This window comes from Typha latifolia, chromosome 12 (assembly GCF_019914945.1).
Source record: "Typha latifolia isolate L0001 chromosome 12, TyphaL0001v2, whole genome shotgun sequence".
In the NCBI taxonomy this organism is placed as follows: domain Eukaryota; kingdom Viridiplantae; phylum Streptophyta; class Magnoliopsida; order Poales; family Typhaceae; genus Typha; species Typha latifolia.
Window position 1 is genome coordinate 1,429,713 of NC_133097.1, and position 72,089 is coordinate 1,501,801.

Consider the following 72,089-nt stretch of genomic DNA (forward strand, 5'->3'; position numbering starts at 1 on the left):
ATGAACTTAGGGGCATGTTCCAAACACTGCTACATAGGCTGGACAATATGCGGAATGATCATAATGCCTTGAAGGAATATATTAAGAACCGATCGGCTTTGTCATCTCCTTGATGAAGATCGGTGCCTCAAGAAAGACCAGCGATGGGACCACATCGAACCGATACCCCATAGGTCTAGGTACAACATGTTAATGTCACTAATCCTCTTTTACCTATTTCTACACATCATCCCCCACCTCCAAGAGGCGTGCGACATCGGTGTGCTTCGCAGATGAAGAATAGTGGCATTTAGAGGATGATGTTGATCCCTTTGGAGATGGTGATAGGCGTGCTCGAGGATTTAGAGAGGGAGAGCAATAAGCACAACGGTTCAGACTTGAACTAAGGATCTTTTATGGCCTCGACAATGCTATCCAAGGGAGAATCGCACACTTGGACTTTCCAAAATTCTAAGACGGTAGTCCGACATATTGGGTGTTTCAAGTGGAGCAATTCTTTGATTGTGAAGGGATAGCGAAGGATGCAAAGATATTGATGGCAAGCTTTCACCTCTAAGGAACGGCATTACATTGGTATCGATTGGCTATTCGTGGTGGAGGATTTATTGGTTGGGCAGACTTTTGTAGGAGGATTATACGCAGATTTGGGACAGCGACGCATGAAGATTTTGCTACCACATTAAGTAAGATGGTTCAGAGGATAACCATATTGGAGTACCAAGCAAAATTTGATAGAGTTAGTAGTTTGATACGATCTCCCCTTGGACTAAGGTTTGATCTAATCCCATTTTCAGATCTGGACAAGATCTAGCACAAAACTTTGGAAGAGGATTCCAAAAGTTATAGCTATCAGATCAACATGAAATTTTGATATGTTGTAGCTCTGGAAAAGAACTTTCTAATGAATCTATTTTTAGAAAAATCAGACGGCGGGATCTGGAGATATCGTCAGATAAGTAGATGAATGTCTAGGAGTCCATCTATGGATCCGTGGTGGATTATGGAGGTGATAGGCTAGCGGTAATGGGATGGCACCCATGAGTAAGGTGGTAATGGAGGGATTATGGATGATGAATGGGTTAGGGCAAGGTTAGGGAGATTTGAAGAAGGGGGAGGAGTGGGCCGCCCCTAAGGGACTAGGGTGAGTGGCCGGTCGAGGTAGGCTAGAAGCGGCGGAACTGGGGAATGAGGGAACGAGAGAGAAGGAGAAGAAGATGATTAGGGCAAGAACTCAATTCATTCAATAATGCTTCTTTGGTTGCCATCCACACCTTAAGAGGCTAACCAAACAATTCAAAAATAACAAGTATTAACCTTAAAAATAGTGGATTTTCACCGACCGTGTTTGAACGGGGTCGAATGCGTTTGAACGCACAAAAAGCGTTCCCTGTTGATGCCAACCCGATGCAGGTGTTCGAATGCGCCTGGTCGAGTTTCAACACACGTTCTTTGATTTTGCGAACCTGATGTAGGCGATCGTAAGCGCATTCAAACACACCCACCCACATTCGAACGCGACCTACAGAAAACTTATTTTTCTTTAAAATAAATATTAAAATAATAAGAAAAGACACTCATAAAGGGTATCCATGCTCGAGATGACATCGGTGAAGTCCAAATCATATCATAGTCATTGCGAGCCACCTTGGCCTAAACTGACATTGATAAGCACATTCATTTCAAGGGTGCGAGAGAAGATCTAGGCGGATGTTCATGCTCTGTATCTTACCACTCTTGAGGAGGCCTTTGAGAAGGCCCGTAAAGATGGAGCAGAGCAAAAGCACAAGGCTCTCAAGATGACAGCGAAAGCAAGTTGGGGCAACCGAGATGGGCGGTTTGCGCTTAGAACACCGGCTAAAAATTCGACGATTTCAAAGACAGTGGCTACTAGTACTGGAGCACGACCACCCTTGGGACTCTCTTCCAATGTTAAAGGAGGCACAAGACCTCCGTTTGAACTCTCACACCTGCCCAGGTGGAGGAGCGAAGAGCATAGATCGTTTTCCCCCCGGTCATCGGTGTTCCAAACCGATCGGGAGTTTGATGTTCATCGACGGTCTCGAGGGGGAGGAAGAAGTTGGTGATTGAGAGTACCTAGAGGAGGTCAATGAGGATGCCGTGGAGGAGGGCGTAGAGAAAGATATCCAAGCTAAAATATCGATGCTTGCATATTTGGGTACTTTTGTACCGAGGACATTGCGAGTGGACGGACTCGTTAGAAAGCATTATGTGCATATCTTTATTGATTCTGGGAGTACACACAACTTTCTAGACGAGAGATTAGTGAGGAAGTTGGGCTTGGATGCTGATCGACTGTGGGGTTTGACGTTGTTATAGGAGACAACACGAAGCTTCGAGTAGAGAACTTGTGTCACCAGGTCGGTATACGGGTGTAAGGACACAACATCATTGTGGACTTGTATCCATTGGCATTGCGAGAAGCAGACATTGTCCTTGGCACTCAGTGGTTGCAGAGCTTGGGACTCATCACTTTTAATTTCTGGAGCATGTGGATGAAATTTAAGCAAGGAAACAAAGAGGTGCGGCTTGATAGCGTTCAATCCCCACTAATTCCAGCAATGTAGCCGATGGTTGGGCTGCCTTGTGCGAGTGATTTGGCCTACCTTCTTCAGTTAGGACCAACAGGAGATGAGCCCCTAATGAGTCCATGTACCACAATTAATTTGTCTAATTTATAAGATAAATATTGCTGGATTGTTTGAGGAATCAAAAGAGTTGCCACCAAGGTGAACGGGGGACCATCGCATAGAGATTGTGCCCGGGGCTGCATCGGCGAACATGAGGCCGTATCGGTATCCACATGTGTAGAATGAAGTTATCTCCAAGATGGTAGCTGAGATGTTGGAACAAGGCCTCATACAATTAAGTCATAGCTCTTACTCATCGCCTGTGCTATTGGTGCAAAAGAAGGACGGGACATGGCATTTTTATGTCGACTACCAGGCACTAAACGCTATTACCGTCAAGGACTGGTATCCCCTTTCGATCATAAAGGAGCTGCTGGATGAGCTTGCAGGGGCGATAATATTTAGCAAGCTTGACTTGAGGGCCGGGTATCATTAAATTAGAGTTCACTTGGCGGATGTGCATAAAACTACATTTCAGACTCCGGATGGGCACTATGAGTTCCAGGTGATGCTCTTTGGTCTCCCCAATGCTCCAGCTATTTTTTAAGGCCTTATAAAATGATACTTTTTAGCCTTTACTTGGAAGGTATGTCTTGGTATTCTTTGACGTACAGCTAGATTGAAATGGAGCATTGGTCACATTTGGAGGATGTGCTGAATTTGTTGAAGCAAAACCAGCTGAAGATTAAGAAGTCTAAATGCCTAATGGGAGTACCACAAGTTGAGTATTTAGGCCACATCATCACTGCAAAAGTAGTGGTGGCGGATCCTCAAAAGCTGGCGTGCATGACCACTTGGCCGATCCCTATTTCCACCACAGGATTGTGAGGCATTGATTAGTACTTGCGGTGCTTTGTTGGAGAGATGCCGAGATGATGGTTATAATTTTTATCGTGGGTGGAGTGATCTTACAGCACTACCCACCATAGCAGTATTGGCATTACTCCGTTTGAGGTGGTGTATGGGCGCCTATGTATCGGTGGCATCTATAGATCAGATAGAGGTGGACTTAGCTTTAATGGATAGAGACGCCACATTGAGAAGGTTGCGTGCCCATCTTAAACTTGCTCAAAACCGCATGAAGCAAGTTTATAATCACAGCCATCGGGAGGGAGTAGGAGTTCGACATCGGTAGTTGGGTGTTCATGAGGGTGCAACCGTATCGATAGGTGACCTTGCGTCTGATGTGAAACTAGAAGTTATCACATTGCTACTTCAGTTCATTTCGGGTGATAGAGCATATCGGTCCGGTTTCCTTATCGTTTGGAGCTACTTGAGGGGTGAAGAGTGCATCCTATCTTCCATGTTTCATTGTTGAGGAAGCAGATTGGTGATCATCAGGTTGTTGGATCAGTTCTACTAAAGCCATTGGAGAAGATAGAGATGGTGGAGCCAGTTCATGTACTTGCTAGGCGCCGACGACGTCATGGCACCAGATTGGAGATGGAGGTCTTAGTCGAGTGGTTTGGCAAGCCATCCTACGAGGCAACATGGGAGGTGGAGATGGACTTGTTGGAGTGTTTCCCCAACTTTACACCTTAAGAATAAGGTGGGGGGAGCGTGGTGGGCTGATACACCTTGTTAGAGTCTTTTCTTATTGCATTAGTTATTTATTTTCATTAAAATAAATTTTTTTATATGTCGCATTCAAACGCAGAAGGGGCGCGTTCGAACGCCTTTACGAATTCCTATATCAGTTTGCAAAAATAGAGAACGCGAAATGTGCGTTTAAACACGATCGAGCGCGTTCGAATGCCTACATCAGTTCGCATCCACAGAGAACATCTTTTGTGAGTTCGAACGCGGTCGGCGGGAGTCCACTAGAATTAGGGTTAATAATTATTATTTTGGCTTGTTGGCTAGCCTCTATAAAGGTGTGGATGGTAGCCAAAAATCATTATGCTTAATGAATATTGGTTTCTACCATCCTCTATCCTCTCTCTAGTCTTTCTACCCTAATATTCCTCCTCCTTCTTTACGAACTAGCCACCTCTACCATTGGCAAGGTCTCTTCTAATTTCTAATCTCCCTCATCTATCGAGTCCTCCCCCTTCCTTATGATCTCGACCACTTCTTCCTTTTCGTCCTTATCCCTTAAACTACATCAACCATCCGCCTTCATCTCTATTATCATCCATAACTCTAACATCCACTCCACCCGTCACCACCACTATTATCCCCACTCTATCGTAGTTTCGTCCTAATTGTTGTTAGAATCTGCGAAGGGTGTAAATAAAAAAAAATGTAAATCAGGAAGTTACGGATCAATCAAGATCTTGAAGGGATCATTTCGTCCTAATCGTAGTTTCATCCTAATTGTTCATAATTTTCTGACTAAGGGAGAATATTTGGTGAATATTTTTCCTTTATTACGCGGACTACTTCTTACAATCAATCAAGATCTTGAAGGGATCATTTCGTAACCTATCATGGACTTTCCAAAATTCTAAGGTGGTATTCCGACGGATTGGTTGTTTCAAGTGTAGCAATATTTTGATTGTCAAGAGATAGCAGAGGATGCAAAAGTGACGATGGCAAGCTTTCATCTCCAGGGAATGGCATTGCATTGGTACCGATTGGCCATTCGAGATGGAGGATTTACTGATTGGGCAAAATTTTATAGGAGGATTACACACAAATTTAGGATAGCGGTGTATCAAGATTTTTCTGCCATATTATGTAAAATGATTTAGAGGACAACCATGTCAGAGTACCAAGCAGAATTTGAAAGAGTTAGTAGCTGTTGCGAGCCACCTTGGTCGGAACTGACATTGATGAGCACTTTTATTTTAGAGCTGTGGGAGGAGATTCAGGCGGATGTTCGTGCTCTCTGTCCTATCACTCTTGAGGGGGTCTTTGAAAAGGCTATGAGGATGGAGCAAAAGCACAAGGCTTTGAAAATGGCAGCGAAGGTAAGTTGGGGCAGCCGAGATGGGTGATTTGCGCCAAGAATGTCAGTTGGAAATTCTGCGGTTTCAAAGGCGGTGGTTGTTAGTACGGGGGCACGACCATCCTTGAGATCATCTTCTGATGTCAGAGGAGGCACAAGACCCCCCGTTTGAACTCTCACACTTTTCCAAGTGGTGGAGTGAAGAGCGAAGAGGCTTTGCTTTCGATGCGATGAATGTTTCATCCCTAGTCATCGGTGTTCCAAACCAATCAGGAGTGTGATGCTCATCGACAGTCTTGAGGGGGATGATGAGATTGTTGCTGATGGAGATTATGTAGAGGAGGTCCATGGGGAGGATGTGGAGGAGGGCGCGGAGAAAGATATTCGAGCTGAGATATCGATGCATGTATATTCAGGCATATTTATCCATATCCTCCGGAAATCAAATGTGATAGGTCTCAAACTCTGTAACCACTGAGTGCTAAGGACAATGTCCGCTCCTCGCAGCGCCAATGGATATAAGTCCACAATGATATCGTGTCCTTGCACCCAAATATCGACCCGGTGACACGAGCTCTCCGCCTTAAGCTTTGTGCCGTCTCCAATAGCAACGTCAAACCTCATGGTTGGTTCAGCATCCAAACCCAATCTCCTGACTAACCTCTCATCTAAAGTTGTGTGTACTTCCCAAATCAATGAGGATGTGCACACAATGCTTTCTAACGAGTCTATCTACTCGTAACATCCTCGACGCGGAAGTACCCGAATATGCATGCATCGACATCATCCTCCTCGAGACTGTCGATGAGCATCACACTCCCGATTGGTTTAGAACATTGATGACTCAGGGTGAAACGTTCATCGCATCGAAAACAAAGGCCCTTCGCTCTTTGCTCCTCCACCTGGGCTGGTATGAGAGCTCGAACGGGGTCTTGTGCCTCCTCTAATATTGGAAGAAGGTCTCAAAGGTGGTCGTGGTCTAGAACTCGCAGCTGCTGTTTTTGAACCTGCAGAATTTCTAGCTGGCGTTCTAGTTGCAAACCGCCCATCTCGGTTGCCTGAATTAGTTTTCACTGCCATCTTTAGAGCCTTATGCTTTTGCTCCATCCTCACAGCCTTCTTAAAGGCCTCTTCAAGAGTGGTAGGACAAAGAGCACGAACATCCGCCTGTATCTCATCCTGCAGCCCTGAAATGAATATGCTCATCAATGTCGGTTCGGGCCAAGGTGGCTCACAACGATTACTAACTCTTTCAAATTTTGTTTAATACTTCAATACGGTCATCCTCTAAACCATCTTATTTAATGTGGGAGCAAAATCTTCATATGCCGCTGTCCCAAATCTGCGTATAATCCTCCTACAAAAGTCAGCCCAATCGGTAAATCCTCCACCACGAATAATCGATCTATACCAATGCAATGCCATTCCTTGGAGGTGAAAGCTTGCCATTTGGACTTTTGCGTCCTCCGCTGTCTCTTGACAATCAAAGTATTGTTCAACTTGAAACATCCAATCCGTTGGATCACCGCCTTAGAATTTTGGAAAGTCCAAGCGTGCGGTTCTCCCATGAATAGCATTGTCGGGTTCGGGAAAGATCCTTGGTTCAGGTCTGAACCTTTGTGCATGTTGATCACCTTCTCTAAATCCTCAAACACGTCCATCACCATCTTTGAAGGGATCAACCTCATCTTCAAAGTGCCAATCGTCCACATCAATGAGGTGCACCGGTACCGCACGCCTCTCGCGTTCCACCATCGTCGGTCTTGGGTTTTGCGGAGGTGTGGGATGATGTGTAGGCATAGGTAAAAAGGGATCGTTGACACTAATATGTTCCACCACTGGTCTTTCTTGAGGTACCTATCTTTGTCGAGGAAATGACGAAGTCGATCGGTTCATGACATATTCTTTTAAATTATTGTAATCCTTTTGTATTGCATCAACTCTATGCAGCAATATTTGGAACATGCCCCTAAGTTCATCCGCCAAGCCCATATTTACACCCATAGACGTTGGTTGGCTCGGTACTATCGCGGTCGCTCGAAATGAATCGGCCTCACGGTTAGGGTTAGCGTGGGTTGAGCCTTCCTTTGTCGGTGTGCTCTCCAATGGTCTCCTTGTTAATGTCATTGATACACTTAGTTAGGATTTTATCTAATTAGCTAAATCCAGCTCTGCGCAGTTTTGGAAGAAATATTTGTAAAATATTCGACATATATCCAAATAATATCAACCCAGTTGAATAAGGTCGACAACCTCTAGATCTACAACTTTGATATTCATGACTTCTCCAGATTCGAAATATATCTATGACAAAATGAAAGCTTAATCCAGAAGGTATTCGGAGAAGATAAGGAATACTGGTTAAGTTGGTTTGTTAGGGTTTCATATTGTTTTAGGACTTGTTGGCTAGCCTCTATAAATATGTGGATGACACCCAACTTTATATTGCAATTGGATTATTGATTTTTTGTAATTTTCTAACTACCGGAGAATATCTGACAAATAATTTTCCATTGTTGTGCGGACTGCTTCCTACAATAAATTCAGATCTTAAAGAATTGTTCCGTTGCCGATCTTTTGGTTCTATATCCCATCAATTTGGTATCCGAGCCTTAACAAATTGTATTAGAGCCCTATAAATTGGTATCAGAGCGCTATCAATTAGTATCAGAGCCCTATCAGTCATCTTCGTTATTTTCACCATTAATGGAGGTCTGAGGTTCGCATGGCTCTGATACCAAATTGATGGGTTCTTGTACCAAAAGATCGGCTACAAAATGATTCTTTCAAGATCTGGATTTATTACAGAAATTAGTCCGCGCAATCGTGGAACAGTATTCATCAAATATTCTCCTATAGTTAGAAAATTACGAAACTAAGTGGATTAGATTCGTAACTTCCTGGTCTACAATTTTAATAGCCCTTCGCAGATTAGAACTGCAACTGGGACAAAAATAGGAAATAACGCTGGTGATGGTGGTGGTGACGGGTGGAGTGGATGTTAGGGTTATGCATGATTATGAAGATGAATGTAGATGGTGGATGTGGTTAAGGAATATAGATGAAGGGGAAGAAATGGTCGAGATCCCAAAGAAGAGGGAAGAATCGACAGTCGAGGGAGATTAGAAATTAGGAGAGACCTTGCCAATGGTAAAGGTGGAAGGATGGTGAAGAGGGAGGAAGGAGATTAGGGTAGAGAGATGATAGAGAGGCAAGAAATTAATTTTCTAATTGTATAATGAATTTGGTTGCCATCCACATACTTATAGATGCTAGCCAGCAAGTCCTAATAATAATAAATGACCCTAATTCTAGAGGATTTCCGTTGATCGCGTTCGAATGCACAAAAGATGTTCTCTATATGTGTGAATGTGATATAGGCGTTCGAACTTGTCCGACTACGTTCAAACGCACTTTTTGCGTCCTCTGTACTTGCGAACTTGATGCAAGCGTTCGCAAGGGCGTTCGAACGTGAACCCTCTTGCGTTTGAATGCGACATATATGAATTTTGTTTTAATAAAAATAATCAACTAATGCAATAAGAAAAGATCTAAACTAAATGTATCAACACGACATCATTATGGACTTGTATCCGTTGGCGCTTGGGACCCATCACATTTGATTTTTGGAGTATGTGGATGAAATTTCAACAAGGAAACAAAGTAGTGCAGCTTGATGGCATTTGGTCCTTACCGATTCTAGCGATGCAACCGATGGTGGGGCTGCCTTGTGCGAGTGATTGGGCCTATCTTCTTCAGTTAGGACTAGTAGGAGATGAGCATCAAATTAGTCCAGGTACTACAATTAATTTGTCTAATTTATTGGATAAATTTTCTGGACTATTTGAGGAATCAAAGGAGTTGCCGCTGACGAGAACGGTAGACCATTGCATTGAGATGCTTGGGGCTGCACCGGTGAATGTGACATCGTATCGGTATTCATATGTGCAGAAAGAGGTTATCTCTATTGAGATGGACGGGTTGTGGCATTTTTTGTATCGACTACTGAGCACTAAACACTATCACTGTCAAGGACCGGTATCCTATTTCGGTAATAGAGGAGATGTTGGACAATCTTGTAGGGGCGACCATATTCAGCAAGCTTGACTTGAGTGCCGAGTATCATCAAATTAGAGTTCATTTGACAGATGTGCACAAAATCATATTTTTGACTTCGAACGGGCACTACGAGTTCCGGGTGATACCGTTCAGCCTCACCAATGCTCTAGCAACTTTCCAAAGCCTCAGGAATGATATTTTTCGGTCTCTATTGTGACGGTATGTCTTGATATTTTTTGACGACATTTTGGTGTACAATAGGACTAAAATGGAGCATTTACGGCATTTAGAGGATGTGCTAAATTTGTTGAAGCAAAATGAGTTGAAGGTTAAAAAGTCTAAGTGCCTATGGGGAGTAGCACAAGTGGAGTATTTAGGCCACATTATAACAGCGGAAGGAGTGGCGGCGGATCCTCAAAAGGTGGCGTGCATGACAGCTTAGCCGATCCTTACTTCCACCATAAGATTGCGCGGCTTTTTAGGGCTGATCGGGTATTATTGTTACTTCATTGCCAAGTATGGCAAAATCGCTGCTCCTCACATTTCATTGCTGAAGAAGGACTCTTTTAAATGGACGAAGGAAGCCACTGCAGCATTTGAAGAATTAAAAATAGCAATGACAACGCGCCGATTCTAGCTTTACCAAAACCAAAGAGTTCGTTATGGAATGCGATGCGTCAAGAGTTGGCATAGGAGTTGTACTAATACAAGGAGGATGTCCTGTAGCCTTTCTTAGCAAGGCTTTATCATAGAGATCCTAGCAATTGTCAACTTACGAGATAGAGATGTTGGCAATCCTCCAAGCGGTGACAAAGTGGAAGCCTTATTTGATCGGTAGGCAATTTATTATTCGAACCGATCAAAGGAGTCTTCCATACTTTATGGGATAGCATATTCATACTTTGGCACAGCAGAGGTGGGTCACAAAATTGCTGTTGTATGATTATGAAATTCAATACAAGAAAGGGATGGAAAATAGAGCAGCGGATGCACTATCGTGCCAACCCGATACCGTCGAGCTCGTAGCCTTTTCTACTCCCATTTTTCCTTTTCTTGACGAGCTGAGGTATGTATGTACATCTGAGCTAGATGTTAAGAGGTTGTTATAGGAGGTGTTGGATGATCCGAAGCACCATCCAGAGTTGGAGAACCGAGGTAGTTTGTTGTTGGACCGCGGGTGCATCCGGGTGCCCGCGAATGACGGGTTGTAGCAGAAATTGTTAGATAATTACAACCCAACTCCATAGGCCGATGATGAAGGTGTTTTAAGGACTTATAGGAGGGTATCACAGAGCTGCACGTGGCCTGGACTGAGGCGAGACGTGAGGATTTTTGTCTGTGCTTATGAAGTATGTCAAAGGGCGAAGGTAACAACATTAAAACCGGCTTGATTTCTTTAGCTTCTATCGATACCGGACCATGTTTGGGAAGACAATTCTATGGATTTCATATAAGGTCTTCTGCTGGTACGTGGCTACTTAGTTATTTTTGTGGTGGTTGACCAATTAAGCAAGTATGCTGATACGATCCTTCCTCGGCTATAGGCTCTGATACCAGCTTGATACGATCCTTCCTCGGCTATAGGCTCTGATACCAGCTTGATACGAACCCTCTTTTGGTGCTATGGCTCTGATACCAGATTGTTACGATCTTGCACGGAACTTTAAGATAAGATCCCGAAATATCCCGCCGTTGGATCACTGTGAAATTTTGATATGTTGTAGGCCCGGAAAAGAGCTTTCCAACGGATCTAGTTTCAGGCGAATCGGAGTTGGGGATCTCGAGATATCATTCGTTTAGTAGACGAACGTCAGGATACTCTGTTTTTGGATTCCGTGGATGAAGGCACGAAATCCTGGGTAATGGTGGATTGTGGAGGGCCGGTGTTGATGGGGTGGCACCGGTGTAAAAGTGATGGTGGAAGGGTTATGGATGATGGAAAGGTTAGGGATAGCGATGGATAAATTGGAAGAAGAGGGAGAAGAGGGCCACTCCTAAGGGACTAGGGTGATTGGCCTGTCGAGGGAGATTAGAAGCGGCGTCGCTGGGGAGATTGAGGGAACGGGAGCGAAGAAGACGAAGGAGGCAAGGCAAACTCAATTCTCAATAATCAATCCCTAATTTTGGTTGCCCTACACGTACTTTTATAGGCTAACCAACAACTCAATCTTATCCTAAAACACAATCTTATCCTAAAACTCAATCTTATCCTAAGGTAAATCCAAGCTCGAGACGACGTCGGTGAAGTCCGAATCGTATCAATCCACCACGCTTCCGCAACCTTGTCCTCAAGGTTTGAAATTTGGGAAGCGATCTTTGCACCTTGACTCTAGCTCCTCCATGGTATGATCTTCTGCTTTGGTTCTCCACAAATCTGAAGATATAAGAGATGTTGGTGCTGAGAAGGAGGCGAGTTCACTTGTATCTGGTTCAGGAACAGCCATTTGCAATAGTAGAGCTCGGTCCCCTGCACTAGGAAAGCCTACAAGTGGTTGCAATGTTGGTCCTTGCCGCGGTTGATTTCCATCCAACAGTACCTTTCTTCCATTCCTCCAAAAGGTCAGTGTGAGGTTTGAGAAATCAAATGTTACGGGCCCCAAGCTTTGAAACCATTGAGTTCCCAAAACAATATCAGCTCCTCGCAAGGCCAATGGATAAAGATCCAATGTGAAACTTTGGCCTTGCACCTTCAATACCACACCTCCACAAATAAAATCTGCTCGCAAGGTGGTGCCATCTCCAATCGTCACATCGAACCCTTCCGTGGGTTCCGACTCGAGCCCAATCTTCCTAAGGAGCCTCTTGTCAATGAAGTTGTGGGTGGACCCGGTGTCAATCAAGATTCTCCTTTGTGGTCTTCTTGACTACTCCGTTCACCCGCAATGTCTTTGGCGCCGCCGTCCCCGAATAGGCGTGGAGGGAGATTTCAGCTATCACGTCCTCCACGTTTTGCTCCTCAACTTCTTCTCCTCGATGTCCAGCCACATCTGCGCTTTCAGCTGCAAGCTCATCCTCCGCTTCCTCCAATCCATCGATGAGCATCACCGATCCCATCGGTTTAGCACAACGATGCCCTGGTACAAACTTCTCATCACAACGGAAGCATAAGCCCTTGGCTCTTCTTTCTTCTACTTGGGCAGGGTCGGTACTGCCGCCCGGACCTCTAGGTGCGTACTTCACATCTTGGGATGGCTTCAAGGGTGCTCGAGGAGGTATCAATGCCGTAGCAGCTCTTGGTACTCCGCTAGTGTTTCCTGCCGCTATGTTTGGTAGAGCTTGAGTGCGGCTTCCTTGGCTTGTCCAACTCTGCTTCCAGTGTATCTTCATGGCTCTATGCTTGTCTTCCATAAGCACCGCATCTTGGAAGGCCTCCTTTAAGGTTCTAGGCCTTAAAGCCCTCACATCGGCTTGTATGTCACCCCGCAGCCCGGAGATGAAGGTGCTGCGAAGTTGCTGATCCGTCCATGGTGGATGACATCGGCTACTAATCCTCTCAAATTCTTCTTGGTATGATCCAACCGTGGTCTTCTGAACCGTCTTTGAGAGGAGAGCATCAAAGTCTTCATAGCCCGATACTCCAAATCGCCGTGTGATATCGGCGCAAAATTCAGCCCAAGTTTCGATGGCCTCAATGGCATTGGCTGATCGAAACCAATGAAGCGCCGCATCCTCAAGGTGGAAGCTTGCAAGCGTCACCTTGTATTCTTCCGCCGTACCTTGGTATGCAAAGAATTGCTCCGCCCTATACAACCAATCAATTGGATCGCCACCTTTGAACTTGGGGAATTCGAGACGCACGACTTGTCCACGAATGCCGTTGTCTCGTTCCGGATCATGCCCAACTCCTTGTCTAACCGGCGGAGGATGCACCATGAAGAGTTGATGATCCCTCCTTCGGTTTAGATCAACTCGCCGTGGTTCCGGATCGTATCGGCCCGCCCATGGATCTTGATCTCCAATGTGGTCTCCATGGTGATTCGCTCGTCGGATGGGTTCACCGCAACTGGTCCTGGTGTAACCATCCTTGCTTGCCTCTGCCCATAGGGTGGTGGTAGCAGCGGCTCTTGTGGTTGCAAAGGCTGAACCGGTGAGGATTGATTCAAGGGGGTGGACTCGCGTCGTGGGGTCGATGGTGCCTTCCCGTTAGACATTGCTTCCCTTGGCGCCCGTAGTTCCCGCATCATCTCCATCATCATCTGGTGGTTGATGGCCATCTGCTCTGAAATAGACCCCAACATGGATAGAACGCTAGGCTCTTCCGTATTCTGATTAGATCGGATGGTTCCGCGGGTGGAAGTCCCCGCAATCGTCTCTTCCTCCTCTATTGGGAGAATCTCTTCTTCATCATCACGCCGTGCAGCCATGGATCTGGTGGTCGTCATTGGAAGCGCTTGTCCGAGGAACGGTGGCTCTGATACCAGCTTGATACGATCCTTCCTCGGCTATAGGCTCTGATACCAGCTTGATACGATCCTTCCTCGGCTATAGGCTCTGATACTAGCTTGATACGAACCCTCTTTTGGTGCTATGGCTCTGATACCAGATTGTTACGATCTTGCACGGAACTTTAAGATAAGATCCCGAAATATCCCGCCGTTGGATCACTGTGAAATTTTGATATGTTGTAGGCCCGGAAAAGAGCTTTCCAACGGATCTAGTTTCAGGCGAATCGGAGTTGGGGATCTCGAGATATCGTTCGTTTAGTAGACGAACGTCAGGATACTCTGTTTTTGGATTCCGTGGATGAAGGCACGAAATCCTGGGTAATGGTGGATTGTGGAGGGCCGGTGTTGATGGGGTGGCACCGGTGTAAAAGTGATGGTGGAAGGGTTATGGATGATGGAAAGGTTAGGGATAGCGATGGATAAATTGGAAGAAGGGGGAGAAGAGGGCCACTCCTAAGGGACTAGGGTGATTGGCCTGTCGAGGGAGATTAGAAGCGGCGTCGCCGGGGAGATTGAGGGAACGGGAGCGAAGAAGACGAAGGAGGCAAGGCAAACTCAATTCTCAATAATCAATCCCTAATTTTGGTTGCCCTACACGTACTTTTATAGGCTAACCAACAACTCAATCTTATCCTAAAACACAATCTTATCCTAAAACTCAATCTTATCCTAAAACACAATCTTATCCTAAAACTCAATCTTATCCTAAAACACAATCTTATCCTAAAACTCAATCTTATCCTAAAACACAATCTTATCCTAAAACTCAATCTTATCCTAAGGTAAATCCAAGCTCGAGACGACGTCGGTGAAGTCCGAATCGTATCATATGCGCATTTTTCCGCATTGCCACATCTATTTTCAGCCAAGTCGGTGGCCAAAATTTTTGTGAGAGATGTTGCTAGGTTTCATGGCATGCCATGCACGATTGTCTCCGATTGTAATCGTATATTTGTTAGCGACTTTTGTATGGAGTTTTTTCAGATTATACGGGACTCGATTGAACTTTAGTTTGTACAGTATTTGTAGTGCTTTGTGGGAGAAATGCCAAGACACTCATTGGAGTTCTAACCGTGGGCTGAGTGGTCTTACAACACCGCCCACCACAGTAGTATTGGCATGACTCCATTCAAGATGGTGTATGGGTGCATGGCTCCGACATTATACACCTATGACCCTGTGGCATCTACGGATCAGACGGAGGTAGACTTGGCATTGATGAATAGAGATGCCGCATTGAGGAAGTTATGTGCCTATCTTAAGCTTGCTCAAAACTACATAAAGCAAGTGTACTTGGAGGAGACAGTGATTGTGGAGCCGGTTCATGTACTTGCGAGGCACCGATGACATCATAGTACCAGATTGGAGATGGAGGTCCGAGTCGAGTGGCTTGGCAAACCATCTAACAAGGCAACATGGGAACTAGAGACGAACATCATTGAGTGTTTCCTCGACTTTGCACCTTGAGGATAAGGTGGGGGAAGTGTGGTGGGCTGATAGACTTTGTTGGAGTCTTTTCTTATTATACTAGTTATTTATTTTAGAAAAAATAATGTTTCTGTATGTCGCGTTTGAACACCCTTGCGAACGCCCGCAAGCGTTCACATCGATAGAGAATGTAAATTGTGTGTTGAATGTGCTTGGCCGCGTACGAATGTCTGTATGCGTTCGCATAGATAGAGAACGTAATTTGTGCGTTCGAACACGATCGAACCTGTTCGAACGCGATCAATGAGAATCCACTATTTCTAGAGTTAATAATTATTATTTTTGGATTGTTTGGTTAGCCTCTTAAGGTCTGGATGGCAACAAAAATGATCATGATGAATGAATATTGATTTATATCTCCTTTCTATCCTCTCTACCCTAATCTCCCTTCCACTTCCTTCAAGCCCTAGCCGTGTGCCATCTTGACATCGATGTTCGTCTAACATCCCTCATTTGTTGAGTCCTTCCTCATCCTTGGGATCTCGGCCACTTCTCCCCCTTCATCCTTATCCCCTAAACTCTATAAACCAAACACCCTCATCTCTACTATCATTTCCAACCTTATCATCACCACCACTCTTGTGTATTTTCATCCATGTTACAGTCAAAATCTGCGAAGGGCATAAATACCAAAAAAGTATAACAGGAAGTTACGGATCGATCATCTTTGGTTTCATAATTTTCTAATTACGGAAGAATATCTGGTGAATATTTTCCTTTAGTTGCGCGGACTGCTTTCCTGCAACCTATCCAAATATTGAAGAGGATGTTCTGTTTCTATCAAATACACACACCATGCACTATAAGAGAGATTAAGGTGATATACCTTCCTTAATCTTTTTTTATTGATGACGGGTTTGTAGGCTATAAGGCTAGATATAGGGGCTAGCCATCCTTGATATATATGTTGAATAACTAAGCCAATAATTCTAAGAAAAGGGTCACAATGAGTTTAAATCATGCTCTTTTATAGTTTGGCAAAACTCAATTATTATGCTATAGTGATAACTTGTGATATACGAAGAGTTGATTAGGAGATAGGTATGCCTAATGACTTTATGACTTTATCATGACGATGCTGTTAGGTCAAACACATCTTTCATATGAAAGATGACTAAATTCACAAATCAATCCATGAGACACAAGTTAGTATGAATGGAATCTAGTCTAAAGAACTCTTGGATCTTGGATTGGACTTCCACGGTAATTTAGATTATTACATAGATTACACACCACAAGTTTGGAACTTTGAATGTTGGGAATGAGCAATGTACGACGTCGTCTATGGTGAAGATTCTTATTTAAGATGATGCTAGGGAAGTTCATATTCTTGGATTATTGCCAGAAGCGCATCTGGCCATTTATTGAATGATCTTTGTACTTGACACACTAAATAGTAAACAACTAACTTTTAAATCCTTATCAGAAAGTAAAGCAAACAGTATGAGAGGTTTATCTGTACTGTGGCTTGATCTATTTATTAGAATTGGATCCCACGCTGATCCGGTCAGGGATCCGGTCATTAGGTTATTGATATAACTAGTGATTCACTGGAATTGTTGGTTGTTTAAAAAAAAATTTGAATATTGAAATAGTATATATTGTTCTTTTAAATTTTATAACTAAAACATATATATATACAAGTAGTTTAATGATATATCTTCTATTACGTAACCATTTTTAACTAATATTTATGTTTAAAAACCTGAAATTTTATAAACAAGTGGTTTTGCATATCAAAGCCATCATCATATTAATCAGTTCATGAATAATAACATAATGGTATGTTATTAACAATATATTTTCAAGACATAAATAAAATTTATTTGCAAGAAACATGAAATTATGTAAAACTTTAGAAGTCAATAAAATTTTTAGGACTAAAATACACCTCCAATAAAAATAAAATAAGTAAATATTATGGATAATTAGGTCATATAGGCATTGTAAGTGACTGATACACTTAGTTAGGGTCTTTTCTCATTATATTAGTTATTTATTTTTCTTAAAATAAATTTTCTTTAGCTCGCATTCAAACGCGTTTCGGGGCGCGTTCAAACGCGGTTGTGAATACCTGCATCAGGTTCGCAAATACAGAGCACATGAAATGCGAGTTCGAACGCGGCGTTCTAATAACGCCTACATCTCATTCGCATCAACAGAGAACGTCTTTTGTGTGCTCGAACGCAATCAGTAGAAATCTTCTAGAATTAGGGTTAATAATTATATTTTGGCTTGTTGGCTAGCCTCTATAAATGTGTGGATGGCAGCCAAAATCATTATACTATTGTATTATTAATTTTTTGCCTCGTATCTTCTCTTTATCTTCTCTACCCTAATCTCCCTCCTCTCTCTTCACCAACCTACCACCTCTACCATTGGCAAGGTCTCTCCTAACTTCTAATCTTCCTTGTCTGTCGAGTCCTTCCTCTTCCTTGGGATCTTGACCATTGGCAAGAACATTTTGTAGCGTTTTCCTAACTTTTCACCTTGTGGGCAAGGTGGGAGAAGCATGGTGGGCTGATACATTTAGTTGGGATATTTTGTTATTGTATTAATTATTTATTTTCATTAAAATAAAATTTCTATAGGTCGCGTTCGAATGCAGGTGGGGTCACATTCGAATGCCCTATCAAACGCCTACATCAGATTCGAAAATACAGAGGACGCGAAAAGTGTGTTCGAACATCGTCGGGCGAGTTCGAATGCCGTATTCGAACGCCTGCATCACGTTCGTACATACAAAGAACGTTTTTTGGGATCTCGACCACTAAATATTCGAATGCCGTAAATATTCGAATGCCGTAGTAAGATTTCTCCTAACTTCTAATCTCCCTTGTCTATTGAGCCACCCCTCTTCTTTGGGATCTCGACCACTTTGTTCCTTTCGTCTACATCCCTTAATCACATCCACCATCCACCTTCATCTCCATACCCATCTATAATCCTAACAACCACTCCACCCTTCACCACCACCATCACCCATTCGAATCTATGAAAGGCATAAATACGAAATTTGTAGATCAGGAAGTTATAAATCTAATCTATTTAGTTTTATAATTTTCTGACTATAAGAGAATATTTAATAAATATTTTCCTACGATTGCGCGAATTGCTTTCTACAATAAATTCAGATTTTAAAAGAATTGTTCCGTAACCTATCTTTTAGTACCGTAACCCCTCATACCACTTGTTATGAACTGACCTTAGCTACCAATCAAGCTCAGATGTAGAGAAGCAATTCGCATATCCCGTAGTTAGAAAATTATGAAACTAGATTAGTTTATTCCAAATCTTTCTGATCTACATTTTTAATATTCATGCCCTTTACAGATTCTCACTACAACTAGGGCAAAAATAGCAAGGTTATAGTGGAGGTGGAGATGATGGGTGATGATGATGGTGGTGGTGATGGAATGGTTATACGAGGTGCTGTTGGGTGAAGAAAATGGGAGGAGAAGCTGATCGAGATCCCAAGGAAGAGGAAAGACCAGACAGTCGATGGAGGCTAGGTGTAACCAGTGTCGAGGTGGCACACAGCTAGGGTTTGAATGACAAGGGAGAAGATTTCGAATAGAGAAAAGAAAAAAAGGTAAACTCAATATTCATTGATAATCTCAATAAGATTGTCTTCCACATATTAAGAGGCTAACCTAATAAAAAAAATTAACAAATGATAAACCTAGAAATAATGTATTCTCGCCAATTCGCATTCTCTGTATATGCGAACGTATACAGACGTTTGAACGCGACAGCCATAATTCTTATTCTTTAAGAAAACTAAGAAACCAAAACACAAAAGGGGTCGACAGATCATATCCATACATGAGATGACTCAGTGTGGTCCATGTTTTAAGATAAAATTTATGAGCCTCTCGTTTTGTACAAGACAAAAATAAAAAGGAAATGCTCGTCCCTATCTTCAGCTTATGCCACTTGACGATCCAAGTTGAAGATTATGCATGTCCCAATTTAACTTTTCTAATCAAATGCCAAAACGTGAAGGTAATAACAACCCAAACTAATGACGTGGTTATCCACCAATGAAGGGGGCATTATTCTTCATTACCTTATCATAATCTTGATTGTACTTCCCAACCTATTCTGATTAATCTAGTTGCACGTTGGCCTTTCTTAATTGCAGTCAATTGTTACTCGCTTACAACGAACTAGTACTTAGTATTCTTATATTAGATTTTCATTATCGAAAAAACAATTTATTAATTCACTTCCAATGAGATTAGGGTCAAGATACAGCTGTGGTCCGAATAAGTCCACTCCTAGTAATACAACCAAGTAGGGTTACTGACATCTCGTAAACTTACCTCGTTAACTTTGAGATCATTAGAAAATCTGGGATAGCTATTCTAGTTTTTAATGTTAAAATTATATCATAAATCTAGAGTAGGTTAATGTTTACTTGTAATCTAAAACATTGGTGTGATAATTAATTTTATGTGACATAAAGTTAAGGTAAAGTAGAAATAAAAGTGAAAATTATCTAAGGTGCAATTGATTTATGACATATAAATTTAAATTAAGGTGTTTTCATTTATTATAGTATAATATTGTGATGTAATTCAGGCTTGATCAAATCACCTCAAGGGGGATGCAGGGTTTACTACTTATCTAGATTGAGTAGTTTACTATTTTTGAAGGTCTCCCTAGTTTTGTTTGGGCTTTGAGTGTTCGAACAGCCTTCTAACGTTGCAGAGGAGATCAAGGAAGCGGTCTGGAGCCTGCCGAGAGGAAAGGCCCCGAGCCCGGACGGGATGCAAGCGGAAGTCTATACTCAGTACTGGGACACCATGGGCGGTGGTCTCTGCCAGGCAGTAGGTCATTTTTTCAGCAGTGCAAGAATGTCGCAAGCTTGGGGTGACACCTTCATAACCCTGATCCCGAAGAAGGAGCTCCCAATGAAGGTGGCGGACTTCAGACCCATTGCACTGTGCAATGTCATCTACAAAGTAATAGCTAAGATCATGGTAAGCCGCCTAAAGAAGATGCTGGCCAACATCATCGGCCCGGAGCAAGCGGCTTTTGTGGCGGGTCGAAGTATCGAGGATAATACGCTGGCAGCTCAGGAGGTGGCTCACTCAATGGTGACTGACAAGGGAGGCAACCCTATTATGATGATCAAAATGGATATGGAGAAGGCGTATGATCGGGTTAGCTGGCAGGCGGTGACCGGCATGCTTCAGCGGATGGGTTTCCCCCCTCGGTGGTGCAACTGGGTGCAGGCGTGTATTGCTTCCCCAAGGTTCGCCTTGCTGATCAACGGGTATCCGACTAAATGGATCATGCCCCGTAGCGGCCTAAGACAAGGAGATCCGCTATCTCCCTACCTCTTCATCATCGTCACGCAAGTTCTATCGAGGATCATTAACGAGAAGGTAGATCGAGGCCTGCTGAGCGGCTATCGGGTCAGAGATGTGCACCTGTCCCACCTGCTCTATGCAGATGACCTGCTGCTCATGGCGGAAGCTTCTGCGACTAATGCCAGCAGCATTCTAGATAGCCTGAGCCGGTATGAACTCATCACCAATCGAGGGTTAACTACAAAGAATCGGAGTCAGATCGCAAGCAGGATCGGGGCAGATGAAGGCAGACAGCTTAGCGTCCAACTAGGCTTGCAGGTGGAAGGCATGCCATTCAAATACCTAGGGGTGCTTATCTCGGGCCGGAGGGTGAAGGTGAAGGAGCAGCAGGAGCTGGTGGAGCGAATCGGCAAACGGCTAGTTGGCTGGAAAGGGTCGCTCCTTTCTCAAGCTGGCAAGCTAACCCTGATCAACGCCGCGCTGCTAGCGATCCCGGCTTACTGGCTGGGAAGCACGTGGGTGCCGGACGGGGTTCTGGAGGAGATAACCAAAAAAGCTCGAAACTTTCTGTGGAAGAATAACGATGGCCACAGCCTTCACCTGATGAACTGGGAACAGGTGACTATGGCGAAGCGCAAGGGTGGACTGGGTGTCCGTCGTCTAAAAGAGGCTCGAACCGCGCATCTGGGCAAGCTGGTTTTCAAAATGTTGAACAGGGAGCCGGCGCCTTGGATCAGAATCATGCAGGCTAAGTATGGGATGCTGCACCCGTGGGTGATCACGAAGAGCAAAATCCAATCCTGGATGTGGAGGGCGCTAACAAAAACCGCCAAGCAGCTCAGAACGGGCTGTAGAGTGCTGATAGGGAACGGTCGAAACACGAGCGCCGCTTACGACCCCTGGCTGTACGAGATACCGTAGTGCAGGCAGCCGAGGGAATGGGCGAATGGAGTTATGGAAGAAAATCTGCGCGTGGTAGATATCACCAAAGGCAGGCAATGGACTACGGCGAGACTAACTAGGGAGGCCGGAGTTGAGCTGGCTTACAAAATAGCAACGTTCCCCATGGGTGCCGCCACCAGTGAGGACAGATGGATCTGGTGGCCGCACCCAAGGGGAACCCCAACGGTTAAAGCCATATACTACTCTCTTCTTCCTCAGAGTGACCACCACTGGGAAGGGTGGAGAAACCTTTGGCGGCTTCCGGTCGCCCCGCGGATCAGAGTCTTTTGCTGGAAACTTCTGTGGGGTAGGCTCCCAACGAGTGCTTACCTCCACTATATCCATGTGGGTGCCGAGGAACGCTGCGCAATGTGCGGGTTGTTTCCTGAAATGATCGACCATCTCATGTTTACGTGTAGATACAGTCGAGAGGTATGGGAGATACTGCGTTCCAGTGAAGAGGTGGAGACAGCGTTGATAAACCAAGACTGGATCACGAGAGAGTGGTGTACAACTAAAGAGAATGATCGCCGGATCAAAGGGAAGATTGCCTGCACGCTGTGGGCTTTATGGAAATGTAGAAACGAAGTGGTGTTTGGAGGGAAGAGGATGGCGGAGCTAGCAGTGGTCCGATCTGCCGTCGCGATGGCGGAGGAGTATGGGCTCAAGACAAAAGAGAAGACTGTGAAGACAAGGAGGAGGAAGAGATGGGAACCACCGGACCCGGGCTGGACTAAAGCCAACACCGACGGATCGTTCAAGCCCGACGCATACCAAGGAGGTGCAGCGACAATTCTCCGAAATGCTGAAGGGGAGCTAGTCCAGGCGGCATGGGAGCCGTGCCCGGGCAACTCGGCGTTGCAAACCGAGCTCTGGGCCATCAGAATGGCCCTGCAGATGGCGAGCAAAGAAAGCAATTTGGTGATAAAAACGGACTGCTCGGAGGCCATCAGATGCATGCAGCAAGTGGACCACTGTCCATGGCGAGTCCGCAATCTGGCGCAGGAGTGCGCGGAGATAGCAAAAGAATTTGTGGAAGTTAGGCTTGCCCACGTAGGGAGGGAAGCCAACGCAGTGGCAGACTGGGCAGCAGCGAAGGCGAGGGTGGCCTCTGGCTACTGCTACGCAGAGCGGCTAAGCCAGGTTCCATCTGAGCTTTGTAATCTTCTAACTGTCGACGCGGCAACGTCTCGACCGTCTATTAATATATAGCTGGTCACAGCTCTTTGGCTTTCAAAAAAAAAAAAAAAAAAAAAAAAAAAGCCTTCTAACGTTGCAGACCGAGAGACACCTTCCCTGACACGCGTTTGAATGCCGTGCAAGTCATTTGAACACTTGATGCTGATTCTCATTATGACTTAGGTAATTTTAAAGGTTTTTTGTATGGTTAGCATCTATAAATGTAGAGAGTAGCCCAATCTAAGGGGCAATCAAAAAATATTTGGATTTGCCTCTTCCCTCCTCTCCATCTTCCTCATGTTCTCCCTATCTCCTATAAGTAATATTTACTTTCTAATGTATAATAGATAAAAAGATAGTCGTAATGAGCTAAAAATATATGCATTGCTTTTATGTAAGAGTATTTTGTATTCTAGATAATTGAATACAAAAAGCTTTAGGGCAAATTACAGCTTCTTTCGTATGATTTGACCTGATTTTTAATTTACCTCTATGTGTTTCAAACTTTAGTGTAGGCAATGACAGGATAGACATATGGCTAGCTGTCGGCCTCTTGCTAGTACATAAATTCGATATATGAATAAATCCTCTAAAAGACGGGCCAAAATAAGTGCAGAAAGGTGGAATTCATTGTAATTTCTTCCACTAAATTTTTTGCTCTTATAAACACTTAAACTCCGGACTGCTAGCCACACGTGGGTGTTATTGTTATAATTTTTAAATCAGACTAGATCTCTATTGGAGTAACTAAAGAGGATTTTAAAATAATTTTAGCCAAATCAAGGTTAAGAATTATAATTTGAATAAATACTTTTAATTAGAATAATATATTTATTTTTTAAATTAAAATTGTGTTACCTAATCTAGAGTTAAAGATAATTAAGAAGTGAAGGAGAGTTAAAAATTGAGAAATAAAATACTCACTCAACGTGCTAAATATTTTTATCAACCAACCAAGTCGTTGAGTGGTCGGCATCCCGGGAGTCGAGGTCATGGGGTCCTTTGCGAAACTATGTCGTTTGAATACTTCAAACGTGCAATAATGTTCAAATGTTTTAAGGAAATTCCATATGAAGTTTCTACTAGAGCTTACTTTTTTTTTTTTTAAATTATTCTACTAAAGCTTACTTGCCAGAAGCAACCGCTATAATATTACGTGAATTTCTAGGGTGAATATTTAATGATTGTATTATAAGTTTTAGTAATACCACAAATTTGACTTTTATTTTAGAGAAAATCCAGAGAGAAGATGAGAAGAAAATAATATTTTCTTTTTGCATCTATCATTATCATGTCAAATGTCAAATGGGGTGTCAAAATGTCAAAAGAATAAAAAATAAGAATTAATTATATTTAGCTTCATAAATTATTATCGTTATATACATATATTCTAAATTTTTTTTTCTTATCACATAAATACCATGAACTAATAATTTTTTTGCCCACATAGTCCTTCTGACCTAATGGGGTTTATATAGTTTTCTTTTTCATTTTATCTCTAAAAAAGAAATTAAAAAAAAAGAAATATGTGTATAATTTTAGATAGGATCAAAGACGTTGTTTGCTTTGAGTTTAAGGACTCCTTAAATTGGTTCAGAAACTCTTAAAGTGATTTTGTTATGAATCGGCTTGACCCGATTCGTAGTGATTGAGATTTAGGTCTACATAGGATTTGAGATCCGTGGGTAGAGTCACAGATACCTAGGTATAGGATAGAGGTGATGATGGAGTGGAGGCCGAGTAGTTGATGGAGGTGGCTCGATAATAGATGATGGTGGTAGTGGTTTACGGAAGTGGATGCGATAGATGGTTGAAGGCTATGATTAGCCTACAACTGTGGTAAAAATAGTACGGGAGGTAGAGATGGTTAAGTTAAAAAGACGAAGGGGGAGAAGTAGGCCTGCCCTATGGAACTAGGGGGATTGGCGACAGAGGGAGATTAGAAGCTAGACGAAACTGTGCCAACGGAAGAGGTGGCGCTGGTTGGTAAAAGAAGGAGGGAGATGCAGAGGCTGGTGGACTAGTTGAGAGAGATGCTAGACCAAAAGCCAATTAATCTTTTTATTTCAAGCATGTCTAAGATACAAGCCATAAGGCCCTATTTATAGAGATTAAATCAAAATGTGTAAAACAAATTTATCTAAACCAATCTTTCTTATCTTCTCAAATTAATCCTTCGTTTTGTCATAGATAGATTCTCAATCTGGAGATTATCAAAGTTGTAGATCTAGAGGATGGAGATCTTATCCAACTAGTTTGATATTATTCAGATATCTGTAGAATATTCTACGAATATTTTTATGAAACTAAGCAGAGCTAGATTTAGCTAACTAAATAAAATCCTAACCAACTAAGGCTCTAACTAAGTAAATAAGATAACTAGACTCAATCCATTGAGCCCAATATCCCTATGATGTGACCCGATCTGACCCAGATTGCATCAATCCACCATGCTTCTGTCCACCTTGTCCTCAAGGTGTCCATGGTAGTTTCCAAACCTTCTGTATTTGCCAAATCGTTCCCACCAACATTTGAGTCGAGTCCAAGAGCGCAAGACTTGTGGAGGAGGCCATGGCTCAGCCAAGTGTAACACAATGTCGCCTGCTGATTGGTGCTCGACTAATTAGTCCAAGGCTAAGGTTTAACTCACCCATAATCCAATGTAGGCTTGAGTCTAGTCTAGGTCTCACGAAGGGCTAATCGGTTTAGGCTTTGGCACATCGCTTATGGGCTGAGGAGGTTGTCCTTTAGATCAGTAAGGAACTTATAGGCGGCCAAGACTATAGGATCGGGCCGTCAAGGTATCGGATCCTCGATATCTTTCAAATCTTCAATGCCCTCAATCAGCGGCTCGGGTGGTGATTGGTAATGGTAGACGACCGCTTTGAGATTCCTAGCTGTCGATGTGGGCAGCAAGGTCTCCTTTGATGGTGATGTTTACCTCGGTGGTCCTTCATCATGTTGTGGAGCTGCCCTCAGTACAAGTTCAACCCCCGTTGCCCTGGCTTGATCTGGTTCGATGGGTGTGCTTGATCTGGTTCGATGGGTGCGCTTGCTCTCGTCAATGTGCCGCCTTGATTACCTTCCCCACGGTTTGTATGCTTAGGTGTACGCCCAAGAAGCCTTTGGTTCATGTCTACAAGGGTCACATTCATCTCCCTTATCGCCTGGGTTGAAATCTATGGCTTGAGGTAGATTGGCTAAACCCACTAGGTACTCCATGGGATCTCACGGATGAAGTGGGGATGGCCTTGCTGCCTTCGATCTTGTGGTAGCCATGATGGTCCAAGAAACGTTGGCTCTGATACCAATTGTTACGAACCGACTTGATCCAATTCGTAGCAGTTGATTTAGGTCTGCACGGGATTTGAGATTCGTGGGTGGAGTCATGGATTCCTAGGTATAGGATGGAGGTAATGATGGAATGGAGGCTAAGTAGTTGATGGAGGTGGTGGTAGTTTGCGGATGCGGATACGATAGATGGTTAAAGGCTATGATTGGCCTACAATTGTGGTAAAAACCGTATGAGAGGTAGAGACGAACAGGAAAGAGTAGGCCTGTCCTACAGGACTAGGGGATCCGAGGTAGAGAGAGATTAGAAGCTAAATGAGACCGTGCCAATAGAATAGGTGACACTGGTTGGTAAAGGAGGAGGAGGGAGATGTAGAGGGCGATGGCCAAGTTGAGAGAGATGCTAGAGCAAAAGCCAATTAATTGTTTATTCCAAGCATGCCTCGGATACAAGTCGTAAGACCCTATTTATAGAGATTAAATCAAAAAGTCTAAATCAAATTTAACTAAACCAATTTTCCTTATATTTTCAGATTAATCTTTCATTTTGCCACAGATAGATTCCGAATACTGTAGATCTAGGGGTTGGCAATCTTATCCAACTAGTTTGATATTATTCGGATATCGGTAGAATATTCTGCGAATAGTTTTCCCAAACTACGCAGAGTTGGATTTAGCTAATTAAATAAAATCCTAATCTACTAAGGCTCTAATTAAGCAAATAAGATAACTAACCTCAATCCATTGAGCCCAATGTCTCCATAATGTGACCCGATCTAACCCAGATTGCATCAATCCACCCGCGTGCGAACGTCTGCATACATTCGCATTGACAGAGAACACAATTTGTGCATTCGAACGCGGTCAACGAGAATCCACTGTTTCTAAGGTTAATAATTATTATTTTTCGCTTGTTTTTTTTTATAGCGTCTTAAGGAATGGATGGCAACCAAAAAGATTATGATGAATGAATCTTGATTTCTATCTCCTTCTATTCTCTCTACCCTAATCTCACTTTTCCTTCCTTCAAGCCCTAGCCATGCGCCATCTCGACGTCGGTGTTCTTCTAACCTCCCTCGTCTATCGAGTCATCCCTCCTCCTTGGGATCTCGGCCACTTCTCCCCCTTTATCCTTATCCCCTAAACCCCTAAACTCCATAAACTATCCACCCTCATCTCCACTTTCATCCCTAACCCTATCATCACCTCCACCCGTCACCACCACCATCACCCCCACTCTTGCATATTTTCATCACAGTTACAGTTTGAATCTACGAAGGGCGTAAATACCAAAAATATAGATTAGGAAGTTAAGAATCTACCACCCTAGGTTTTGTATTTTTATGACTATGTGAGAATATCTTATAATATTATTTTCTCTCAGTTACGCAGATTGCTTTCTTACAATCGATTCAGATATTGAAGAAGAAGTTTCGTTCTTATCAGTGGTATCAGAGCCCAATGGACCTTGGACCTCCATTAATGGGAGACAAGGTAGATGGAATCATCAAGAAGATCAATAGAGGGCGCACCGACAATGGAAGACTCGACCCACGAAAAACCTAATCGAGAGGCCAATCCCCTTGGTGCGGCCACGGTAGGACCGAGTCAACCGACGCCCGTGGATGTGAGCATAGGCTTGGCGGATGAACTTAGGGGTATGTTCCAAACATTGCTGCATCGGGTGGATGCAATGCAGAACAATCACAATGCCTTGAAGGAATATGTCATGGACCGATCGGCTTCGTCATCTCCTCGATGAAGATCGGTGCCGCAAGAAGAACCAGCAGTGAAATCACACCGAACCAACACCCCACAGGTCTAGGTACGATATGTTAATGTCAATGTGCCACTTTTACCTATTCCTACACAACATCCCCCACCTTCGGTACACAACCTTGGCTGGTGGTGGTGGAACATTAACGATTATGCCAATTCCTTTGGAGATGGTGTGGGATGTGTTTGAGGATTTCGAGAAGGACAACAACAACCACAACGATTTAGACTTGAACCAAGGATCTTTCGCGAGCCCGACAATGCTATCCGGGGGAGAACCACACGCTTGAACGTTCCAAAATTCCAAGGCGGGGATCTGACAGATTGGTTGTTTCAAGTGGAGCAGTATTTTGATTATCAAGGGACAATGGAGGACGCAAAGGTGACGATGGCAAGCTTTCACCTCCATGAAACGACATTGCATTAGTTGCGATCGGCCATTCGGGGTGGAGGATTTACCGGTTGGGCCAAATTTTATAGGAGGATTACATGCAGATTTAGGACAGCGGTGTATGAAGATTTTGCTGCCACATTAAGCAAAATAATTTAGAGGACAACCGTGTCGGAGTACCAAGCAGAATTTGAATGAGTTAGTAGCTAGTGCGAGCCACCATGGCCTGAACCGACATTGATGAGCACCTTTATTTCAGGGCTGCGGGAGGAGATTCAAGCAGATGTTCGTGCTCTCTGTCCTACCACTCTTGAGTAGGCCTTTGAGAAGTCCATGAGGATGGAGCAAAAGCACAAGGCTCTGAAAATGACAGCGAAGGCAAGTTGGGGCAGCCAAGATGGGCATTTTGTGCCGAGAACACTAGCTGGAAATTCTATAGGTTCAAAGGCAACGGCTGTTAGTACAGGAGCACGACCACCCTTGAGACCATTTTCTGATGTTAGAGGAAGCACAAGACCCCCCATTCGAACTCTCACACCTACCCAGGTAGAGGAGCGAAGAGCGAAGGGCTTTGCTTTCGATGCGATGAACATTTCACCCCCGGTCATCGGTGTTCCAAATCAATTGGGATTGTGATGCTCATCGACGGTCTCGAGGGGGACGATGAGGTTGTTGGTGATGGAGAGTATACAAAGGAGGTCCATGGGGAGGACGTGGAGGAGGGTGCGCAGGAAGATATCCAAGCCGAGATATCGATGCATGCATACTTGGGTACTTCCGCGCCGAGGATATTATGGGTTGACAAACTCGTTAGAAAGCATTATGTGCACATCCCTTAATCACTTTCTAGATGAGAGGTTGGTGTGGTAGATGGGCTTGGATGCTGAACTGACCGCGGGGTTTGAGGTTGCTATTGGAGACGGCACGAAGCCGCCGGGTCAGTATACAGGTGCAAGGACACGACATTATTATGGAGTTGTATCCGTTGGCACTGCGAGGAGCGGACATTGTCCTTGGCCCTTAGTGGTTGCAGAGCTTGGGACCCGTCACATTTGATTTCAGGAGTATGTGGATGAAATTTCAGCAAGAAAACAAAGTGGTGCGGCTTGTTGCATTCGGTCCCTGCCGATTCCAGCGATGCAGCCAATGGTGGGGCTGCCATGTGCGAGTGATTGTGCCTATCTTCATTAATTATGACCAATAGGAGATGAGCTTCAAATGTGTCTAGGTATTATAATTAATTTATCTAATTTATTGGATAAATTTGCTGGACTGTTTGAGGAAACAAAGGAGTTGCCGTCGACGCAAATGGTGAACCATTGCATAGAGATTGTGCCCAGGGCTGCACCGACGAACGTGAGACCGTATCAGTATCCACATGTGCAGAAGGAGGTTATCTCCAACATGCTGACCGAAATATTGGAGCAAGGCCTCATACAACCAAGTTATAGCTCTTACTCATCGCCCGTGTTATTTGTGCGAAAGAAGAACGAGTCGTGGCATTTTTGTGTCGACTACCAGGCATGCTATCATCGTCAAGGACCGGTATCCCATTCCGGTCAAAGAGAAGCTATTGGACGAGTTTGCAGGGGCGACCATATGCAGCAAGCTGATAGGCTCTAATACCAATTTGATATGCTCTGATACCACTTTGATGGGCTCTGATACCAAATTGATAGACTATGATACCAATTTGATAAGATCTGGAATCAAAAGATCGGCTATGGAATAATTCCTTAAGATCTGAATTTATTGCAGGAAGTAGTCCGCGCAACTATGAAAAAATATTTGTTAGATATTTGCCAGTAGTCAGAAAATTACGAAACTAATTGGGTTGGATCTGTAACTTGCTAATCTACAACTTTTGTATGTATGCCCTTTGCATATCCAAAATGTAGCAGGGACGAAAACACGGAATAACATGGGTGATAGTGGTAGTGATGGGTGGAGTAGATGTTAGGGTTATGGATGGGTATGGAGATGAGAGTGGATTGTGAAAGTGATTAAGGGAAGTAGACAAAGAAAATAAAGTGGTCAAAATCCCAAAGAAGAGGGGTGGCTCGATAGTCGAGGGAGATTAGAAGCAAGGAGAAACCTTGCCAACAATAGATGTGGAAGGATAGTGAAGAGGGAGGAGGTAGGAGTCTAGAGAGAAGATAGGAGGCAAGAAATTAAGAATCTAATAGCATTATAAAGTTGGTTGCCATCCACATATTTATAGAGGCTAGCCAACAAGTCGTAAAATAATATGAAATCCTAATTCTAAAGGATTCCCATCGATCATGTTCGAACACACTCAAAAAGCCCCTTCTCTGGATTTGTGAACGCGACACAGGCATTTGAACGCGGGCGTTCACAAAGTGTTCACAAAAGCAGGCATTCGCAAGGCGTTCACAAGGCGTTCACAAGGGCGTTCGAATGCGACTCCACCTGTGTTCGATCGCGACCTACAAGAATTTTATTTTAATGAAAATAAACACCTAATGCAATAAGAAAAGATCCTAACTAAGTGTATCAGCCCACCACGCTCCCCCCACCTTGCACTCAAGGTGAAAAGTCAGGGAAACACTCTAAGATATTAGTCTCCAACTCCCATGTCGCCTCATCAGATGGCTTGCCAAGCCACTCAACTAGAATCTCCATATCCAATCTGCTACCATGTCGGCGTCGGCGTCTAGCAAGTACTCGAACTGGCTCTACGATCTCTATCTCCTCCATTGGCTCTAGTAGAACCAATCCAACAATCTCATGATCTCCAATGTGCTCCCTCAGCAATGAAATATGGAAGACAGGATGCACTCTCGACCTCTCTGGTAGCTTCAAATAATATGCAACTCGACTAAGACGCTCCAACACCTGAATGCATCCACAGTCCAATTTTTCGTTCCCTTCTTGTATTGAATTTTATAATCATATCCTAGCAATTTTGTGATCCATCACTGCTGTGCCGGAGTGTGTATGCGTTGTCCCATAAAGTATGGAAGGCTCCTTTGATCGGTTCGGATAATGAATTGTCTATCGATCAAATAAGGCCTCCACTTTGTCACCGCATGCAGAATTACCAACATCTCTTTCTCATAAGACGATAATTACTGAGAATTTTGCGATAAAGCCTTGCTAAGATAGGAATCGGACGTCCTTCTTGCATTAGTATAGCTCCTATGCCAACACCCGACACATCACATTCCACAATGAATTCTTTGGTGAAGTCCGGTAGCGCTAGAACGGGTGCCGTTGTCATTGCTGTTTTCAAATTTTCAAAGGCTAAAGTGGCTTCATCCATCTATCTAAAAGAATCCTTCTTCAACAAAGTAGTGAGAGGAGCAACGATCTTGCCATATCCGGCGATGAATCGACGATAATAACCAGTCAGCCCCCAAAATCCTCTTAATCCAGTGGTAGTAGTAGGAATAGGCCAAGCGGTCATACATGCAACCTTTTGAGGATCCGCCGCTACACCATCTGCTGAAATGATGTGGCCTAAATACTCCATCTTTTGTACTCCTCATAGGCACTTGGACTTCTTGATCTTCAATTGGTTTTGCTCCAACAAATTCAGTACGTCCTCCAAATGCCACCAATGCTCCAAGTCAGTCCTACTATATGCCAAAATATCGTAAAAAAATACCAAGACATACCTTCACAAGAGAGGCTGAAATATATCATTCATGAGACCTTGAAAGGTAGCAAGAGCATTGGTGAGACCAAAAGGCATCAATCGAAACTCGTAATGCCCGTCCGGAGTCCGAAATACAGTTTTGTGCATATCCGTCGGGTGAACTCTAATTTGATAGTACTTGGCTCTCAAGTCAAGCTTACTAAATATAGTCGCCACTTCAAGCTCGTCCAGCAACTCCTCGATAACCGGAATGGGATACCGGTCCTTGATGATAATAGCATTTAGTGCTCGATAGTCGACACAAAAATGCCATTCCCATCCTTTTGCACCAAAAAAAGCAAGGGGGATGAATATGAGCTATGACTTGGTTATATGAGTCCTTGCTCCAATATCTCGGCTACCATCTTTGAGATAACTTCTTTTTGAACATGTGGATACCGATATGGCCTCACGTTCGCCGGTGTAGCCCCGGGTACAATCTCTATACGGTGGTCCGCCGCTCTCCTCAGTGGAAACTCCTGCGGCTTCTCAAACAGTCTAGAAAAATTATTAGACAATTGAATGGTAATACGTGAACTCGTTTGAGGCTCATCTCCTGCTGGTCCTAACTAAAGAAGGTAGGCCAAATCATATGCACAAGGCAGCCCCACCATAGGCTGCATCGTAGGAATCGGCAAAGACCGAACACCATCAAGCCGCACATCTTTATTTCCTTGCTTACATTTCATTCACATGCTTCGGAAATCAAATATAATAGGTCCCAAACTCTATAACCACTGAGCACCAAGGACAATATTCACTCCTCGAAGCGCCAACGAATACAAGTCCACAATGATGTCATATCCTTGCACCCGTATAACGACTCGGCGACACAAGCTCTCCGTCCTAAGCTTCGTGCCGTCTCCAACAGCAACATCAAACCCCGTAGTCGGTTCAGCATCCAAACCCAATCTTATCACTAGCCTCTCGTCTAGAAAGTTGTGTGTACTCTCCGAATCGATGAGGATGTGCACACAATGCTTTCTAACGAGTCTGTCTACTCATAACGTCCTCAACACGGAAGTACTCGAATATGCATGCATCGATATTTCAGCTTGGATATCTTCCTCTACACCCTTCTCATCAATCTCCTTATAGGTATCCTCTGGACATTCTCCATCATCATCAATCTTATCATCCTCCTCAGGACCATCGATAAGCATCACACTCCCGATCAGTTTAGAACACCGATAGCTGGGGGTGAAACACTCATCACATCGAAAGCAAAGGCTATTCGCTCTTCGCTCTTCGCTCCTCCACCTGGGAAGGTGTGAGAGTTCGAAACGGGGGGTCTAGTGCCTCCTCTAACGTCGAAAGAAGGTCTCAAAGGTGGTCGTGGTCTAGTAGTCGCAGCTGTTATTTTTTAAACCGCAGAATTTCCAACCGGTGTTCTAGGTGCAAACCGCTCATCTCGATTGCCCTAATTAGTTTTCGCTGCGATCTTTAGAGCCTTATGCTTTTGTTCCATCCTTACGACCTTCTCAAAGGCCTCCTCAAGAGTAGTAGGACATAGAACACGAACATCCGCTTGTATCTCCTCTCGCAGCCCTGAAATAAATGTACTCATCAATGTACGTTTAGGCCACGATGGCTCACAACTACTAAGTCTTTCAAACTTAGCTTGGTGCTCCAATATGGTAGTCCTTTGAACCATCTTGCTTAATGTGGCAGAAAATTCTTCATAGGCCATTGTCCCAAATCTTTGTGTAATCCTCCGACAAAAATCAGCCCATCCGATAAATCCACCATCATGAATTATCGATCTATACTAATGCAATGCCGTTCTTTGAAGGTGAAAGCTTGTCATTTAGACTTTTGCATCTTCCGCTGTAACTTGACAATCAAATTATTGTTCAACTTGAAGCACCCAATCTGTTGGATCACTGTCTTTGAATTTTGGAAAGTCCAAGCGTACGGTTCTCCCCTAAATAGCGTTGTCGGGTTTGCGAAAGATCCCTGATTCAGGTCTAAACCTTTGTGCATGTTGATCACCTTCTCTAGATTCTCGAGCACGTCCATCACCAACTCCATAGGGATCAACCTCATCCTCAAAGTGCCAATCCTCCTCATCGACGAAGCGCACCAGTGCCGCACGCCTCTCGAGTTCCACCGCTGCCGGTCTTGGGTTTTGTAACGGAGGTGGGGGATGATGTGTAGGCATAGGTAAGAGAGGATCATTGACACTCATATGACGCACTGGGACCTGTGGGGTATCGATTCGATGAGGTCCCACCGCTGGTCCTTCTTGAAACTCCTTTCGTCGTCAAGGAGATTATGAACCCAATCGATTCATGACATATTCCTTGAATTTATTGTGATCCTTTTGTATGTTGTCAACTCTATGCAACAATGTTTGGGACATGCCCCTTTGTTCATCCATATTCGAACTCATGGACGTTGGTTGACTCAGTCCTGTCGTGGTCGCTTTAAAGGAATCGGCCTCACGGTTAGGATCATCGTGCATTGAGCCCTCTCTTGTCGGTGTGCTCTCCATAAGTCTCCTTTTTGATGTCATTTTCCTTGTTTCAATCGTTAATGGAGGTCGGAGGTTCGCCTGCTCTGATACCAAATGATAGTCTCTAATATCAATTTGATATGCTCTAATACTAAATTGATGGGCTCTGATACTAAATTGATTAGCTCTGATACCAATTTGATAAGATCTAGAACTAAAAAATCGGCTATGGAACAATTCATTAAGATTTGAATTTATTACAGTAAGCAATCCACGCAACCGTGGAAAATTATTCTTCAAATATTATCCTGTAGTTAGAAAATTACGAAACCAATTGAGTTGGATCTGTAACTTCCTAAATCTACAAATTTCATATTTACGCTCTTCGCATATTCAAACTGTAGTAGGGACTAAAATACGGAATAACGTGGGTGATGGTGGTGGTGACGGGTGGAGTGGATGTTAGGGTTATGGATGGGTATGGAGATGAGGGTGGATTGTCGAAGTGATTAAGGGAAGTAGACAAAAGGAACAAAGTGGTCGAGATCCCAAAACATAGGGGTGGCTCGATAGTCGAGGGAGATTAGAAGCGAGGAGAAACCTTACCGACGGTAGATATGGAAGGATGGTGAAGAGGGAGGAGGTAGGAGTCTAGAGAGAAGATAAGAGGCAAGAAATCAAGAATCCAATAGTATTATGAAGTTGATTTCCATCAACATATTTATAGAGGCTAGCCAACAAGTCTTAAAATAATATTAAATCCTAATTCTAGAGGATTCCCGTCGATTGTGTTCGAACGCGCCCGATCGCGTTCGAACACACTCAAAAAGCCCCTTCTCTAGATTTGCGAACGCGACACAGGCATTCACAAGGCGTTCGAATGTAGGCATTCACAAGGCGTTCACAAATGCAGGCATTCACAAGGCATTCACAATGCGTTCATAAGGGCATTCAAACACGACTCCACCTGCGTTTGAACGCGACCTACAAAAATTTTATTTTAATAAAAATAAACACCTAATGCAATAAGAAAAGATCCTAATTAAGTGTATCACAAGCTTGACATGAGAGCCCACCAATGCTTTAGAAAATCTTATTTTGGACTCCGAATGAGCACTACGAGTTCCGGGTGATGTCGTTCGACCTCACCAATGCTTTAGCAACTTTCCAAAGCCTCATGAATGATATTTTTCAGCCTCTGCTGCGACGATATGTCTTGGTATTCTTTGATGACATTTTCGTGTATAGCAGGATTGAAATGGAGCATTTGCGACATTTAGAGGATGTGCTGAATTTGTTAAAGAAAAATCAGCTGAAGATTAAAAAGTCTATGTGCCTGTGGGGCATACCACAAGTGGAGTATTTAGGCCACATCATCAAAACGGAAGGAGTGGCGGCGGATCCTCAAAAGTTGGCGTGCATGACAGCTTGGCCGATCCCTACTTTTACCACATGATTGCCTGGCTTCTTGGGATTGACCAGGTATTATCACCGCTTCATCGCCAGGTATGGCAAGATCACTGCTCCTCTCACTTCATTGCTGAGGAAGGATTCTTTTAGATGGACGGAGGAAGCCACTACAATATTTGAAGAATTAAAAATAGCAATGATAGACCGTGTTTGGGAAGACATTTCTATGAATTTTATTAAAGGTTTTCCACTGGTAGGTGGCTACTTAGTTATTTTTATGGTGGTCGACAAATTAAGCAAGTATGCACATTTTTCTGCATTGTCACATATCTATTTTCAGCCAAGTCGGTGGCTAAAATTTTTGTGAGAGATGTTGCTAAGTTGCATGGTATGCCACACACGATTGTCTCTGATCATGATCGTGTATTTGTTAGTGAATATTGGATGGAGTATTTCAAGTTGCAAGGGGCTCGATTGAACTTCAGTTGGGCCTACCATCCACAAACAGACGACCAAACCGAGGTGGTCAATTAAGGCATTGAGCAGTATTTGCGATGCTTTGTGGCATAGATGTCGAGACACTAGTTGGTGTTCTTACCATGGGTGGAGTAGGTTTACAACACCGCCCACCACAGTAGTATTGGCATGACTGCGTTCGAAGTGGTGTATAGGCAGATGGCTCTGACATTATGCGCCTATGACCGTATGGCATCTACGGATCGAATGGATGTGGACTTGGCATTGATGGATAGAGATGCCACATTGAGGAGGTTGCGTGCCCATCTTAAACTTGCTCAAAACCGTATGAAGTAAGTTTATGATCGCAGCCACCGGGAGCAGGAGTTTGATATTGGCAGTTCGATGTTCGTGAGGGTGCAACCGTACCGACAGGTGACCCTACGTGTGATGCGAAACTACGAAACTAGAAGTTAGCATATCGCTACTTCGGTCTATTTTGAGTGTTAGAGCGTATCGGTTCGGTAACAAATCGCTTGGAGCTACCCAAGGGGTCAAGAGAACACTCGGTCTTTCATATTTCATTGCTGAGGGAGCGAATTGGAGATCACTAGGTCATGGGATCAGTTCTACTTGAGCCATTGGAGGAGACAGCGGATGTGGAGCTAGGTCGTGTACTTGCGAGGCGCTGACGACGTCATGGTACTAGATTGGAGATGGAGATCCGAGTCGAGTGGCTTGGCAAACCATCCGACAAGGCGACATGGGAGCAAGAGAAGGACATCTTGGAGTGTTTCCCCGACTTTGCACCTTGGGGACAAGGTGGGGAAAGTTTGGTGGGCTAATACACCTTGCTGGAGTCTATTCTTATTGTACTAGTTATTTATTTTAGAAAAAATAAAGTTTATGTATGTCGCATTCGAACTTGGGAGGGGGCGTGTTCGAACACCTATAGGCGTTCACATCGACAAAGAATGCAAATTGTGCGTTCGAACGCCCGTGTGCGAACATTTGCATATGTTCGCATCGACAGAGAATACAATTTGTGCGTTTGAACGTGGTTGGCGAGGATCCACTATTTCTTGGGTTAATAATTGTCATTTTTGACTTGTTTGGTTTGCCTCTTAAGGTGTGGATAGCAACCAAAAAGATTATGATGAATGAATCTTGATTTCTATCTCCTTCTATCCTCTCTATCCTAATCTCCCTTCCCATTCCTTCAAGCCCTAGCCGTGCGCCATCTCGACGTCGATGTTCTTCTAACCTCTCTCGTCTATCGAGTCCTCTCTCCTTCTTGGGATCTCAATCACTTTTCCCCCTTTCATTTTTATCCCCTGAACTCCACAAACTATTCACCATTATCTCCACTATCATCCCTAACCCTATCATCACCTCCACCCGTCACCACCACCATCACCCCCACACTTGCATATTTTTGTCCTAGTTGCAGTCTGAATTTAAGAATCGATCACCCCTAGTTTCATAATTATCTAATTACGAGAGAATATCTCGTGAATTTGCGGGTACTGCTTTCCTACAACCGATTCAGATATTGAAGAGGAAGTTTCATTTTTATCAGTAGCAAGGTCTCCTTTGATTGTGATGTATACCTTGGTGGTCCTTCGTCATATTGTGCAGGTGCCCTTAGTACAAGTTCAACCCCCGTTGCCATGGCTTGATCTAGTTCGATGGCTGCACTTGCTCTCGTCAGTGTGCCGCCTTAATTACCTTCCCCATGGTTGGTATGCTTAGGTGTACGCCCTAGAAGCCTTTGGTTCATGTCCATAAGGGTTGCATTCATCTCCCTTATCGCCTGTGTCATGAAAGCTATGGCTTGAGGTAGATTGGCTAAACTCGCTAGGTACTCCATGGGATCTCGTGGACGAGGTGGGGATGGCGATCTTGATAGAGCCATGTGGTCTATGTCCAAGCCTTGGTTGCTCGTTTGCCTTGATGCCTTCAATCTTGTGGTAGCTATGACAGTCCAAGGATTCAGGTCTGATACCAATTGTTACGAACTGGCTTGATCCAATTCGTAGCGATTGAGATTCAGGTCTGCATGGGATTTGGGATTTTGGGTGGAGGCATAAATTCCTAGGTATAGGATGAAGGCCGAGTAGTTGATAGAGGTGGCTCGGCAATAGATGATCGTGGTGGTGGTTTGCGGATGTGGATGCAATAGATGGTTGAATGCTATGATTGGCTTACAACTGTGATAAAAACCGTACAGGAGGTAAAGATGATTAAGATAAAGAGACTAAGGGGAGAAGTAGGCCTGCCCTACGAGACTAGGGGGATTGGTGGCAGAGGGAGATTAGAAGCTAGATGAGACCATGCCAACGGAAAAGGTGACGCTGGTTGGTAAAGGAGGAGGAGGGAGATGTAAAGGCTAGTGGCCTAGTTGAGAGAGATGCTAGGGCAAAAACTAATTAATATTTTATTCCAAGCATGCCTAAGATATAAGTAATAAGGTCCTATTTATAGAGATTAAATCAAAAAGTCTAAAACAAATTTAACTAAACTAGTCTTCCTTATCTTCTTGGATTAATCTTTCATTTTTCCATAGATAGATTCTGAATTTGGAGAAGTCGTAAATACCAAAGTTGTAGATATGGAGGTTGACGCCTTATTAATTGGTTTGATATTTAGAATATTCTACAAATATTTTGTCAAAATTGCATAAATCTGAATTTAACTAATTAAATTAAATTTTAACCTACTAAGATTCTAACTAAGTAAATAAAATAACTGTATCCATTAAAGCTAATGTTTTCATGATGTAACTTAATGATGCTTTATGTCTCACCGGGTGACAGTGTGACCAGTCAGATGGGCATAATTGTACTAATGCCAGCTGCATGTCGCATCATATTTAGTAGCCAACTATTTTATTATTATTTTTATATCTAATTAAGTTGGAACTTTGTCCCAATCAAAAGGTATGTATTAGATTTAGTAGCCAAATATTTTACATTATATGTCATAATATTCCCTCATAGAAGGTATGCATTCAATATGGAGTTGTTGAATGCTCTATTCTTGCTGTTGCTGGCTTCACTCACCGTGAATTATTTTCTTCTCTTCTTCTTCGGCAGCAGATCCACCTCCATTTCCCGACTTCCACCCGGCCCCCGACCACTACCCATTGTCGGAAGCCTCTTCTTGCTCGGCGACAAGCCCCACCACACTTTCGCCGGCCTCGCCAACTCCTACGGCCCGTTGATATCCCTCCGCCTCGGTCAAATCATCACAGTCGTCATCTCCTCGCCGGACGTCGCCAAAGACGTCCTCCAGAAGCACGACCAGATCTTTGCGGCCCGGTCGGTCCCCGACGCCGTTCGCGCCCTCAGCCATCACGAGCTCGGGATCGCGTGGCAGCCGCCGTCTGCCAAATGGCGAAACCTCCGGAGAATATGCAAAGCGGAGCTCTTCACTCTGGAAAAGCTCGATTCTCTCCGATCCCTCCGGCAACAAAAGGTGCAGGTGCTTCTGAACTACGTGTTAAAATGCTCGGCATCGGAGTCGCCGGTGGAAGTCGGCCGAGCGGCGTTCACGACGAGCCTCAACTTGTTATCCACCACCATCTTCTCGGACGATCTCGCCGATATAAACTCGGAGTCGTCGCAAACGTTCAAGGATGTGGTGGTGGAGATCATGGGAGTGGCCGCAAGTCCTAATCTTTCCGACTTATTTCCAATTCTTGCGGCGGTGGATCTGCAAGGCCGGCGGCGACGGCTCGCCGCACTTATCAAGAAACTTCACGACATCTTCGACGAACAGATCGACCGCCGACATCTGCAGCAGAGAAGTCAGAATCATGAAGAGCCGTCAGAAGAAAGGACCGACATGTTGCATGCACTCCTCAAATGCCAAATTCAAGATGGAATCGACCGGCAGATCACGAGATCACTATTAACGGTATAATTAACATCTGCCAATTCATAACTAAAACATGATATCGGTGCAAATTTATTTCATCCGATCTTAACAAATGAAAACAAAAGTTGGTAGTCAATGTTAATGTCGTCCTCTGCTTTGTCTTATAGTAAGAGAGAGAGATCCTTAATATAAGGGATTGAAAGTGAGTTTTATTGCGTTCTTAGGACTTGTTCGCCGCTGGGAGCGACACGACCTCGAGCACAGTGGAATGGGCCATGGCGGAGCTGCTACGAAGCCCTACGTCGATGGCAAAAGCCCGGGACGAGCTGGCGAGCGTGATTGGACGAAGAAGAGGTATGGAGGAATCCGACATCCCGCGACTCCCCTTCCTCCAAGCCGTCGTTAAAGAGACACTCCGGCTTCACCCCCCTGTGCCATTCTTGCTACCTCGCCAAGCCCAGGAAACGATAGAACTAAGAGGGTACACAATCCCGAAAGGCGCACGCGTGCTCGTGAACATATGGGCTATCGGCCGGGATGAGAAAATCTGGGAAAACCCGGATAAGTTTATCCCGGAGAGGTTCTTGGATAAGGGGATGGACTTTCGCGGCCAGGATTTCGAGCTGTTGCCGTTCGGCGCCGGGCGGCGGATTTGCCCCGGATTGCCATTGGCTTCCCGAATGGTGCACCTGATGCTTGGATCATTGCTGCAAAAATTTGATTGGAAGGTGGACGAAGAGGTGGACATGACAGAAGTTCGGGGTGACACTGACCATGGCTGTTCCACTTCGAGCCATGGCCGTGCCATTGAACCTAGAATGATCAGTGTTTGGCCTGGGGTAACTCATCTCTGTTATCATCTAATTGTCATAACGTGGGCAGAAGAGTATGTAATTGAAAAAATCTAGCCATGGGTATGTAACTAAACCATAAGCAATTATATTAATTATTTGCTTAAAAAAATACGGAATAAATATCAAATAGTAAAGTAAAAATGAACACCAAGATTTTTACATAAAAAAATCCAAACGAAAAAAAAGCCACGAATCCAAATTCGAATTAAAATCAATCACTAAACTTATAGCAGTTATAAGACCGACTTATAAAATAACACGTCGATTCCCACGACTTTGTTTTCCTCAATCTTGATCGTTAGAGCTCACAATTCACTATTTTCCATGATTGATCTCCAATCTCAATAACTCTCGAGATTGATCATTCGTCTAAATGACCCTTAAGACGAAATCTTCGTACTTGTAGAAAAGACGGACCTTATTGATGGAAGAACGTTATATCTCAAAGAACTCCTTATTAAAAATAATCACCAATCTTATTAGGTTAAGGGCATCCCAACCCTTATATAGGTTAAAAAAATAAAGTGAAATCCAAGTTAAAATAGAACTTTTGGAAGTCCAAAAACTTACATGTTATGTGGGTGTGTTCGAATGTGGCCCGAGTGCATTCAAACGGCCAAAATGCGTTCTTTGTATGTGCGAACGCTTGATTTGGCGTTCAAATGCAATGCGAACGCGATATGAATGCGGTGACTTATTTTCTTTAAAACTTAAAAATTTTTAGTCGGAATCTTATCAAAACTTGTAGATATGCTCATCAACATGTATAAAAATACTTATATTATTTTGTACACACTTGCCAACATTAAAAATCTAACAATCTCCCCCTTTGGCAATTTGTGACAAAAATATTTAATTTTACAAAAATTACAAAGAATTCTAAATTAGCAACATAAGTTTGAAAGATGTAACACCTCCGACCTACAAAAGTAACATACCAATCCAAGATCAAATAAAAATAACTTGAAGTAAAGTGATCATACAAGCAATAAGCATATATGATCTAAACATTAATAAACATCACTTCAATTAGCATACTAGAGAGATAAGCAAATAAGTCATTCAAACACAGTTTAGCATAATTAACATATCAAATAAAACTCACTCCCCGAAACTCCTACAACTCCTTATTTCGACTCTCTAATCACTCTCTCCCTTTTTGGCTCAAATTGACAAAGGCTATTCACTAACAAGAGGATAGTTCTGGTTCAAGAAAAATCACATGAGACCAAGAAGCCACGCCACAATTGATTCTACCACGTTCGATCGCTTAAAAGATTACAAACTTGAAACTCTAACGTGAAGAAAATAAACACAAATCATACCTTGCGAAAAAGTGAAGCAATCCCGAAGTTTGATCCTCAAAAACTTTAGAATTTTTTAAAAAAAAAGTTTGTCAGAAAAAAAAATTCCAAAATGTCCTAAATATTTTTGCAGATGCACTTCCAAAATTTCAGAGATAAATTCAAGACATAAGTATGTCAATCAAATGAAATAAGTCATACACAAATCAATTAAGCCATTAAGAGCATATTATGTTCAACTCTAATGTATCACACACAAATTAAAAATTAATATTGATTGATCATAACAGAATATATATGCAAGTTGAGCATAGACAAGATGAGACACTTCTTAAATAAGCTTTCTTATTAAACAATAATGCAATGCAATACGGTAGTCAAAACGACTTAGTATCAATTGATGCACTTTTCAACTTATTCTCCAAACTTGACAGCAATTTTTTCTATATTATTTTCATCACTTAAACCATATAGGTGTTATGATAGCTTTCTCACATAAGTAGGTAACCATTTTCTTGTAGTACATAATGAACAATGTATAAATTTGCTATTTTAAATTTTCAAGCAAAGTACTAAGTCAAATTAGACTCTAATTAAGATGACTTTCTTCACTCTAACTCATTATAGCCCTTTTTCATTGATCTTTCATTGAATTCAAACTTTGCAAATCACAATTAATAGTGAGCTAGCTACCTAAGAAAATATTTCATGAATTTATGCTCACTCAAGAATATACACATTTCCTGAATGCATTAAATTTTATTTATTACAGAAGAAGATGAATAAATTAGAAATAAAATAATATACTTGAACATGACAAAATTGACTATAGTAATTCATAATCAAATGAAGGTCATATATATATATATCTAGAAAATATTTTTGAATCTAGAAGTGCACCAATTTTTTTTATATTTTTTTAATTTTCTAAAAGCTCTAAAAATTAAAGGAAGACTCATATGTAGACTAAAACGAAAATAAATCAAAAGATTTGCGAACCAACCAAACGATAGATGACTCAAACTTGAAACCCGAAAAAAAAAATCAAAATCACACATTCTAAACTACTAAAATCAGATATACACAGAGCACATAGCTAGGGACTATAAATAAGCAATTATACTCTCCTTAGCTAGCATATCCCATTAAGAGATCACTTGATAACATGACCCTAAAAGAGTGCCAAGATGTATTCTTTCGTAACCCAAACTTATCTAATTTTCATCCCATAAATGAAAGCACTCCTAGGTTTTTGTAATAATTTACAATAGGTCTTATATGCTCTAGAATGCCACAATGAAAACATGTGGGTATAAACATTTTTCTACTTACTTTTTATTGAGTAGTGTTTCTCATGTTTACCTTTGTCACCCTTGAAGATTCACCACGTTGTTGATTCAACTTTGACTTTGTAAAGTTAGTCCATGTTTGCTTTGTAGGTGGAAAAGTTGGATTTAAGTTATTTCCTTTTTGGATGCCTGCAAAAACAAAAACAATCTTGTTATTATTTGAATTATCGGTGTATCCAAGTCCATACATGTCTTTTCTAGAAATTTGAGTTTTTCAAATCTCGTCTAGTTTGTTCTTTCCTTTTAGAAACATCACATCCTTCAATAATTACTCTAATTCAGCTTCTGCGGTCTTTATCTTATTTTTAGTTTCTTTGAGTTGTTGAGTAAGGGTTTTGACATGTTCAAATTCCATTTTGTACATCTCCTCAAATTGATTTCTTTCTGATTCAATTACTTTGAATCTTTAAAATAGTCTTAAGTTTCTTTTCTTGAGATTGAACGACTCTAGGTATAAATTGTTATATGTTTTTTATATCTCAAGTTTTTAGTCTTCAGGTGGTAACACTTCCTGCTCATTTGTATTACCAAAATCAATAATAGAGTTAGTATGAAAAAAAGAGAAGGTAAAGTTACATAGTTCTCTTGGTCTTTCTTAGAATCATCATCCGACTCATCTGAGTCATCTCAAGTGATCTTCATAGCTTTATGATACGATCTTCTCTTTGGGGCTAAGGCTCTGATACCAGCTTGATACGATCTCTCCTTTAGGGCTAAAGATCGATCTCTTCCAATTCTTGATCTGGCACGGAACTTTGAAATAAGATCCCAAAATATTCTGCCATTGGATTGATGTGAAATTTTGATATATTGTCGCCCTAGAAAAGAGCTTTCCAACAAATTAAGTTTCAGGCGAATCGGAGTTGGGGATCACGAGATATCGTTCGTTTAGTGGACGAACGTCAGGATGCTTTGTTTTGGATCCGTGGATGGAGGCACGAGATCCTAGGTAATGGTGGATGGTGGACCGGCGTTAATGTGGTGGCACCGGTGAAAAGTGATGGTGGAAGGGTTGTGGTTGATGGAAGGATTTAGGGCAAGTGTTGGATAGATTGGACGAAGGGGGAGAAGAGGGCCACCCCTAAGGGACTAGGGTGATTAGCCGGACGAGGGAGGTTAGAAGCGGCGTCGCCGGGGATTGAGAGAACGGGAGCGAAGAAGACGAAGGAGGCAAGGCAAAACTCAATCTCAATAATCAATGATAATTTTGGTTGCCCTACACATCCTTTTATAGGCTAACCAACAACTCACATTAACCCTAAAACATAATTTTCGCCGACCGCGTTCAAACGCACCGAGTTGGCTCTTCTGGATTTGCGAACGCGATGCAGGCGTTCGAATGTGCAATCGAACGCGCTTGTCGGTATTTGCGAACGCGATGCAGGCGTTCACAGTGCGTTCGAACGCACAGTACATTCTCTTCACCACGTTCACAACCCCGTTCACAAACCGCGTTCGAACTCACTCCACCCGCGTTCGAACGCGACTTACAGAAAATTTATTTTAATGGAAATTAAACACTAAAACATGAAATAAAAACACTCCTAAAGTGAATCCATGCTCGAGACGACATCGGTGAAGTCCGAATCGTATCACTTTACCCTTCTTGTTGTGCCGATTCGGACGTTCCTATGCGATGTGTCCAAAATCAGAACATTCAAAACAATAAATTTTACTATTATGATTTTTGGTTTTCTATTTAAAATTGTTGTTATCCACCCCAACATTTGAACTAGCAGGATTTTTTTTTCTCCAAATTTTTTATTTTTTTATTTCAAACCAGATCTAGGATGATCCATTTATAGGATGATCCTAAGATTTTGAGGAGTAATAATCTTCAAAGTCTCGGATCTAATGGCTTTGGAATAAAGTTAATTGGAGATCCGAATAGAAAGTTATGGTTAAAATATTTGAGCAAGATCAGATATGGTATAACGATAAATAACCAATGTTGCGACGGTCATTGGAGGGTGGCGGATAGTCAAGGGTGGTGGTGGACGGCCGTAATATAAGGTGGCTGCATGTGGAGGAAGGAGGCTAGGGTTTGGAAGATCGGGATGCTTCTACTACTATGATCTATTCCTAGAAAGATAAAGGCAATCTAATGGCTTAGATCAAAACCAATCACTAAATTATAATAGTTATAAGATTGACTTACAAAACAACCATCGATCCCCATTACTATGTTTTCTTCAATCTTGATTGCTGGATCTCATGATTCACTATTTTCGTGATTGATCTTCAATCTCAATAACCCTTGAGATTGATCATTTGTCTAGATGACCCTTAAGATGAAAGCTTGATGCGTTATAGAATAGACAGACCTTGTTGGTGAAAAAACATTGTAGCTCAAAGAACTCATTAAAAACAATCACCAATCTCATTAGTGTAAGAGCATCCAAACCCTTATATAGGTTAACAAGATAAAGACAAATCCAAGTTAAAACAGAACTCTCGGAAATCCAAAAACTTACATGTTACGTCGGTGCATTCGAATGCAGCCCGAGTGCGTTCGAATGTAGCCCGAGTGCATTCAAACGACCAAGACACGTTCTCTATATATGCGAATGCTTGATTTCGCATTCAAACATGGTGTGAACGCGGTAACTTATCTTCTCTAAAACTTGAAAATGTTTAGTCGAAATCTTATCAAAACATGCAGATATGCTCATAAACATGTATAAAATTACTTAGATTATTTTGTACATATTTTCCAACATTAAAAATCTAACAGTAAGTATTTTTTCTTTTAACCCAATTTATTATGGTCCGAATGTTTCCCTCTCTTATACCAAATATTCATGATGGTTAGAATATTTTCTCATTGATTGGATGAAGGTTCTCTCGTTGATTAAGATGAAGGTTTTCTTATTGATTGAGATAAAAATATTCTCATGAGATGAACGCTTGTTTTCAATATGGTAACTCAGAGTAATAAAGATTGACGGGAGCTAGGCTATATATAGTGGTGGTCCCTGAGCTCATTCACTCAATTTAGAAAAGCCACACCATCAATTTAGAGTGTTTGCTTAAAAAAGCCAAAGCTAATGTGAGAAAAATCACAAGTTAAGGTGTGAACTTGAACGCCAATGGCTGGAGGTATGATGATCTTTAGTTTTTTGTTTTATAGTTTCGATCCTTTATAGAGTTTAATTCTATATTTTGGATCGTATTCTTTTATTCTTACATTTGGTATCATAGCAAGGCTTAATCTCTGCCTTAGTGTTTATGAATAATGTCTATGTTCTTCTCTATTAGCAACCAAGATTTTTGTCATAAATTAAAGTTTCTTTTTTAGTTGTTTTTGATGCAAAAATAAAGTTAGAGATCCTTAGGATACAAATTTGCTAAATATTCTATGGTTTAAAAAATTGCATCAAAACATTGAATTTAAGCCGGGTTTTGGTGTAGGAATTTCTAGGTTTATACTAAGTCGTGTGATCCTGGATGGAGATTAAAGATGACCAAAATTTACGAAAAATGGCATTTCCTATCATTTTGCGATAATACTATTTCTTTTTGCAGCTTAGGAAAATGATAGTTTTGAGATTTCTATAATTATAGAATTTAATTCTTAAGCATTATTTTATATTGCTTGCATATGTTATTTATTTGTGCTAAGAATAATATATGTAATTTTAAGATGAATTAAATTGTGCAAATTGATTGATTATGCTCATTAAGTATTGCATGGATTTATTATTTATGTTCTAAATTAATGCATACAATTTTGGATGAGTTTTGAAATTACATAATATGCATAATATATGCAATATGATTAATTTTAATTAATTATTTGAATATAATAATTTTTATTCCACATGAATTTTTATTATCTTTAAATAATTAATTAGGATAGAATATCAAATTATTCATTACTTACCCATAGTAATTATGAATTAAGTGATAATTTGATATTTTTATCATAAAGTTTAATTAAAACAGTAGAAAATATCAAACTATGCTCATAATGTACCTATAGCATTATGAATTAATATATTTTGAAAGACTCTATTATAGAGAATAATAAATGTTATTGAAATATAATTTATCCTAAAGGCAAATTTTATGTCATTTGATTCATTTTTTCACGCATGATTACATTGGTAAAACATAATATCATTTAGGCCTCAATTTAACATAAGCATGTAATAGAATGCAGTTTCATGACCTAAGAATTTATCTGATATCGTTGTGATATTCTCAAATTAAAAGGGGATAACTATAAAGTTTAGAAGGAGAGAGTTCTCTGTTATCTAGGATGGATGGACATTGATTATGTAATTAGAAAAGATAAACCACCTGCAATCACTGCTACAATCTCTTCAACGGACATTGCACTTTTATGAATGATGGGAGCAATCCAATCGTGTAAGCATGGTATTCATTAAGACCAAAATATCTACTGATATTCGTGGTTTAGTGGATCAACATGAAAACGTTTGAGACTTGCTTAAGGTTATTGATGACCAATTCGTCACTTTAGAAAAGGTTTTAGCAAGCACTCTAATTATGAAGTTCTCTTCTCTAAGGCTCACTAATGTCAAAGGTGTGTGCCAACACATCATGTAGATGAAGGACATTGTGACTTAACTCAAGAAAGTAGAGGTTGAGATGTCCAAAATCTTCCTAGTGCACTATATTCTAAACACTCTCCCACAATAATATGAGCCTTTCAAGATCTCGTACAACACACATAAAGAAAAATGACCAATCAATGAGTTAATGACTATGTGTGTTCAAGAAGAAGAGGGCTGGTGATAGAGCTAGGTGAAAGTGAAATGCTGACTACAACCCGTAAGAAAGGGGAAACTCAAGCTAATTGGAAGGGGAAGGGTAAAACACCACCCCAGTATGATATTAAGTAAGAGGCCAAGTGTTTCTTCCGTAAAAAAAGGACACATGAAAAAAGAATGTGCCACATTTCAGAAATGGCTTGAGGATAAAGGTAATCCAACCTCATTTTTTATTATGAATATAATATGGTTAATGTTAATATTAACACCTGGTGGATTGACTATGGATTAACAATTCATATTGCAAACTTCTTGTAGGGTATGCAAAACCTAAGGAAGCAAGTGGGAAGTGAGCAACATATTTTATTTGGAGATAAGATGAGCTCACATGTGGACGCTATAGGAACATGTTTATTAATTTTAAGTAGTTACTTTGTTTTACAATTAAATAGGATCTTTTATGTTCCAAGTTTTTTATGAAACTTGATTTCAATTTCTAAACTTGTACCATTGGGATATTCTTTTAATTTTTCAAACACGTCATTCAGTTTACTTTATAATTCTGATTGTGCTGGGAATGATATTTTGTCTAACGGTCTTTATAGTATTAGTTTGCAAGATAATATCACTTATAGTTTAATGCATATTTACATTGGCACTAAATAATGTAATATTAATGAGGACTCCTCTATGTTATGACACCAGAGATTAGGGCATATCTCCCTATAAAGAATTAAGAGATTAGTGAATGATAAAGTACTTAATAATCTAGATTTCACTGATTCTAAGACATGTGTGAGCTGTATTAAGGAAAAGTAGACCAACAAATCTAAAAAAGGTGTCAATAGTAGTTCAGACTTACTAAAAATCATACATACTGATATATGTAGTCCAGATATATCTCTACTTGCTTCATAATAAGAATAAAGTATTAAATATTTAAGGCTAAAGTTGAGAAACAATACGAAAAGTAAATTAAGATTATGAGATCAGATAGAGGTGGAGAGTACTATAAATAGATACACTAAAGATGGACAAGCACCTGATCTGTTCGCTAAGTTTCTTCAAGAGCATGGATAGTTGCCCAATACACCAAGTCTGGTTCATCGGATCAGAATGGTGTAGCAAAAAGAAGAAACCGAACATTGTCTGACATGGTGCGGAGTATGCTTAGTAGCTCCAATCTTCCTAATGGCGGACTAATGTACTCAAGACGACAGTGTATATATTAAACTGAGTTCTAACCAAGGCTGTCTCAAAGACACCATTTGAATTATTGAAAGGTTGGAAACTGAGTTTGCGACATGCGTATTTGGGGATGTCCATTTGAAGTAAGGATCTATAATCCATAAGAGAAAAAACTTGATCCAAGGACCATTAGTGAATATTTCGTTAGATATACTGAAAGATCTAAATGTTATTTTCTCCTTCCTCTCCTCTCATTCTCTTGATCTCTCTCTCTAACTCTCCCTCTCTCACTCTCTTTAGTTCCCCAGCAGCCACCGACTGCTGGGAAGAACTGCTGTCGGCCTTCTACTCGTCGGTGAGTCTCTTTCTCTCTACTTCATTCTCTCTCTTTCTCTCTCTCTCTCCCCTTCTCTCTTTCTTTAGTTCTTACCGTTTTCTCTCGGGACTGCCGGAGGATTGATACACCGGCAAGAGGCTGGCCGCTGAGTAGCCACCAGTGGTCGTACCCCTCCCCTACGACCCAACTCCCTTCCCCTTTTCTTCTTCCTCTTCTTCTTCTTCTTCTTCTTCCTCTTCTTCTTCTTCTTCTTCTTCTTCTCCTCCTCCTCCTCCTCCTCCTTCCCTTCTTTTCTCCTCTCAGGTTGGTAGCACCCTGTAGGCACCTACTATGTTGAGGTGCTAGGCTGAGTCCAACACTATGTATAGTTTTTTTAAATATATATATATACACATATTATTGATTACTATTTAAATTATATTTGATTATGTTATTAGTTATTTAATTAGTGTAGTTAATCTAATGTATTTAATTTATATGAATTAAATCTAATTACATCATGGTTAGTAAATAAATCTAATTATATCATGTTTAGCAAAATACCTACAACATAAATTACTATATTAATCCTAGCTAGGGATAGTAATTATTAGGGTTATGTACGTATATTCTTATGTAATTATTTACAGTAACTTAATGCTTATTTTCTTAATTATCAAAGAGAATAATAGGCAGATAATTATATTTTATATACATTATTAGATAATATAATTATGGTTAATAAATAACAAAATAAATATAGGGATTAAAAGTATATGATTACAACAAGAAATTTTCTTCTAGTCAAGTTAGTTTTAATTAGTGGAAAGACTGACATTATATGCTATAAATAATTTTAGATTTTGACCCCCCTATTCAAGACCCCGTGGACCTAGCTATCGAGAACTGATCGTTGTTGTAGCAACATGAACAAGTGCTTGTTTGGTAATTTTAGTTGTGGTGAGTAGTCTTATCTCCTAGACTTCTTTCACAAATTAGAATATATTATAGAATTATGTATATGCATCTTTTGGCCTCCAGCATGATTATATAATTTTATCTAGAGATAATTTCAGTCGAGTATATTTTATCATGCATTTGATTAGGCTGATCAGAGATATGAGTACATTGGTGATATATAGAGATGATTGAAGATGACTATACTATCATGGTTTTATGTCGAGATGATCTCTATCATGAGTGTGCATGCGATAGACTAGCAAGAGTATCATGTATTAGATACATGGTTAGAGTCTGCATTGCATCATTTTTTTCTTGGCTTCTTTACCACCTAAATTTCTGAGTTGCATGAATACTAGATATATACATATAATTTATCATGTATTAGAAAATCATAAAAATATTTCTGTATGCGATATGGTGGCTGAAACAGTATCTGGTCCAGACTGGTACTAAACATACTCTTACCATATGACAGAGTATGATGATGGCTGATAGTTGTACTCTTAGTGTATGACAGGGTATAACTATCATTGATATACCCTTAGTATATGGTAGGGTATGATTTTCTTCTGAGATACCCTTAGCGTATGGTAGGATATGATTTATCTCTAGAGATACTCTTAGCATATGACAGGATATGCTTTGAGCTTATGACATGATGTGTATCGAGTTTGGGGTCGGGTACCATAGTCCAGCATGGTGGATGATATTCAGAATTAAGACGGATGATTGTGATAGTGAGAGATATGTGGATTATATCTGGCTCTGACATATATGATATCGAGTAGTTGGCATGCATCATGCATCGATACTAATATGACTATTATCACTGAATCATGATTGTTATACTCCATAAGCTATTATATTAGGTGATGTTATATTATAATTTCATCTTGAGATATATTTTGGTTGAGGATATATGCCCATTCATGAGATAATTTTGATTTCATTTATATATATGTCATAGAGGATATATATATACATGCTCATACATGGCATCATGCTACTTTTTAATTTATATTATCCAGTACATGATTTATTCTCTATTTGGCATCACTGATTCGGTGTAAGGTCTATTCACTGAGCTTTTAGCTCATGACTCTCTTTATTTTTCTCATTTCTAAAAACCTAGGTGAGTGAGTGGAGTAGGATACTCTCTTAGAGGTCTTGCCAGCGGGTGAAGAGTAGAGTGTGGTTAGTATTATATGCTAGATGCGTTATGTTATATGGTGTATTAGTTGACATTTCAGAATGTCTTTACCTCTGTCTTATATTTTAGTAGGTAACTTTGTATTTGTTAAATTATGTATATATCACTGTTGTATAAATGTAATTGTGAAATGCTCTTGATGATGTATTAGGGCCTGTGTGGGGCCTTATTAGGAATTATCTGTATGCTATTGGTAGTCTTGAGTTATTTTTAGTTTAGACATTGTGGATAAAATTATGGTGTTGATACAGTGATACACTTAGATAGGATCTTTTCTTATTGTATTAGATGTTTATTTTCTTCAAAATAAAACTCATGTAGGTCGCGTTCGAACGAAGGAGGGGTCACTTTCGAATGCCCTTGCGAACACCTACATTAGGTTCGCAAATATAGAGAATGCATATTGTGTGTTCGAACGCAATCGGGCGAGTTCGAACGCCCGCGTTCGAACGTCTGCATTGTGTTCGCACTTACAGAGAATGTGTTTTGGTGCGTTCAAACGCGCTCGACAGGAATCCTCTAGAATTAGGTTTTTGTATTATTTTAGGACTTGTTGGCTAGCCTCTATATATATGTAGATGGTAGCTAAATTCATTATGCAATTAGATTATTGATTTCTTGCCTCTTATCTTCTGTCTAGACTTCTTCCTCCTCCCTCTTCACCAACCTTCCACCTCTACTATTGGCAAAGTTTCTCTTAACTTCTAATCTCCCTTGACTGTCAAGCCACCCCGCTTCTTTGGGATCTCAACCACTTCATTCCCTTCGTCTATATCCTTTAACCACTTCCACAATCCACCTTCATCTCATACGCATCCATAACCCTAACATCCGCTCAACCTGTCACTACCACCATCACCCACGTTATTCTGTATTTTTATCCTTGTTACTGTTTGAATCTGTGAAGGGCATAAATACAAAAGTTGTAGATCAGGAAATTATGGATCTAACTTAATTAGTTTCGTAATTTTCTGACTATCAAAAAATATTTGACAAATATTTTCCCACGGTCGCACTGATTGATTCCTATAATACCTCCAGATCTTGAAGGAATCGTTACATAGCCTATCTTTGGTATTGAAACTTATCAAGTGGTATCAGAGACTATCAATTGGTATCAGAGCCTATCAATTGGTATCAAAGCTTATCAATTGGTATCAGAGCTTATCATACAGATTTATTTGATTGTTGGCATCTAACCGAGTTGTCAGGTGCCTTACATGTGCCGTATGGGCTTGTGCTATGCACGTGTTTAGGGTTTGGGTGTTACAAATTTCTAATGATTATGTAGTATACCTACAAAAATATAACTATAATATTATAGCCGGAAATGATTCTAAGTCTTTTTCACATGCCATGAGTTGCAAAGAATCTGAATTATGATACAATGCCACAAAAAATGAGATGAGTTCCATAAAGAATAATGGGTTTGGGATCTTATTGAGTTGCCTGATGGTGCAAAAGTCATAGGTTCTAAATGGGTTTTTAAGACTAAGAAGTACTTATTAGGCAACATTGAGAGATATAAGGCGAGACTCGTTGCTAAGGGATTCACTTAGAAAGAAGGAACTGATTAAACAAAGACTTTTTCTCCTGTATCTAGGAATGATTCCTTTTGAATTATATTGGCATTAGTAGCTTATTTTGATCTTAAGTTGCAACAAATGGATGTAAAAATAACATTTCTTAATGGAGATCTAGAAGAGAAGGTTTACATAAAACAACATGAAGGATTCCTCTCAAGTAATGTGAGCATTTTGTTTGTAAGCTTAAGAAATCTATATACGGTTTAAAACAAGCATCCCATCAATGATATTTTAAATTTCATGGCGTGATTTCTTCATTTGGATTTGTTGAAAATCCTATGAATCAATGCATATACTAGAAGATCAGTGGAAGTAAGATATGTTTTCTTATTCTATATGTGGATGATATTTTACTTGCAACCAATGATAAGAATTTGCTTCATGAGGTGAAATAATTTCTCTCTAAAAATTTCGATATGAAAGAGATGGGTGAGACATCTTATGTCATTGGCATTAAGATTCATAGAGACAGACTTTGATGTATTTTACATCTGTCCTAGAAAACTTATATTAATAAAGTTTTGGAGAGATTCTAGATAAAGGATTATTCGCCAAGTGTAACACCCATTGTGAAGGGTGATAAATTTAATTTAAACAAGTGCCTGAAGAATAATCTTGAGAGAGAACAAATGAAGAACATTCCATATGCTTCTGCTATAGGAAGTCTAATGCATGCTCAGGTCTGTACAAGGCCTGGCATTGCATTTGCAGTAGGAATGTTAGGATAATATCAAAGTAATCTAGGTATGGATCACTTGAGAGCAGCAAAGAAAGTGATGAGATATCTTCAAGGAACTAAAGACTACATGCTTATGTATAGACGGACAAATAATTTGGAAGTGATTGGATACTTGGATTCTGACTTTGTTGGCTATGTTGATTCACATAAATCAACACTTGGATGAAAATCATGATAGCTAGTAAAGTTGTATCATGGAGGAGCGTTAAGTAGACCTTGACTACCACTTCTACTATAGAAGCGGAGTTCGTTTCTTATTTTGAGGCTACTTCACATGGTGTATGGCTTAAGAGTTTCATATCTATGCTTAAATTATGGATTTTATTTAGGCCTTAAAATTTTTTTTGAGATAATTCAACTGCTGTTTTTGTGGCTAAGAATAATAAAAGTGGAAGTCGAAGTAAACACATTGACATTAAGTATCTAGCCATAAGGGAATGGGATGCCCTAACCTTAGGCATGTCATTTATTACTTTTGAAGTAGAGTTCTTGAAGAAACAATGTTTTTTCACCAACAAGGTCGATCTCATCTTCAACACATCAAGACTTTTGTCTTAACGGTCATCTAGACGAAAGAACAATCTCGAATGCTACTGAGATTGAAGATCAATAACAGGAAACAATGAATCACAAGTTCTAACAAGTAAGACTTAGTTAAACAAAGTTGTGAGGATCGACAAGTTATTTTGTAAGTCAGTCCTATAAATTGCTACCAGTTTCAGTGATTGATTTTAATCTAAGTTTGGATTCGTATTTTTTTTTATCATTTGGGTTTTTTCACATAAAAAATATTGGTGTTCATCTTTGCTTTAACTTTTTATTTATATTTTACATATTTACTTAAGCAAATAGTGGAAATATTGCTTAGGGTTTAGATACATACATGTGTTTAGAAATTTTTTACTTAGTATTAGAGCAAGCTCTCTTACTATAAAGAGAGATCTGCTAGGCATGGATTTACCCAGATATGGAGTTTTCAATTAGACCTCCTATTCTTGATGGAGCGAACTATAGATATTAGAAAGCTAGGATAAGAGCTTAAATGAAATCAATAGATGAGTGAGTTTGGCTTGCCGTTATAAACAGCTATAGTGCACCTATGCACTTAGTGAACGATAAGTTAGGTGAAAAACCTACTGAGTCTTGGGATAGGTCTGATTATGAAAAGGTGAGTTGGAATAGCAAAGCAATAAATGCTATTTTTAGTTGTATTTTTTTAGATAAATTATAAATAATTTCTACATATGAGATTGCTAAAGATACTTGGACGATCTTAGAAAGTACATATTAAGGAACCATTGCTAATATGCTCTCAAAGTTTTAGAGATTGGCAATTAGTTTTGAAACTCTTCGGATGAAAATATACTTTTGATGAATTTTATGCAAAACTCAGTAATATTGCAATTCAAGTTTCAGCCTAGGAGAAAGAATTCCTGAACATAGAATTGTACAAAAGATTTTTTGGTCTCTAGCTAAAAGGTTTCATGTTAAAATCACTACCATTGAGGAAAGTAAGGACATCAAAGGCTGAACAATTAGTAGGTAATTTATAAACCTTTGAATCTACTTTCTAATCGTAGGAAGTCCAAATGTATGGCCTTAACAATAGTTAAAGTGGATTTAAAAGAGTTGGATAATGATAGTGAAATAGATGCTGAGATGATAGCTATGTTTGTCAAAAAGTTTACCAAATTCTTTAAGAAGCCAAACAAATTCAATGCCGAGAGGTTTGAGAAAAAAAAATTTGAGAAAAAGGAAAATCTAGTGAGTGCAAATGTTGGGTTGGGTAACAATAACTTTAAACAGAAAAATAAAAATCAGCATAATAAAATACATTGCTATGAATGTTCCAGATTTAGTCATATTGCATAGGAATGTTCAAATCAGCTAAAGAGGAAGGGTAAGGTTATGAGGTCTCTTGGGATGAGATGAGTTAGATGATGATTCCGAGAAAGAACAAGAGAACTATGTAGCCTTCACCTGTCTTTCTCGGACTGACTCTATTATTGATTTTGATAGTACAGATTAGTATAAATTGTTACCACTTGAAGGAGAAGAAGACTCTGAAATTTGAAAAGCATATAATGAATTATATATAGAATCATTCAATCTAAGCTATTCCAGAGGCTCAATATAATTGAAGCTTAAAGAATCGAGTTTGAAGATAAATATAACGTGGAAGTTTAATAGGTCATATTTCTCACACAACAACTAAACAAAGCAAAAGAAAAGACGAAGACTACAAAAATTAAACAAGAGCAACTATTGAAGGAGGTGATTTTTTTAAAAGAGAAGGACAAACTAAATGAGACATTGAAAGCTCAAATTTCTAAAAAAGACACGTATGGTACAAGTAATTCAAGTAACAAAAAAATTTAGTTTTGTTTCTACAAGCACTCAAAAGAGAAATAATATGAAATCATCATTTGAGCCATCAAAGTAAACCTAGACAAAAGTCTCAAAATCAAAAGTGAATTAGTATCATGATGAAAATTCAAAAGTGGATAAGGTAAATATGAGACACACTCCTCAAGAGGAGGTAAGAAGAAAAGGCTTCATACCCACTTGTTATCATTGTGGCATTTTATGACATATTTGTAACACCCAGTTTAAAATAAAATTAGAGCACACATGGCTAGCACATGCGCTATGGCTTAGGGAAGGAAGGTTTTGGTGGGGTTAGTTAGGATTGCTAGCGATTGGGACTGCTGATAGCTTCCTCACCCAATCGATGAGTCGTTTAGTGGGTTGTGGGTGGCCATTAGCCCCTTCGCGGGCCAATCGTGGTTGCCATGGTGTCGGTGCTGGTTTTGGCACTACTCGATTTTGATAAGCCATTTGTGGTTGAATGTGATGCTTTCAGTGTAAGGATTGGAGCCGTCTTGATGCAACAAGAGGCCCGTGGCTTACCTCAGCAAGGCATTATTCGAAAGATCAAAGCAATTGTCGACATACAAGCGAGAGACCATTTTGCATGCTCTCACTAAATGGCGATCTTACCTCATTGAGCAGCGAATTCAATTGCTGGAGGAGTTGAGTAGAGATCCACCAAGCCACCTTGAACTTGAGACGGGTGATGGGATTATTCTTGAGCAGGGACTGCTTTGAGTACCCACGAGTCCAAAGCTTTGACGGACCTTGATCTCCCACTTCCATGACTCACGTTCGGCGGGTCACAAAGGCACACTCCGCACCCACAAGAGGATGGCCACCTAGGTGCCCTTTAGAGCTAATGTGAAGCAATATGTACGAAAATTTGAAATCTACCGAAGGGCAAAGACGGAGACAATGAAGCCGGTGAGGCTGATGCAACAATTACTGATTCCTAAGCAAATCTAGGAGGATATCTCCATGGACTTTCTCAAGAGGCTACTGAAGGTCAAGGGGTAGTCCATGGCATTGGTGGTTGTGGACTGGTTGAGTAACTATGCATATTTTATGGAATCGGTGCACCTGTTTTCAGCAAAAGGGGTTACTGAAATTTTTGTGTAGGAAGTGACTCATTTGTATGGCATGCCCAAGTATATCATTTTAGATCGAAAGATCTTCATCAACAATTTCTAGATGAAATTCTTCAAGTTGTAGGGTGTCAAAGCTTGATCTAAGTTTAGGATACCACCTGCAAAACGACGGGTAAAGTAAAGTGGTAAATCGTGCATGGAGCAATACCTTCGTTGTTTTGTGGTGGACCGACTGAAAGATTGTGAAAAAATCCCTAGACACACATATGTATCTAAACACTAGGCAATGATCTCGCTCGTTCGCTTAATTAAAAATTGGAAGAAATATTAAAAATGAAAGCAGAGATGAACACCAAGATTTTAACGTGGAAAAACCCAAACGGGAGAAAACCACGGATCCAAACTCGGATCAAAACCAATCACTAGAATAGTAGCAGTTACAAGACTAACTCATAAAACAACCCGTCGATCCAAACGACTTTGTTCCTCTCAGTCTTGATCGCTAGAATCCACGATTCACTGCTTCTCGTGATTGAAGTCCAATCTCAGTAACCCTTGAGATTGATCTTTCGTCTAGATAGCCCTTAAGACGAAAGATTAAGATTTGTAGATGAGTGGAACCTTGTTAGTTGAAGAACCGATGTAGCCTCAAGAAGTCTCCTTCAATAATGCTTCTTCAACTACCCTAGAGATAGGGTTTCACAATCCTTATATATGATCTCCAAGATAGAGCCAAATCCAAGTCTTATCCGTACTCACGAAAGTCCAATTTTATCAAACTTTGTTGGTGCATTCGAACGCGGCCCGGGTGCGTTCGAACAGCATGACATGAACTCAGGTGCGTTCGAACGCGACAACTTGAATTCTTCAAGTTGCGTTCGAACGCGTTTGTGAATGCAGCTCTCGGTCTGTGTGAACGCAGTACCCGCGTTCGAACGTGTTTGTGAACACGGCTCTCTGTCTGTGTGAACGCAGTACCCACGTTCGAACGCGTTTGTAAACGCGGCTCTCTGTTTGTGTGAATGCAGTACCCACATTTGAACGCATTTGTGAACGCGACTCTCTGTCTGTGTGAACACAGATTCCGCGTTCGAACGCGTTTGTGAACGCGGTGTGAACTCGACGGCTTTTCTCCAATAATCTTGCAATTCTTCAAACCAGAGATATTCTAGACTTGTGTAAAGCTCATATACATGAAAAAATACACTTAGAATATTTTGTACACAATTGCCAACAAATAAAAACCTAACAATCTCCCCCTTTGGCAATTTGTGACAAAACACCTAGGTTACAAGTTATTACAAAGACTTCAAATGAGCAATCAACAAGACTAGAATATTTTGCACATCAATCCCTACAAATAAACATACACCAATCCAAGATCAAGTGAAAATAACTTGAAATGAATAAACAATCCAACCACAAGTTATCAATGGAGCATAAGTTCAAAAGTACTTAAACAGACAAGTTCACAATTTCTCCAAGCAAAGTTATAAGCAAGATTAGAAAGACAGAAAGACTCTAATAAACAATCCAACCACAAGTTATCAATGGAGCATAAGTTCAAAAGTACTTAAACAGACAAGTTCACAATTTCTCCAAGCAAAATTATAAGCAAGATTAGAAAGACAGAAAGACTCTAATAAACTCCCCCTAGACACCTAGACACTCTCCCCCTTTTTGCCACAAATGCCAAAGACTAGGAACTCGGAGGAAACTAACGCTGAAGAATCGTCAACACAGAGTCAAGTACAGTCCCCTGACGAGCTTGCTCAGCTCATAAATCAGTCACTGCCGAATAGAGATCCCGCACTTGAGTACTAAGCTGATCGAAATGATTAGAGTACTGTGGTAACTCCCCCTCAGAGTGAGATGTGTCACCGTCAGAGCGATCATCAGAACTGTCAGGGTGCGATAAGCGACCAGCGGCGGAAGAGGACGGCTTGAGAGGAGACGACTGGTCGTGAGCTTGACTCCGCTTAAGAGTAATCTGATCCAACGGTTTGTGCGAAGTAATGGAAGGTTCTGAAGCATCCACACGCACCCCACTCTGAATGCACAAATTCGTAATAAAGATGCCAAACGGTAACCTTTCACGAGGTGCTTCTTTCTGTGTAGCTATGAGAATCGAATCATAAATCACCGCAGCCAAATCAACAGAGACTCCAGATAACATTGCATGAAGAAGGAATGCACGATCCAGACTGAAACTGGAATGTCGAGTCTTAGGAGTAACGTTGGACAAACAAAACAGGTGAAGCATGCGAGTCACTGGTGTCAGTTTCGCATGCGGCATCATGTTTCCCTTCCAACGTTCCCCTTTGATCAGTACTGTGCCAGCATATTCATCGACATCAGGAAGTGGAGCAGACGTAGGATACTGGAACTCACCATCAGGAAGACGAAGTTCAGCGCGAATAACATCAGAGTCCAAGTATACAGACACCCCACGAATAGTAGAACGAATACAGCGTTCTAAAACTGTGGCATTACAAAAGAATTCGCGAACAACTTCCACATAAGCAGTCCCGCTCATCCGACACATCGATAACCATCCTCGCTCAGTAAATATCTGTTCGATCCCCAAAGATGAAAAATCGGAAATGACCACGGGTCGTTCACAAATAATAGGACGGGTGCCAAAATTATGTTTGTATCGTCCTGCAGCCGTTGAAGTAGAAAACTTTGGGGCCAAAGATGGTGACGAAGGCGGCCTAGGTTTCTTGGAAACTGCAGCTTTCCTAGGCATTCTTGAGGAAGAAACAAGATGCAAGTTTCAATACATGCCCAAAGCAACCAAAAAAAAAAGAAATCAAAAAGAAATCAAGAAACCATGAAGGACCTAAATGAAATCCATCATCCACTTGAAAACGCTAAGATATCACGTTCAATCACACAAGAAACATCAAGATAGTAACTTTAACGTGATCAAAACTTGAAAACGCACGAAATCAATCAAGATCAAAAGACTTAATTGAATAAAAAAATAGGAAAATTGATTGATGATCATACCTCGCAAAAGTGAAGAAAAACTCAGAAATTCGGCCGAAAGATGCAAGATCGAGAGGAGAACTACCCTCTAAAAGGGTTTGTAGTGAGAAATTTGATGAAAAATACCAAGATCTTGAAGATTTGAGAGGGAGGAAATGATGGGTTTCTAGGGTTTGGAAGATGGAAGATGAAAACCCTTGGGTTCGAACGCAATATTTAAAGAATCCTTGAGGGCGTTCGAACGCACAAGTCTGCGCGTTCAAACGCGCCAGTCACCGCGTTTGAACTCAAAAATCTGCGTTCGAACGCCCTTTTTTTTTAAGTAAAAAGTCTAAAAAAAACAAAAAATCTTTTTGGAGATGCACTTCTAGAAATTCAAAATAGATTCAAGACATAGAATATGACAATCGAATGAAATAAGTCATACACAGATCAACCAAATCATCAAAAGCATATTATAATTAATTCTAATGCATCACTCAAAATTAAATTAATCTTGATTGATCATAACAATATACATATGCAAGGTGAGCATAGATAATATGAAACATTCTTCTTAAATAAACTTTCCTATTTAAACAATGATACAACACAGTAGTCAAACCGACTTAGTATTTAAATTTGCACTTTTCGACTTATTCGCCATAATCGAACAGGAATTTTTCCTGTATTGTTTTTTTATATACATAAACCATATAGGTGCAATGATGATTTTCACACATGAGTAGGTAGCCCTTTTCTTATAGTACAAATCAAACAATGTGCAAGAATATATACACATCTATCATTTTTTTTTTGAATTTGCATGTAATGTACTGAGTCAAACTGGACTCGAAACAAGACGGCTTTCACACTAACTCAGTGTAGCCCTTTTCAATTAACATATTTTTTATGACTAAGCATGAGGTCAAACTGTGCAAATCAAAGTTAATAGTGAGCTATTTAAAAAAAAAATTCATGATATCATGCTCACACAAGAATACACATACGTTATGAGTGCATTAAAATTTTTATTATTATAGAAGTCGAGGGAGTGACAAAATCAAAATTGAAACAATATACTACAAGATGACAAAATTGACTATAATAACTCATAATCAAGAGAAAAATCATATTTTTATGTCAAGAGTATATAATTGAATCTAGGAGTGCATCAATTTTTATTTTTTTATTTTTTATTTTTTATATTTTTTTTTAGCAAAAACTCTCGACAAATCTGAAACTAAAACCAAAGAAAATTTCAGAGTAAAAAAAACCTAAAAAAAATGAAACGAAATAATAAGAAACTCGCAAACTAAAACCCAAATCAATCCAAAGCACAAATCCCTAAAGAAGTACGAAGATATTGAAATCTCTGTAAATCCAAAGGTTTTGTAAACAAATCACCCAACTATTTCTCCGTATCAACATGTTCTAGTGGTATTGTTTTGTCTTGTTACATTTCAGATTATGTGAAGTTCTAACAACATAGCAATTATCAGATGTTCTAGATCCAAAACATATAACATTACCATCATGATCTAGAATAGTACAATCATTTTTAGAGAATTTTATCTCATAACCTTCATCACAAAATTGAATGATGCTTAATAAATTTGCTTTCAAGCCATTAACATAAAGAACATTTTCGAGACTAGGAATACCTGGAGTACTTACCTTTCCTTTACCTATTACCTTGGATGAGTTACCATCTCCAAATGTCACAACTCCCCCTTCATATTCTTCGAGATTAGAAAATAAGGATTTGTCGCCTGACATATGTCTTGAACAGCCACCGCTAAATGCCACAAGTCAGAATTTAAAGCTTTCAAGGCAGTATGTACAACATAACATTTCAAGTCACTTTTCTTGACCCATATGGCCTTTGTTTTCATCCCATAAATGAAAGCACTTCTAAGTTTTTGCAAAAATTTGCAATGGGGTCGAATATGCCCTAGAATGCCGCAATGAAAGCATGTTGGAACAAACCCTTTTCTACTCACCTTTTGTCGAGGAAGAGTTACCAGTTTGTTAATTGAACTTCAGTTTAGAGACATTTATCCAGGATTGTTTTGAAAAAACGGTTGATGACCTCAGGTTCTCTTCCTTTTGTATACCTGTAGAAACAAAGATAGTTTTATTATTATTTGAATTACCAGTGTATCCAACACCATACCTGTCTTTTCCAAAGATCTGAGCTTTTAGAATCTCGTCCAGTTTGTTCTTCCCTTTTAGAAATGTAACTTCTTTATGCAATCGCTCTAGTTCAATTTCATCAGCCTTCATTTTATTTTTCGCATTGTCAAGTTGTTCAGAAAGGTCTTTGACACGTTCAAGCTCCAATTTGTACTTCTCATCAAATTGAATTCTTTCAGATTTGATTACCTTGAGTCGTTGAAGTAGTCTAAGATTGCTTTTCTTGAGTTTAAACGACTCCAGGTACAAGTCATTATATGCCTTTTGAATTTCAGATTCATCTTCTCAGCTGGTAACATATCAAAATCAGTATCAACAACAGAGTCGGTATTAAGTAGAGAAGAGGTAAAAGCTACAAAGTTTTCTTCGTCTTTTTCAGAATCAACATTAGATTCATCTGAGTCATCCCAAGTAACTTTTATAGCTTTGCCCTTCCTCTTAAGATGATTAGGGCATTCTTGTGCGATGTGTCCAAAACCAGAACATTCAAAATATTGAACTTTATTCTCAGAACTCTTATTTTTCTGTTTGACATTGTTGTTGGTACCACCTGTATTTGAATTCACAGTATTTTTCTTTTTCACAAAGGCTTTGCTTTTCTCAAGTTTTTCAGCATTCAACTTGTTTGGCTTCCGAAAGAATTTATTAAACTTTTTGACAAACATAGTCAATATCTCAACATCTAATTTACCTTCATCATCAGACTCCACTAAATTTTGTTCAATTGTGGATAGGGTCATCCCTTTGGATTTTCTTGGTTTTGAAAGAATGGACTCAAATGTTTGTAGATTTCCTACCAATTGTTCAACTTTCATAGAATCGATATCCTTACTTTCCTCAATAGCTGTAACTTTTGCCTGAAACCTTTTTGGAAGAGACCTAAGGATCTTACAAACAATTCTATTTTCAGGAATTTTCTCTCGTAGGTTTGATACGATTCGGACTTCACCGACGTCGTCTCGAGTTTGGATTTACCTTAGGATAAGATTGAGTTTTAGGATAAGATTGAGTTTTAGGATAAGATTGTGTTTTAGGATAAGATTGAGTTTTAGGATAAGATTGTGTTTTAGGATAAGATTGAGTTGTTGGTTAGCCTATAAAAGTATGTGTAGGGCAACCAAAATTAGGAATTGATTATTGAGAATTGAGTTTGCCTTGCCTCCTTCGTCTTCTTCGCTCCCGTTCCCTCAATCTCCCCGGCGACGCCGCTTCTAATCTCCCTCGACAGGCCAATCACCCTAGTCCCTTAGGAGTGGCCCTCTTCTCCCCCTTCTTCCAATTTATCCATCGCTATCTCTAACCTTTCCATCATCCATAACCCTTCCACCATCACTTTTCCACCAGTGCCACCCCATCAACACCGGCCCTCGACAATCCACCATTACCTAGGATTTCGTGCCTTCATCCACGGAATCCAAAAACAGAGTATCCTGACGTTCGTCTACTAAACGAACGATATCTCGAGATCCCCAACTCCGATTCGCCTCAAACTAGATCCGTTGGAAAGCTCTTTTCCGGGCCTACATCATATCAAAATTTCACAGCGATCCAACGGTAGGATATTTCGGGATCTGATCTCAAAGTTCCGTGCAAGATCGTAACAATCTGGTATCAGGGCCATAGCACCAAAAGAGGGTTCGTATCAAGCTGGTATCAGAGCCTATAGCCGAGGAAGGATCGTAACAAGGTTGAAACTGGAGTTGACTATATCACTCATCAAATGTCTCATTCTCCTTCATACGTAGAGTTTCGAAACTAGTAGTCAACCTCTGAAGTTTCTAAGATCGTCCAAGCTTATTTTGCTATCTCACAAGTAGAAATTCTTCTAAATTCTTCTGAGGAAACACAACTAAAAATTGTATTTATTGCTTTGCTATTCCAGCCAACTTTTTCATAATTTGTCTTATCCCATGACTCAATCGGTTTCTCAATAAACTTATCATTCACCATGTACATTGGTGGACTCCAACCGTTCACAATGGCCATCCATACTTGCTCATCTATAGATTTCAAATAAGCTCTCATCCTAGCTTTCCAATATCCATAATTTGATCCATCTAGAATAGGAGGTCTAATAGATGATGGTCCATCTCTATGAAAATCCATGCCTATCTGATCTCTCTCAAAGGGTGAGAGAACCTGCTCTGATACCAATTGAAAAAATCCCTAAACACACGTATGTATCTAAACACTGGGCAATAATCTCGCTCGTTCGCTTAAGTAAAAATTGGAAGAAATATTAAAAACGAAAGCAGAGATGAACACCAAGATTTTAACGTGGAAAAACCCAAACGGGAAAAAACCACGGATCCAAACTCGGATCAAAACCAATCACTAGAATAGTAGCAGTTACAAGACTGACTCACAATCTCAGTAACCCTACGACTTTGTTCCTCTCAGTCTTGATCGCTAAAACCCATGATTCACTGCTTCTCGTGATTGAAGTCCAATCTCAGTAACCCTCGAGATTGATCTTTCGTCTAGATAGCCCTTAAGACGAAAGATTAAGATTTGTAGATGAGTGCAACCTTGTTAGTTGAAGAACCGATGTAGCCTCAATAAGTCTCCTTCAATAATGCTTCTTCAACTACCCTAGAGATAGGGTTTCACAAACCTTATATATGATCTCCAAGATAGAGCCAAATCCAAGTCTTATCCATACTCACGAAAGTCCAATTTTATCAAACTTCGTTGGTGCGTTCGAACGCTGCCCGGGTGCGTTCGAACGGCATGACTTGAACTCAGGTGCGTTTGTGAATGCAGCTCTCAGTCTGTGTGAACGCAGTACCCGCGTTCGAACGCGTTTGTGAACGCGGCTCTCTGTCTGTGTGAACGCAGTACCTGCGTTCGAACGCGTTTGTGAACGCGGCTCTCTATCTATGTGAACGCAGTACCCGCGTTCGAACACGTTTGTGAATGCGACTCTCTGTCTGTGTGAACGCAGTACCCGCGTTCGAACGCGTTTGTGAACGCGGCTCTCTGTCTGTGTGAATGCAGATTCCGCGTTCGAACGCGTTTGTGAACGTGGTGTGAACTCGACGGCTTTTCTCCAATAATCTTGCAATTCTTCAAACCAGAGATATTCTAGACTTGTGTAAAGCTCATATACATGAAAAAATACACTTAGAATATTTTGTACACAATTGCCAACAAATAAAAACCTAATAGATTGGATCAAATTCTTGCCTTGGGTTGAGTGCACATACAACACAGCTTTCCATTTGAGTAACAAGATGATCCCATTCAAGGCGGTTTATGATCACACTACACCGGAATTATATGTGTATGACTGAGATGCAACTTTTAGACCGGGCCGAAGTCGACCTCAAATTAGCCAATCGAGACGATGTGTTGTGATGTGATTTGGACCGCACTAAGTCATCTCATGCATGGATACGACCTATAGACCATTTTTTTGTTTTGTTTTGTTTTTAATTTTCTTTAAAAAAAATAAGAATTTTAGTTGTCACATTAGAACACGGGGGGGTCACGTTCGAACATGAGGAGGTTGCATTCAAACGCCTGTATACGTTCGCACGTACAAAGAACGCGAATTGTGCGTTCGAGTATGCTAGATCCATGTTCGAATGCGTTCGACGAGAATGCCTTGTTTCCAAGTTTATGATTTGTTAGTTTTGCTTATTAGGTTAGCCTTTTAATATGTGAAGACAACCTAATTGAGATTATTAATGAATATTGTGTTTTCCTTCCTTCTTCCTCTAACTCTTCCCCCTCCTCGGTCAAACCCTAGCCGTGTGCCATCTCGACATCAGTTACTCCCAATCCCCCTCGACTATCGAGTCCTCTCTCCTCCTTAGGATCTCTACCATCTACTCCCCCCTCATCCTTGTCCCATTAGAACCTTGTGCCACCATATCTCTCGCCATTATCACCACCCTCATCACCATCATCACCATCACCTATCATCTTCACCTCGACAATAATATTGCCTATTTTTGCCCTAGGTGTAGTCATAATATGTAAAGGGCATGAATATCAAAAACATAGGTCAGGAAGATATGAAATGATCCTAACTAGCTCCGTAATTTTCTAACTATGGGAGAATATTTAGAGAATATTCTTCTTCGATGGCATGGACTGTTTCCCTACATCTGAGCTTGATCAGGTAACAGACGCTCGGTTCTTATCAAGTGGTGTCAGAGCCAAAGTTTCTTGGACACCATGCCAACAACCAGATCCATGGCATCAAGAGCCAAAGTTTCTGTATTTGTGAACCTGATGTAGGCGTTTGCAAGGGCGTTCGAACGCAACCCCTTCCACGTTCGAACGCAACCTACATGAATTTTATTTAAATAAAAATAAATAACTAATGTAGTAAGAAAAGATCCTAACTAAATGTATCAGCCCACCACGCTTTCCCCACCTTGCCCTCAAGGTGTAAAGTCGGGGAAACGCTCCAAGATATAAATCTCCAACTCCCATGTCGCCTCATCGGATGGCTTGCCAAGTCACTCAACTAGAATCTCCATCTCTAATCTGGTAACGACGGTGCCTAGCAAGTACACGAATTGGCTCTATGATCTCTATCTCCTCCAATGGCTCCGGTAGAGCTGATCCAATGACCTCATGATCTTCAATGCACTCCCTTAACAATGAAACATGGAAGACAGGATGCAGCACTCTTGACCCCTCAGGCAGCTCCAAACGATATGCAATTGGACTGATACGCTATAACACCCGAAATATACCAAAGTAGCAATGTGCTAACTTTTAGTTACGCATCGGACGCAAGGTCACCTATCAATACGGTTGTACCCTCACAAACACCCAACTTCCAATGTCAAACTCTTGCTCCCGATGGCTACGATCATAAACTTGCTTCATGCGGTTCTGAGCAAGTTAGATGGGCACGCAACCTCCTCAATGTGGCGTCTCTTTCCATCAAAGCTAAGTCCACCTCCGTCCGATCTGTAGATGCCACTGCATCATAAGCGCGTAATGTCGGAGCCATGCGTCCATACACCGCCTCAAATGGAGTCATGTCAATGCTACAATGGTAGGCGGTGTTGTAAGACCACTCCGCCCATGGTAAGAACTCCAACCATCATCTCGGCATCTCTCCAATAAAGCACCTCAAGTACTACTCAATATCTCGATTGACCACCTCTGTTTGGCCGTCCATCTGTGGATGGTAGGCAAACTAAAGTTCAATCGAGTCCCTTGTAATCTGAAAAACTCTATCCAAAAGTAGCTCATAAATACATGACCACAATCCGAGACAATCGTGTGTGGCATGCCATATAACCGAGCGACATCTCTAACAAAAATTTCAGCCACTGTCTTGGCTGAAAATGGATGTGGCAATGCAGAAAAGTGTGCATACTTGCTCAATCTTTCAACCGCCACAAAGATAATGGAATACCACGTATTAGCGGAAGACCCTTGATGAAATCTATAGAAATGTCTTCCCAAACATGATCTGGTATAGGTAAAGGCTGTAGTAATCCAATCGGTTTTAATGTGGTTGTCTTAGCCCTTTGACAAACTTCCCAAGCATGGACAAAACTCCTCACATCATGTCTCAATCCTGGCCACATGCAACTCTGAGATATCCTCCTATAAGTTCTCAAGACACCCTCATGACCATCCTCTAGAGTTTGGTGGAAGTACTCCAATAATTTCTGCCACAATCCATCATTTGTGGGCACACAAATGCATCCGCGGTCCAGCAGCAAACAGCCTCAGTTCTCCAACTCTGGATGGCGCTCTGAATCATCCAATACCACCTATAACAATTTCAAAATATCTGGGTCAGATGTACATGCATACCTCAGCTTGTCAAGGAAAGGAAGTGTAGGAGAAGAATATGCTGCGAGCTCGGTGGAATCGGGTTGGCGCGATAGTGCACCTGCCGCTCTATTTTCCGTTCCCTTTTTGTATTGCATTTCATAATCATACCCCAGCAATTTGGTGACCCATCTCTGTTGTGCCAGAGTGTGAATACGCTGTCCCATAAAATATGAAATGCTCTTTTGATCGGTTCGGATAATGAATTGTCTACCGATCAAATAAGGCCTCCACTTTGTCACCGCATATAGAATTGCTAACATCTCTCTCTCATAAATCGATAATTGTTGAGATTTTTGTGATAGAGCCTTACTAACAAAGGCTATGGGACGTCCATCTTGTATTAGTATAGCTTCTATGCCAACTCCCGACACATCACACTTCACAACGAACTCTTTGGTAAAGTCTGGTAGAGCTAGAACAGGCGCTGTTGTCATTACTATTTTCAAATTTTCAAAGGCTGTAGTGGCTTCATCCGTCCATCTAAAAGAGTCATTCTTCAAGAAAGAAGTGAGAGGAGCAGCGATCTTGCCATACCTGGCGATGAAGCGGCGATAATACGAGGTTAGCACTAAAAATACTCGCAATCCTGTGGTAGTAGTAGGTATCGGCCAAGCGGTTATGCGTGCTACCTTTGAGGATGCGCCGCTACACCTTCCGTTGAGATGATGTGGCCTATACTCCACTTGTGGTACTCCCCATAAGTACTTAGAATTCTTGATCTTTAGCTAGTTTTGCTTCAACAAATTCAGCATCCTCCAAATGCCGCCAATGCTCTAATTCAGTTCTACTATACACCAAAATGTCGTCAAAGAATACCAAAACATACTTTCGCAGTAGAGGCCAAAAAATATCATTCATATGGCCTTAAAAAGTAGCTAGAGCATTGGTGAGACTAAAGGGCATCACTCGAAACTCGTAATGTCCGGAGTCTGAAATGTTGTTTTATGCACATCCGCTGGGTGAACTCTTATTTGATGGTACCCGGCCCTCAAGTCAAGCTTGCTGAATATGGTCGCCCTTGCTAGCTCGTCCAACAGCTCCTCTATGACCAGAATGGGATACCGATTCTTGACAGTAATAGCATTTAGTGCCCAATAGTCAACACAAAAATGCCATATCCCGTCCTTCTTTCGCACCAATAGCACGGGCGATGAGTAAGAGCTATGACTTGGTTGTATGAGACCTTGCTCCAACATCTCATCTACCATCTTGGAGATAACTTCCTTTTGCACATGTGGGTACCGATATGGCCTCACCTTCACCAATGCAGCCCCGGCCACAATCTCTATGCGATGATTCCCCATTCTCCTCGGTGGCAACTCTTTTGGTTCCTCAAACAGTCCAGCAAATTTATCTAATAAATTAAACAACTCTATGGTAGTATCTAGACTCATTTGAGGCTCATCTCCTGTTGGTCCTAACTAAAGAAGATAGGCCAAATCACTCGCACATGGCAGCCCCACCATCGGCTGCATCGTAGGAATCGACGGAGATCGAACACCATCAAGCCGCACATCTTTATTTCCTTACTTAAATTTTATCCACATGCTCCGAAAATCAAAAGTGACAGGTCCCAAGTTTTGTAACCACTAAGTGCCTAGGACAATATCCGCTTCTTGCAGCGCCAATGGATACAAGTCCACAATAATTTCCTATACTGACCTAGTGACACAAGCTTTTCGCTCGAAGCTTCGTGCCGTCTTTTATAGCAATCGTATACCGACCTGGTGACACAAGCTTTCCGCCCGAAGCTTCGTGCTGTCTTCTATAGCAACATCAAACCCCACGGTCGGTTCAACATCTAAGCCCAATCTCCTCACTAACCTCTCATCTAGAAAGTTGTGTGTACTTTCTGAATCGATGAGGATATGCACACAATGCTTTCTAACGAGTCCATCTACCCGCAATGTCCTCGGCACGGAAGTACCCGAATATGCATGCATCGATATTTCAACTTGGACATCTTCCTCCACACCCTCATCAACGACCTCCTCATGGACCTCCTCTGAACTCTCTCCATCATCAATAACCTCATCGTCCTCTTCAAGACCATCGATGAGCATCACACTCCCGATCGGTTTGGAACACCGATGTCCGAGGGTGAAATGTTCATCACATTGAAAGCAAAGGCCTTTCACTCTTCGCTCCTCCACCTGGGCAGGTGTGGGAGTTCGAACGGGTGGTCTTGTGGCTCCTCTAACATTGGAAAAATGTCTCAAAGGTGGCCATGGTCTAGTACTAGCAGCCGCTGTCTTTAAACCCACAAAATTTCCAACCGACATTCTAGGCACAAACCGCCCATCTCGGTTGCCCAAACAAAGAGCACGAACATCTGCCTGTATCTCCTCTCACAGCCTTGAAATGAATGTGCTCATTAATGTCGGTTCGGGCCAAGGTGGCTCATAATGACTTAATAACTCTTTCAAATTCTGCTTGGTACTCTAATACAGTCGTCCTTTGAACTATCTTGGTTAATGTGAAATCTTCATATGCCGCTGTCCCAAATCTGTGTGTAATCCTCCTATAAAAGTCAGCCTAACTGATAAATCTTTCACCACGAATAACCGATCTATTCCAATGCAATGCCTGTTCCTTGGAGGTGAAAGCTAGCCATTTGGACCTTTGCGTGCTTCGTTGTCCCTTGACAATCAAAGTATTGTTCAACTTGAAACACCCAATCCATTGGATCACCGCCTTAGAATTTTGGAAAGTTCAAGCGTGCAGTTCGCGAAAAATCCTTGGTTCATGTCTGAACCTTTGTGCATGTTGATCTCCTTCTCTAAATCCTCGAGCACATCCATAACCATCTCCGAAGGGATCAGCCTCATCCTCAAAGTGCCAATCCTCCTCATCGACGAAGCATATTGGTGCCACTCGCTTCTTGGGTTCCACCACCGTTGGTCTTGGGTTTTGTAATGGAGGTAGGCGATGATGTGTAGGGATAGGTAAAAGAGGATCATTGACACTAACATGTCGCACTTGGACCTATGGGGTATCGGCTCAGTGTGGTCCCACCACTAGTCCTTCTTTAGGCACCGATCTTCATCGAGGAGATGACGAAGCCGATCGATTCATGACATATTCTTTTAATGCATTATGATCATTCTGCATTGTGTCAACT

General features: G+C 41.1%; 2 protein-coding genes across 2 annotated transcripts; both read left to right on the forward strand.

The window, feature by feature from the left end:
* Positions 1–21,802: 21,802 nt before the first annotated feature.
* On the forward strand, positions 21,803–23,002 carry LOC140798906 (uncharacterized). Its single transcript, XM_073152991.1, has one exon. The coding sequence runs from the start codon at positions 21,803–21,805 to the stop codon at positions 23,000–23,002; it is 1,200 nt and encodes a 399-aa protein (XP_073009092.1).
* A 16,381-nt stretch (positions 23,003–39,383) lies between these two features.
* On the forward strand, positions 39,384–41,280 carry LOC140798492 (geraniol 8-hydroxylase-like). Its single transcript, XM_073152338.1, is given in 3 exon segments — positions 39,384–40,324; positions 40,510–41,033; positions 41,035–41,280. Coding segments are annotated over 3 exon segments (1,500 nt in total). The 5' UTR covers positions 39,384–39,421; the 3' UTR covers positions 41,108–41,280.
* The last annotated feature ends 30,809 nt before the right edge of the window (positions 41,281–72,089 follow it).

What these genes read in the sequence shown, in the direction of transcription:
- LOC140798906 (XM_073152991.1), top strand. Translation starts at nt 21,803, where the DNA reads ATGGAAGAAAATCTGCGCGTGGTAGATATCACCAAAGGCAGGCAATGG.